The sequence below is a fragment of the Nelumbo lutea genome, chromosome 2 (assembly GCF_056320005.1).
Source record: "Nelumbo lutea isolate HS-2025 chromosome 2, American lotus-T2T, whole genome shotgun sequence".
Lineage (NCBI taxonomy): Eukaryota > Viridiplantae > Streptophyta > Magnoliopsida > Proteales > Nelumbonaceae > Nelumbo > Nelumbo lutea.
The window spans coordinates 51236846-51297793 of NC_142685.1; the positions used below are offsets into that span (position 1 = coordinate 51236846).

The window sequence follows — 60948 nt, forward strand, 5'->3', positions numbered from 1 at the left end:
TAGATCATATCTTATTTGAATTATGGCATATTCAAATTTAATCTGATCCAAAGATTCAACCAGATCTCATAAATATGAATTCGAATTCGAATCTGATCAAGATGTCAGATATTCGAATTTAATATGATTCGATTTAATTTTTTTTTAAAGTAATAAATTATTAAAAGGAAAAGAAAATATAATAATTGAAACAAAGAAAAACAAAAAATATATATATAAGTATTTTTCAACTATTTCCATCATATAAAAAGTTTACAAAATGTAATATAAATAACATATTTATAAATAAATAATAAATAACATATATACTATATATAAATAATATATATACTATGTATATAAATAATTGATTTGACCACAATATTAAAAACAAATGTTCAAACAATATATTGGAATTGCATTTCCTCTCGATAAATAAGTAATTTTTATTATCTCATAAATTAAATAATAAAAAATAAAAGTATACAATTTTTATAAATTTTATAAAAAATTTAGCATACATTAATATTATATATTCTTCATATTAAACAAAAATATGTTTGAAAAATGAGAATTATTGTTAGTAAAGGTAGAAATGGCTAAAATACAAAGAAAAAATGAATTAATGTCTTAATCATAGTCCATTTTCCTGGTTAAACAGGTTAATGGTTCAACCAATAAGGTCTTTTGGTTTCTGATTATTATCATCATCATCATTTGGTACTGCCACGTACAAAAATAAATGCAAAAATAAGAATTACTTTTATTGACGATGAAAATTTAATACATGATTTAAAATGAATCGGAAAAGAAAAAATGGTTTTTCCATCGAAGTGGTGGGTTAGTGGTTCAATCATCCATGTTAAATGGATCAACACATGTTATTATTAAATAATAAAATACATAAAATTATAGAAAATGTAGAAATTTGTAGATAATTATGGATACATTCTATAAATTATATATTCATCATGTAAAAAAGTGTGATTAAAGAGAATTATTTTCATTAATGATGGAAATGGGATAAAAATTAGGACAAAAAATAAAGAGCATTAATGTCTAACACATGACCCCACTAACCAAGTCAAATGGTTCAATGATTTAACTAGATAGATCATTATAGGCAAGTGGTTTGGTAGGGATACAAATGGATCGGATTGGATTAGAAACATGGTATATTTGAATTCGATTTGATTCGAAGATCTGATCGGATCTCATAAATATTGATTCAAATCTGAATACAATCAATATATTGGATATCCGAATCTGACACAACCTGATATATATATATATTAAAACCAATGTTCAAACAATATATTGGAATTGCATTTTCTCTTGGTAAATAAGTAATTTTTATTATCTCATAAATTAAATAATAAAAAATAAAAATATAGAATTTTTTATTAGTATTATATATTTTTCATATTAAACAAAAATATGTTTGAAAAATAAGAATTATTTTTAGTAATGATAAAAATAACTAAAATACAAAGAAAAAAAATGAATTAATGTCTTAATCATAATCCATTTTCCTGGTTAAATAGGCTAGTGGTTCAACCAGTAAGGTCATTTGGTTGCTGAGTATTATCATTATCATCATTTGATATTGCCACGTGCAACGCACATACATTTTTTACTAGTAGCATATATATGATTGAGAAAATCTCTAGGAGGCCACACTTCCCATGCACATATACATTGTATAAATCTTATTTTGGCATTTACCTTTAAACTAGTAGAAAAAACTTGTATTTTCTTTTTATGATTTTTCTTATCTATATCTATAGTACTACAAATTACAAAATGTATGGATGTTCTGATAATATTAATTTCTGGACCTTTTAGACAAAAATTACCCTTCCCTTTTGATATACCCTATTAAAAGATCCAATTTTACAAGGGTAAGAAATTATTAATTAGAATAGCATCATTGTAACTTGTTGTTGTCAAGTAAAACCAATATTACTGATCTTAAGTAACCATGTTTATTATATAGACTATATTTAATATAAATATAAAAAGAAAATGTAAATTAGGTTAAATATAATTATCTTTATAATAGTATATATATTATTGATCAAAAAAATAATAATAGTATATATATTTAGATGATAGATCAATCAGTTTGACCGTTTAATGCAATCATATGTTGAAAAATGTTGACATAAACTATAAGCAAAAATATTTAAACCCAGATACATTTTGATTGAAGTGAAGCAAATCAACTAATACACCATGCTTTACTTACCAATAAGGACATTAAAATCATCATCGTCATAGTTTTAGAGTAATTTTAAAAGAGAAAATATATGATGCTGGAAAAACATGATATCAGAAAAACCCCTGGAAATTTTGATTAAAACCACCTGATTGGTGACTGCTTGTATGATCCCGGTTGATTGGCTGTGAATTTTTTCAGAATCATATGTTTCTGCCATCATGGTGGAACCCAATTTTAAATAGTTAAATTGAACATTTTTTATGGCCCAATAAATGAGTTTTTTTGGCAGTAAGTGCTAACAAAATTGGTCACTCTTGTACATCCTCATTAATGGATAATGTTGAAACGTGGCCTTGCACACTCGCAAACAGAAGTTAATTGAGGCAATTTCTTGATAGAGATAGACTCATGGACTGGGGCGCTGAATTGACCAACTCAAGCATGAAATCCATCGAGTTAGGCCCAGTTTGCTCTATGTTAAGACCATCCAGAACCCAGATTGCACTCCCTGTCCATACTACCAATAAGTCCAATGACTCCAATTACGGAGAAACAGGCATTGTACCTTGCCCCTACTGAAGGCCAACCATTCAGCTTGGAGAAGGGATGAGACTACAACTCGATAGCTGCCTGCATAGACCGATCTTTGTTCGGCAGTGAGGATAATAAAGTCTGTTCCTGTATGCCATATCCCTTCCTTGTATAAAGGAGCCATCAATAATGACTACTGAGAGGGCAAAAACTCTTTCTGTTTGTCATAACCAGTAGATGCAGCCCTGATTCAAAGGATCAAGTCCCACTAATGACTAATTGGTCCCCTTTTAAAATTGTCAAGTTGGTGACAAGCCCTGATCACACACAATTAATCCTATCTAACAATCACCCACAACACAAGGTAAACCAAATGGTTAAGTTTCGTTTATGGATTTTCCAATAAAAAAAACCTCCCAACTTAACCAAGATTGTTCAGTATGTGTTTCGTATTTATTTAATAAACTTTTTGATAAATCGTTTGTTGACAATTAGGCATCAGGCGCTGCACCAACAGTTGAGTGAACAAATGCTCAACTATTGAGGGAAGCATTAAAATGAAATTTTTTCAATGGTTGATGCATACATAAATAAAAACCCATTTTTCTAAATACCAATGCATACTGATGAACATGATAATAAAAACGTTGATTTTATGATGACATGGTGATGATTTGATAAACGCCTATCACAAAACATCAACAAAACAAAACACACACTTAGTCTCCTAGATGGTCTTTCGCTATAATAACAACATTTTAAGGAGATATTTGGCATTAATGTCATTTTCTGAGAAAACAACGCTATGTAGACACCACATGAGAGAAAACGGTGCATCAAACAACACCCTCTTGTTTGGTACCATTTTTCCAAAAACAAAAAAAAAAAAAAAAAGAAAAAACGTTGTTCAAGACCAAATTCAAAGTTTTCTAGGAAAGATTGCATTGCTACTAAGGATGCAATGACATGGCATCAATGTGATATCATCTTGCATGTTGAATAATATAAATCAATGTTGAAAATGCTAATGCCAATACTATTTAGCACCAAACAAAACCAGTGCTGTTTTATCAAAAAACGTCTATATAGCAACACCAGTTCCAAATAAAATATAAGATACATTCTGAAAAAATGGTAATTAGAACTCCACATGCCCATGACTGTATTTTTATTTTTCTCAGAAAACGGTGTAAATTCCAAAATTTGGTTGATTTTGCATGACAAATTTATCTTCATGTAATACATGCAAACATGAATTTCAATAAAACATAATGCAAACTTCTTTTCTACTGATACACTTATTATCAATGTAAATATGGATTGGCCTGTTATTGATATACTTATTACAAATTTAGCCTAACCGGGATTTACACTCCATTAGCATCGTTTCTAGGCAGCCTAAGGTAATGCAGCAGAATAAACCAAGAAATTAATTCAAGAGTTCCGTTTTTCGTTGTCAAGTTATGTGATGAGATACACTCTGCTTATGCAAGGTGATTAAGTTAATAATTTACAAAAAAAAAAAAAAAAACAAGACCGAATAGAAAACACTCAAATCAAAATGAAAGAAGAAATAGCTTTTTAACTCACTCACTCTCTCTCTCAAAATCACCTCTGTTAGAAAGAAGAGAGAGAGGCGATGCCGAAGGAGGAATTCCAGTCTCAATGTCTGCGGTTCCCATGAAAGAATGGGAACTCACCTTCTCAGACGAAGAGGGGTAGGAATGTACAAAATCATCAAACCCCTCTTCGTTCTTGCCCGATTTGTACTCCCCCGGCGCGCTCACCGCTTCCGGCAACCTCACCTCTCCTTCCAAATACCTTACCACCTGTCTCATTGTCGGACGTGACGCAGGATCACTGCTGGAGCACATCAACCCTAACTTGACCACCATCACAGCTTCGGCTTCGTCATAAACCCCATTCAACCTTGGGTCTACCACATCCAAGATGCCCCCTTCTGTCCATCTGTCCCACACCCAATCCACTAATATTAGCTCTTCCGGCAACGCTTTCGGCTCAATGGGTCTCCGCCCGCAACTCACCTCAAGCAACAGAGCACCGAAAGCAAACACATCGGAGCTCGTCGTAGCCTTCCCCGTACGCGTCAGCTCCGGCGCCAGATACCCCAGGGTGCCCACCACCCGGGTGGTACTTGGGTTCGACCCGTGCTCGTACAACCTAGCGAGTCCGAAATCACCCAGTCTACCGTTCAACTCGCCGTCCAACAACACGTTGCTCGCTTTAATGTCTCTGTGAATCACCACCTGCTCCCATTCTTCGTGCAAGTACAATAGGCCCGACGCCACGCCTTTGATGATCTTGAATCTCTGTTCCCAGCTCAGAATCGACTTGGGTTGGTCAAAAAGGAACATATCCAGGCTCCCATTTGACATAAAGTCATACACGAGGAGAAGATCTCCTCGTCTGCGGCACCATCCCTGTAATTGGACGAGGTTTCTATGGCGGAGACGACCGATGCTTGCGATTTCAGACACGAATTCTCTCAATCCCTGTCTTGATTCGTGCGAGATACGCTTAACTGCAACTTGGGTTTTCGAATTCGGTAGTGTTCCCCGATAAACTCGACCGAACCCGCCGAACCCAAGTAGCTCCTTTTCTCTAAAACCCTTCGTTGCCAGCTTGAGTTCTTGGTAGGAGAAGCGATGTGGGCCAACTTTGAACTCCCAATCCTCGATTACGTCCGCGTTTCTGATCTTCCAGATGAGATAGGCTGTAATGGAAATTACTGCAATGAAGAGAAGAGCGGCCGAGGCAGATACGCCGATCGTCAAGGCCGTGTGTTTCTTTTTGGGCCCGGGGAGCGAAGGGAGAGAAGAGAGGTCAAGAGCTCGAGCTTCTCCGTTCATCTTAAAGTTCCATCCGAATAGGTAATGGGAGCTGGCGAGTAGACCCGTGGAAGCAGAGAAGCCGACGTACATGGTGTCATGGAGAATTGGGGAGAGATCCAAATTGAAGGAGAGGATGGGGCGACTGGGTTTCGAAGAAGAAGGCGAAAGCGTCACGCTGATAAGATGATTTACCGCATCGTAATCAACCCATGCCTGAATGGTCTTGCCACCTTTGAGATTAAGGTCTTGTTGTGTGGAACCATCGGCATAATACCCGGCGGTAATAGAACCGTTGGACTGCAAACTGTTGATGTCGATCCCAACATGGTTGTCGTTGATATCACCGAATTCGAAGTCTTGAACCGTGTCGAATTCCACGGCAAAGACATGGTTGGAGAAGTTGCCATTGTCGCTGGAGTTGAGCAGGCCGAGGTACTGACTAGGAAGCGCATGACTGAGCTCTTTCGTGGGGGAAATGGTGAAAGCGAGGCCATGGCCGCCAAGCTTTGGGTATTCTGGAACGATTGCAAAAGCGAAAGAGGTGGAGAAAGAGAAAACAGTCCCGTCGGTGGAGTTTCGAAATTGGATAGCAGATGGATAGAAAGCGTGACCGATTAATCTTCTGGTCTCGTTGGTTAGGCGAAGAATCCCATTGCTCTGAATCTCCGCAACTCCATTCAAGCTGATGTTGTTGCCAACTCCACTGAACCCGTTATAGGAGAACTCAACGAACTGCGACAAAACTGGGTTGCAAAGGAGAAGGAAAAGCCAGAGAAATCCAAGAGATATGACCATTGGAGAGACAAAAAGGTAAGATTTTCAAGATCCCTGAGACGGAAAAGGCTGAGATTTGAGGGAGTTGGGGTGAGTAGAAAAGGAAAGAGTTTTGCAACAGGTAGTAATAAGATTGGGAAGATTGATGGCTGGGGCTGGTTTTCTTCTGGAAGCATCAAGGGCAAGGCAGGGCCACAGGGGAGACAGGAAAAGGGAAGAGCTCATGGTCTTATGTCATTGGGGCATTTAAATTCATGATTATATAAATAAATATGCGGTTACAGTGGAATTTTGGACGGGGCTCGATGGGGATAAGTCAGACTTTGGAAACTATGGATGCGCATGTTTACCGAATCAGCCTTGATTATTACCAAACATATGTAATTATTTTTAATAAAACAGGGTTAATTTAGGAATGGTTCCGTGACGGCTAGGCTAATGCAAAGACACCGGCAAAAAGAGGCTGAAAAACCACCCAGCACAGAACAGACGGTCATTAGCACTGAGACACGCAACTTGGATGGGCCCACAATCAGTAATTACACACGGTGCTTGGATAGGATATCGGAGCACCAGAGCGGAGAGGAGCGGAGAGGGCATCCATAAATGTTGTAGTACGAGCACTGACAGTGACAGATACGTTTGGAGAAGAACAGTAGGGTAGTGTTTGGACAGAGAAATGGATTCTCCAGTTCTGCTTTTATCGTGTACAGTACGCACTCTGTAAATCGATTATATAAAAATTGAGAAAATTTTCGATAGTATCTTGTATTTTAGGCCAGTGTCAATTTAGTATCGGAATATAAAAAGACAAAAATGCCCTTCAAATATAAACGTTTTAAGTATTGTACCTCTTCTTTGCTTTGGTATTCTTCTGTCTCCGAGTATTGTACCTCTTCTTTTCGGATTTTCGTTAGCTTATTCGAATCTTTATTTCTTCTTCACCCGTTTTTTGATACAATATTCATTCGAACCAGCGAACACAGTAGTGTTTCAAGGGAGATATTCAGCGTCTTTTCACACCCAAGACGGCCCATTGATGGCAAAAAATCCCCAGAATATGGTTTCCCCAAATTAAAATGTCCAAATGAGCATAAAGCAACGAGACTGACCGGTAAATCTCTGCCCATTTTATGCACGGTTTTGCACGTAGTCGGCCTGTTTTCATGTCGGAATAACGCCGGCAGACATTATTCATGCCAAAATACAATGGTTTTTCACTCGGCTTTGGGTTTTGGATGAGCGTTAAAACATTCCCCTGTTTCGGTTTTTGGTGCTCCCATATTCTGTGAATGTCCAGCCAAGCTCTGGGTCTCTGAAACTCCACTATCTGCTGTGACTCTTTGAGTGCTCTAATTTGATACTCGGTAAGTTTGGTAGGGGAAGAAAAGCTTTCACATAGACTGTTCTGGGTGCTCTACCCCTGTTTTGGGAATGTCCAGCCAAGCTTATTCGGGTCTCTGTCCCATCCAGGTGGCATTCCCACACAAGGCCTGGTCATTACGACCGGTGAACACCTGGAAAAAGCTATAGTTCTCTGCCCGCATGAAACAACCGTCCAGAAGATGCGGCCCCCATTGTAGGGGAAACAATGGGGAAGGATGGTACGAGTCTCAGCGTAGCAGAATACACAGTCGAGTAAGGAGAGGTCCCATAGCATTGGGCAAGGCCGAAGTTAGTGTCAGGTCTTGAGCCCACGATTGAGGTTTCGAAACCAGTAGTGCACATTTGATCCTGATTTAGAAAATGATGAACAGTATCTAAGGTTAATTTTGATATTTTTAGAAATATTAAATCATACATGAGTTCATGTGAAATTCAGGTACGCATTTTAAAGTTTGGTATTAAATTAATACTCGGCCTAAGGTGTAAAGTTTGGGTATTAAATTTTCCCTCAAAAATCTCTCTCTCCAATGTCCAAAGTTTAAAATTGGAAAAGAGTGAAAGACACTGGATCCATCATGCATGCTGATTGATAATAACGATGAGCCTGGGTTTATCTATTAGTCTAATCTATTGATGCCAACGATGATACTAACGTTGAGCCTGGATATTTATTTATTCAAATCAACTCAAGCAGGAGGAGGCTTGTTAATATAACAATGCTGGCTTAGGAGGCCGAATCGGATAGCTGAGGGATGAGATGGGCCAGAGAGATTGGAGTACGTAGATAGTGGAATAGTGCTAGCGTTTCCCCGTCCAATACTCTAAGTCACAGTCGTCCACTTGATTAAACAAGTACTTGAGATGTCTGGGTTTCAGAAAACAAATTTCTTTTCTTTTCCCATTAAAATAGTACTGTAATGGAGGTAGAATTGTAGTTCCATCCTCCCACCACAATGAAGAGACAATTACGCGGGTAGGGTTTGGATACGGGTATGGGTACGAGGTACTGGTATATTCGTGCATTCAGATTCCAGCCTTACCTTTGAGAACTGATTAACCAAAGGGCCTACTGTCTTGTTTTTTCAGTGGTTAAAGTGATTAAGTTGGTTGTGGGTTGTTACCACTTACCACAAGCTAGAGACTAGAGTGATAGAGCTAGAATGAATTGGGTCAAAAAGTTGGTATGCGTATCAATTTTTAGGTTTACAATTCTTACAAAACGACTGACATCAACTGAGATTAATAATATTATAGAGGCAATCCCGCAGTTCCACGTTATTGGCTATTGGCTAAGCAAAAGATATTGATTTTTTTTTTCCATTCTTTCAAATTTTTAAATTATAAAACTTGTCTTCCTGCTCAGGTTGTTGAATGACAAAAACTATATTTTAATTTTTAACTCTAAAATATATTCTGCTTGAATGACACCTAATATTGTAAATAAAAAACACTGTACTAACTAGCTAACTTGAACAAGCTGCAAACTGTTTTCATAAATTAACCCAAGAAAGGATGAAGCAAGGTTTCCAGTTCAAGACCTCCGATTTTCATAAACACAGGCAAGGATTTGTCAAGTTTTTTGTTCGTGCCGCTTGGGTATATATTTAGTATCGATTGTATTTTTCTTGCCATTACTAATTAATGTTGTTGAAAACACCTTTTTTGCTGTTTTTTATTCTCAAAATTTGATTTTAATATGGTTTTCAAACTGTCGTTGAGCAAGACAGTCAGATTGTTCGACTCAGGAACTGTCTAAGCAATCGGTTCTATTTTACCCTAAATTCGGTTCCTGGTCAAAAACCGTTCAATCAGTCAATGACCCATTAACCCGGGTGGTTGAATCATTGACATGTTCAACGGTTTTTTGTCTTTTTTATTTTTAATTATTATTTTTCTTTATTAGAACGGGTCATCCGTTTGAACTGAACAGTCAAACCATTGACTCGAAAACTGGTGGCCAAAACAGTTCCATCTTCAAGTTGTTTTTTAAAACCATGGTTTTCAACTTTTTATCCTATGTGATGGTTAATCACAACTAAATATCTTAAACAATAATAAAAAATTATATATTGAATTTTGTATACAATGCCACTATTCTGGTTTCCAAGATAAAATTCAATTATAAATATTAGTTAGGTGATGTTTGGCATTGATGTCATTTTTTGAGAAAATAATGCCATTTAGGCACCACATCAAGAAAAAAAATAGTGTTCCAGATCACACATTGAAAATTGGAAAAGCATGGTTTAGAAATTCAATATTTTTTGAGAAAACAATGTATTATTACCAGTGCAATGGTGTAACATCATTTTAGAAGTTAGATAATATACATCATTATTAAAAATGTTATTGCCAAAATACTAATTACCGAACAAAACCAATGTTATTTTCTCAAAACACGCCTATATGACAGAATGAGTTCCAAACACACAAAAAAAAATACAATTCCACATGTCAAATACCATTTTTATGAGAAAACAGTATATGATGTTGTTTCGAGCACCATGCCAAACACCTACTTGATAAGCGACCATGATACTAAACATAGTCTAAATTGAAACAAAGTTTTTCGAAAAAGAATTTTAAGTTCATTATATACCAACCATTTTTATTGTACAAGTATAACTTTGTCCAATTGTTATAAAATTTATGGTCACTACTCACTACAAATAATCAATTAGTGACTTGGTTTTTGCTCAAATGCATTCCTGACCTCATCCCAGTGGGGTGATTAATTAGATTAGATCTTTTCGTTCAAGTGACTCTTTATTGATTGATGAATAAATATCGGATAAGATCAAAGCGGCTCGTGGATATTAAAATAAACTTTGCCGTGAAAGCCTCCATGCCGCCCACTCTCGGCTCTCGCATATCAATAATTCAATACTGCTGCCGCTAGCCCTCTCCGCCCACATTTGGGCTCGCCTCTTCGTTGGGGACATTTGTCAAACAGTACTAGGACGAAGTCAACTTGGACTGGAGAGACGTCCTAATTCTAGGTGTTAGGTGAAGGAAGGCAATTCCTTTTTTTTTTTTTTATCTCGTTGTCCACAAGTGTAAATTGTCAACGAGAGCCGAAAAAGAGTGGCTTCTTGAGTCACTTTTCTTTGTGGAAAGGGTCTTTTCTGGGTCATTGAAAACAAAGGAGGCTACTCCATCCACCTGCCAGAACATACTTCCACTCACTTACACGATGGAGGGCTCCAACTTCAAAGAAAAAAAAAGAAAGAAAGAAAGGCCACTAATGAATAGTTTATATACACGCTCAACCTCTTACTGACCATACGAAAAAATAATGTATATTAAATAAATAATTGGATGACTAATTAAGTAAAATATTAAAACCCAATTTTGGTTATAGGAATACTAATTTTTTAGAACGTCCAAAAAAAAAACCCATATCAATTAGTTGACGTTAAATAGAGTAATGTTGATCCTTTGTTCTGTTGTAAATAGAAAATAAAGCAAAACTTTAATGAAAAACAATAAAATTATATCTCAAATATTTCAATCTAAAAATTTTCTCTCATTTTATATATTTAAGTAAAAAAGGAGCTTTAAATAATAAAAAAAAAAGAACACTCTTGATTCAAATCAAACTCAGTCAAGAAAAAATCTATGGTCAAGAAAAGGACATGTGGCTCTATAGCACTCAAAATCCACTTCTATCAGATGTCAATTAGAACAAAGGTGTATTGAATAAAATTAGCTAGGCTAACATAAAAATATGTTTAATAAGCTGACATGCCATTTAAGGGCAGTTTGAGCATAAAAATTGCACATATGTTAGTGTGAACAACTTCTATCAGTGAACACTAATGGTGCTCTAACGATGGTGTGCTTTAATTGGTCAAATCCCTTTTGGTATCATATATGCATGTCTTTTCGCCCATCATAGGTTTTTCCATAAGTAGGACTTCTTGTTTTCATTTCAAAGAAAGTGTCATGGAGATGATGCATGATCATGTTGCTTTACATGTCACCAAAGCCATTAGAATTCATCTATCCAGACTTGCAAAATCATCCACTCCACAAATTAAATCCACTTATGTATATAATCGGTTTATTTTCCTTTAGTTATAGAGCTAGTCTCACTTTAATAAGTGAACCTCAACTCTCCAAAATTATCAGTTTAATACCCACCCCTAAGGGTGCGCAGTATGTCAGTTATGTGATGCACATGATGTCACATGTGATTAGTAATATTTCAAAATTTCAAATTTATCCTTTAGAAGTTGTATCCTTGAGACTAAATCACAGTGGTAAAGTGACAATGAATAAAGTCTCAAACCCGCCATTATTTGCATCCATTATCTAAAAAATATCTCTCCAATGGATTTTAACATTTTTTTTTAGCTTTTGTAATTCTCAAATAAATAAACTTATTAAAAAACAAAGAAAAAATTATTCATTAATCATGATGATGCACGATCTAGTCGGTCTTAGTTGCTGGTTATATTGCCTTTGACAGAGCTGAAGATGCCTGAAACAAGGAAGAAAATAGAGACTTCCAGGGAGGAACCCGGTGGGAACACTCCGAAGCTCAAGTTAATGCTCTTGAGAAGGCAAGGAAAAATGATGGATTTCAAGACTAGAAAGCACAAAATATCACATACCTCTTTCTCTAGGGGAGGGAGGCCTTTCATAACCACCTGGTACGCTTACTCCCAAATTTCTGCCAAGTCAGGTATAACCGCCTTTGTGGGGGACAAGCATAACCGCCACTGTCCTTTCTGCCAGGGTCGTCTCTGCCACAACTGAGATGGCGGTGGCAGGTGGCAATGAAAAATGATGGATTTCAAGACCAGAAAGCACCAAATATCACATACCTCTTTCCCTGAGTATGGATCTGTAAGATATGGTTTCACAGTCGCGCGACCTCGAGCTGAGGTGCCAGAGTGGCGCGCGAGGTGAAGTCTTGAGTTCAGATGAGTAGGTCCTACTGTCTCGTAGTGCTGGCATATGGTCCGAACTGACCCGAGGTGGGCCAGTATCGGCCTTGCCCTTCACAAGCTTCGCTGTTAGCCTCGGGATCCTTTAGGGAGAGTTTGGGTTTTGCCTCCTAGGAAGCATGGGTCCCGTTTGGGAAGCTGGGGCCTCCTCTTGGGGAGCTCGAGAGCTCGGGCCTCTCTTTGAAGAGCTCGGGAGCTCGGGAGATCGGGCCTTTCTTTGGGATGGCCGCGCTACGTCATCGTGATGACCTAGCGTTCCTGCCAGGTCATCTCGTCTTCTTCCACGTGTTGCACAGCCAAGGGGTCGGGTCAAATCTACCTCCATCAATTGCCCCCCACTCCCCATGCCTGGGGTCTTGACCCGGCATGGGGAGTTCACGGACTGACGGGTGGATTTGCTCTGTGGCATGCTTAGTCTAGTTCGGAGATTCCCCTATCTGACCCGCTTGTGTTCTTGGCTCAACCAGGGTCAGCGCGGCTCGACCGGAGTCAGCTCGGGTCGCGTACAGCTCATGCACGGACGTCAAGCGATTTATCAACTATCAGACATCAAAAATTCGCGCTAAACTAATTTCACCTCGGGGCTCATGCAGCCGGTTTTCTTGAGAGTCATTGGATGGCTTCGATCTCGACCATTGATGCATGGGTACAACGGCTATAAATAGTGGGGTCTCTGGCCACTTTTCCTTCGCCAAATTTCAACGATCATTCCTTGAGATCATGTCCAAGGTCCCCAGCTCGTGTCACTTTCCTTAGTTTGGTAGCGTTTCTCCTGGTGAGTCCCCTTAGCCTTTTCAATTTCCTTTCCTTTTCCTTTCGCGATGTCTAGTTCAAGTAGCTCGGGTAGCTTAGATAACCTCTTGGATGGGCCTGAGGCGGAGACCTCGGGTCGGGTTGACTCTTTTGACAGCCTTAAGGATGATCCCGAGGTAGGGCCTTCAGGCCAGGCTACCCCGGGTAGTCTAGAGTCCACCTCTCGTCGGGTTCAGATGCCGGACAGGTTCAGACCTTCCACCATGACGTCTGAGAGACTTTGATCCCTTATTCATCAGTTCAACCTGCCTGGGGAGTATGCATATAGCATACCTTTGGGCAACTTCCCTTTGGAGCACGGTCCAGATGAGATTGTGATCTTCCGGGAGCAGCTTATTGCCGGGCTGCGCCTTCCTCTTCATCCTCTAATTGTTGAAGTCTTGAACCACTTCAGAGTCTCAGTCGGTCAACTTCACCCGAACTCAATTCACAACGTCGTCGGGACCATATCCCTCTGCTACGAATATGTCATCCCCTTGGACTTTGAAATTTTTTCTGCTCTTCTCATGCTTAAGAAACAAGCGAGCTACCTTCTCGAGCACAGGCGGGCTTACTACTTGTCACCTCGCCCGGGATTCAAACTTCTTCACAAACTTTTGAACAAAGTTTTGACGTGGAAGCCGGACTACTTCGTGGTCCAAAGTGCTACGGGGTGGCCATTTCCTACTCAATGGAGGGCGGCTGTCTCTGACCCCGGCATCATGTTGGATAAAGACATGGCGGAGACTTTTCAGTCCTGGGCCCAGGTCGGGCTCGAGTGCGAAGAATACCTCTCGGAAGCCAAGCTCATTCCAGCCGATCTGAGTCCGGGTATGCTTCTTTACTTAGTCTCTCTTCCTTTTTTTTTTTTGGTACTGATGTCGAGCTCCTTTTGCAGGTATTATCAAAGCAGAGAAGACCCGTGGTGCCAACTTACTCGCCGGAATGAAGAGAAGGAAGCGGGTCACCAAGAGAGCTCGCATAGAGTCTCCTCGGGCCATGGAGCTCGAAGTCCCGAGCCAGCCTCTGATCATCAACCTGGACTCTCCCAGGGAACCCGAGGCGGTGGGGCCTATCCCCAAGATGACAACAGAGCTCGGCGTTGCGGAGGCTCATGAAGCTGAGACTTTAAAGGCTTTTCGAACCCCAACTGTTTTTTCCAGCTTGGGGAGCCAAAAGGGGGTTGGCAGTGTTGACCCCGAGTTGTGCTCTTCGTAAGAGCAAGAAGGCCGTTTACCTGAGCGAGGTTGTGGAATGGTTCGAGCTCCCTCTCGGTCACATCGGCGCACGTGCAGCATCTCACGTCATGGTGGTAAGTTGTCGAAGTCTTCCCATAGTGCTTTTTTCATTCTCTTACTTTCTTGCCGAACTGACTATTTACTTGGCAAGTGAACTCCTCTATTCACGCCCTGATAATTCAGTCAGAGAGGAACCTGAAGCGGGCACAAGCTACCGAAGAGGCTCTAGGGTCAATTCGGGAGCGGGCATAGACTGCTGAAGAGGCTTTGGGATCAATTCGGGAGCGGGTCCATCACCTTGAGGGTGAAGCTTCAGCTCAGAAGAGCGAACTAGAGAGACTCCAGAGGGAGAATGGCGCTCTAAGGCTCTTCGTGAAGCACCTCGCGACTTCGAAAGGCGGCCTGGAGCACGAGGTGGAATACCTCAAGGCTGACATCAAGGAAAAGACAGATATATTTTTTCAGGCCCTTGAGGATACCAAGGTGAAGGTTGTCAACGACTACATACATTGGAGTGCTTCGATGACCTGATGGTGGGCTCATACCGGAGGGGCTTCAAACTGAGTCGGTGAATGATAAGGTACACCTACCCTGAACTTGATACTCATGCCATCACCACCTCGTGTATTACTCCGGAGATGGCTGTTGCGGCTGATGAAGATCCAGACTCTGATGACGAGGTTGACCCCCCGAGTGCTGCCGAGGTCCCTTCTGAGGGCAAGGGGGATGTAGTATCGAAGTGATGTATACCGGACCTGCGAGCCTGAAGTGATGTTTATCGAGTCTACGAGCTCATTTTCCTTTTCTTTTTTCTTTTGAACACTGTAAAGCACACATTAGTAATGAAGTGCTCCTTTTTCTGCTTTAAGTAATGTGCAACTATTTCTTTTTCGCCGAAGTGATTATATTGTGGATCTGCATAGAGTTAGGTCCCTGAGACGAGGGGATTCCTTGAGGCGAGTTGACATAGTAAGGCTATATGCCCGATCTATTCTTTGCCTGTCTTGGAGTGAGCTTTACACCCCGGGTTTGTACCCATGTTGCCTGCTCTTTTGGCATAGTTTGCACTGATGAGTTTCCGAGGTCATCCTCAGCTCGGCGCTTTAGCCCTTAGGATATTTTCCTAGGTTTCTTGCCTATACTAGGGAGGTGACCGGGTCTTGTGGTGTCGAGGTCTTTGTTACTTTGACATTCTAGCCCTTGGGCTCTTGGGAGCGGCTTACAGTCCGCCCAGTTCGGTAACTTATAGGTAATATCGCCTTAGGTTGACTATGTTCCAAGCTCGGGGTATTTGCCTACCCTCTAGGGTCTCGAGCTCGTACGCTCCTCCGAGTGCTCTCTTTACTCGGTAGGGTCCTTCCCAGTTTGGCCCGAGTTTGCCAACACCGGGCTCAAGTACCATGACCTTGCGGAGAACCAGGTCACCGATGCGAAAGTTTCGCTTCTTGACTCTGGCAGTGTAGTACCGAGCTACCCTTTGCTGGTACGCTACGGTCCTAATGTATGCGAGGTCCCTCACTTCATCGAGCAGGTCGAGGTTGGTACATAGCTCACTGTTATTGTCATCGTCATTGTATGCTTCCAGCCAAAGTGAGGGGACTTCGATTTCAGTTGGGATGACTGCCTTCGTGCCGTAGGTGAGGTTGAAGGGGGTTTCTCCAGTGGCGGTTTTCTCTGTAATTCGGTATGCCCATAGAACGATGGGCAGCTCGTCTGCCCATAACCCTTTAGCTCGGTCTAGCTTGGCCTTTAGTCCGCGGAGAATAGCTCTGTTCATGACTTCTACCTGACCGTTTGCTTGTGGGTGTGCGACCGACGTGATGTTTTGTCGGATCCCCATGTCTTGGCACCACTCTAGGAATTTGATGTCTTCGAACTGCTTGCCATTGTCGGAGATCAGTATCTGAGGTAGTCCGAAGCGACACACTATGTTCTTCTAGAAGAAGTTCTAGACGTTTCAAGTTGTGATTATTACGAGAGTTTCAGCTTTAACCCACTTTGTGAAGTAATCTACTGCCACTACTAGGAACTTCCTCCCTCCCGTTGTTGGCGGGAATGGCCCGAGTAGGTCGATACCCCATTGTGCGAAGGGCCATGGGCTGGTGAGATACTTGAGGTTGGCAGCAGGCTGGTGGTGAATATCGGCGTGCTTTTGGCACTTATCGCACCTCCTGACTAGCTAAACGGCGTCTACTTTCATTAGTGGCTAATAGTACCCCTGTCGTAGTGCTTTTTGAACGAGGGCCCTGCCCCCCAGGTGTCCGCCACATAGGCCTCCATGAATGTTGTGGAGTACAAGCTCGGCTTCGGGAGGCCGCAAGCAGCGCAGGTAGGGGAGCGTGTAGGATCTCTGGTACAGTGGTCAGTCTATTATAACGTATTTGGTTGCCTGGCACTCTATCCTCCTAGCAGCATTGCAGTCTACGGGGAGGGTTCCGTGTAGCAGGAAGCTTGCGAGTGGATCAATCCAGCTTGGCTCTTCTTGGGCGACAGGAGCGACCTCCTCAGCCTCCTCGAGAATGCTAGGCTGAGGTAAGTCCTCCATGTACACAGTTCTCATGGTGTTGTCACTGGTGCTGGCTAACCGGGATAGGGCATCGGCCTCAGCATTCTCTGACGTCGGGATTTGCTTGATGAAGTGTGATTGGAAGCTAAGCAGAGCCTCTTTTACCTTTGCCAAGTAGGCGATCATAGTTGCCTCGTGGGCTTCGTATTTGCCTGTAACTTGGTTGAGCGCAAGTTGGGTATCGTTGCAGATAACTGTGTGTTTTTCTTTTACCTCTTGTGCCAAGGCTAGCCCTACTATCAACGCCTCGTATTCCACCTCATTGTTGGATGCCGCAAACTCAAAGCATAGTGCGTACTCCAGTTTCGTGCCACTCGGACCGTGGAGAACTACACCGGCTCCGATGCCATGTTGATTTGAGGAGCCATCAACGTGAAGGATCCAGGGCTCTTCATCCTAGTTCGCGCTTGGCTTGACCAGGAGAGATACCGAACTGGATGCGACCTCACGGGGCTCAAACTTAAGCAGCCTGGGAGCACCGAGCTCACCCGAATTGGGAGCCTCATGCTCAACCAGGCTAAGGACCTCGGAGCTAAACGTGCATTCTGCAATAAAATCCGCCAAGGCTTGGGCTTTGATAGCGGTCTGTGGCTTGTACTGAAGGTCGTACTCACTGAGTTAGATGGCCCACTTTGTCAATCAACCAGAGACCTCGGGCCTGAGCAATACTTGCCTCAAGGGTTTGTTGGTGAGGACGATGATGGTATAAGCTTGGAAGTACGGACGGAGTTTGCGGGCTGCAATGACCAGGGCATAGGCTAGCTTTTCTATCTCTGGATATCTCATTTATGCTCCCTGCAATACTTTACTAACATAGTAGATGGGTCGTTGGACCCGATCTTCTTTTTTTATCAGTACCGAACTGACCACTTCGTCACTTGTCGAGAGGTACAGTTCTAAAACATCGCCATCTTCGAGCCGGGTCAAAACTGGGATACTGGCGAGGTATCTTTTGAACTCGTCAAACGTGAGCTGACACTCCGGGTTCCACTTGAACCCTTTGCTTTTCATTGCCTTGAAGAAGGGTAGGCAACGGTCTGCCGATTTAGACATAAAACGACTCAGAGCAGCTATTCTGCCGTTTAATCTCTTAATCTCTTTCACTTTTCAGGGTGGTCTCATATCTAGGATGACCTTTATTTTATCTGGGTTGACCTCAATACCGCGTCGGTTGACGATGTACCCTAGGAACTTACCCGAGGTGACACCGAAGACAGACTTATTTGGGTTTAGTTTTATGCTAAATTGACAGAGAATTTGAAAGACAGAATGCAGATCTTGTATTAATTCATGTGAAAACTATGTCTTGACAACCATGTCGTCTACATAACATTCTATCTTTGTGCCAATTAAGGGTTGAAACAGCTTATTCACAAGCCTCTGAAAAGTTGCCCCAGCATTTTTCAGTCCGAAGGGCATAATCTTGTAGTAGTATAGGCTGAACTCGATAATGAAGGCGGTTTTTTCCTCATCGGCCGGGTCCATTCTGATTTGGTTGTAGCCCAAGTAAGCATCCAGGAAGCTTAGTAACTTGTGTCCCGAGGTCGCGTCCACTAGGCGGTCGATCCTGGGGAGGGGGAAACAATCTTTCGGGCAAGCTCGGTTTAGGTCAGTGTAGTCGACGCACATGTGCCACTTGCCGTTTGCCTTCTTTACCAGAACAGGGTTGGCCACCCAGCTCGGGTAATAAACTTCCCTTATGAAGTCTGCTGCGAGGAGCTTCTCGGCCTCCTCATCGACCGCCCACCAGAGCTCTGGGGCTAGGTTGTGTTTCTTCTGTCTAATGAGCCTAACTACAGGGTCAATATTCAGTTTGTGAGTTATAAGGTTGGGGTTTATGCCGAGCATCTCTGCCGCGGACCATGCAAAAACATCTAAATTTTGGAGTAAGAAACTTACTAGTTCGGTTCGTAGGGGTTCTTGGACGGAAACACCGATCTGAAGCGTCCGAGCTGGATCCGCGGTTGAGGTCGGAACAGTGACTGTTTCTTCCGTGGGCGCAACTCGTTCTTCGCCTTGCTCTGTAGGCCGCTCCAGTTTGAGGTCGCTGGCCACCTTGGTCTTTCCCTTTAGGGCGGCGACATAGCATTTGCGGGACTCGAGCTGGTCACCCCGCGCTACCCCCATGCTGAAGTCTGTAGGGAACTTCATTGTCAAATGATAAGTGGAGACCACCGCTCGTAGGATATGGGTGATCGGCCAACCTATTATGGCATTGTATGGGGAGGGGGTTGCGACCACCAAGAATTCGTGGTTGAGTTTGACTACGCAGGGCCATGTGCCGACCTCCACAGGTACTGTCACTTTCCCAAGGGGCCTGACTTCTTCTCCGGTGAAGCCCACCAAAGGAGTGTTTGCAGGGTTCAAGTCACTTCCCTGCAACTAAAGCTGGTCGAACGCGGCTTTGAATAGAATATCTGTTGAGCTGCCCAAGTCAACCAGAACGCGCCTGACCTCAAAGTCATTGATCTTTACCTTTACAACGAGGGCGTCGTCGCGGGGGTAGTGAACTCCGCGCGCATCATCCTCGGTGAAGAATATAGGGTCTTCCGTCCTCGGCTGCTTTGGGGGATTTTGTTCTTCTTTGGTGGCCTTACGGGTTGATGCCCGGGCTGCCACCGAGGTGCATCCTGCTACAATCGATCCACCAACTATCACATGAATCGTTCCCTGAACTAGCCTTTCCTCCGGGGGCTGCTTCTGTGATTGTTCTTCCAGCTGGCTGTAGGGCTCTGGGGCATCTCTGTTGTGCTCCCCCTGCCGACCTATCTTATTATTGTTATTATTATTATGTTGTTGTACAAAATTTCTTAGGTACTCGTGACGGATAAGTTCATCTATCTCGTTGCGGAGATTATTATATTGTTTAGTGCTATGAATGTGGTCTCTATGAAAACTGCAGTACAAGTTTTTATTCCTCTTGTTCGGGTTCCCTTTCAGACGAGGTGGCCATTTCACATATGGGGCATCTTTAATCATCATCAAGATCTTGACCCGCTTCACGTTTAAGGGTGTATAGTCCGTCCGACCCGCTATGAGAACTCGGAACGGTTGGTTTGGCTTCATCCCCCGAGCTGAGTCTTTCTTTCTCCTGTCACCTTGCTTGGAGGGTTCACCTTCCCTCTTCCTTTTTTCAATCCCACTTTCAGTCCTCTGGTTGATCTCCTCCTCTGTCCTTATGAATCTATCCGCGAGCTTGAGGAATTCAGCTACGGTCGTGGGCTGGTTGACCACCATGTGCCACTTGAATTCCTTGTGCCTCACACCCCACTTGGCTGCCGCGAGCTGCACTACGGGGTCTAGGCACGGTATCTGCAAGCATGCGTCATTGAACCACTTGATGTAGCCCCGGATGGACTCTCCTTCCCTTTGGACTCAACCGAAGAGGCTCTCCTCGGTTCGGGGGCACCGCTTGCTGGTAACAAAGTGCACAGTGAAGACTTGCACAAAGTGGGTCCAGCTCCTTACCGACCCGGGGACCAGGTTCCTATACCAGGTGCAGGCCACTCCCCTGAAGGTGGTAGTGAAGGCCACACACATGCAGGACTTGCTGGCCCTTGCCAAGTGCATTTGGGACTGGAAAGCATCGACATGGTCACTAGGGTCAAAGGAACCATCATACTTGTCTAGAGGAGGGAGTTTGAAATCTTTGGGCATGGAAACCGCGAGGAGTTCTGATGACAGGGGGAAGGGACTGAAAGGATAGGGGCCACTTTTACCTCATCCGAGCTTGCTTCTTCTTTACCTCGGAGCTCGGGCAGGACACGGGTGGTAGTTCGGCGACTTTGTCGGCGCCTTCACTGCTGCTTGCAAGGCTCGGTATTGGCGCTGCTTGCCTTGGTGTTGTTGAGCTCAACGGGCCCAGACTGTGGGTGGTAGTCTGCGGCCAGGACGCCGAATTGGTTCTCTACGAGCGGGAGCCCAAACTTAGAGTGCTGAGGTGCCAATTTGATTGGCTGGGAGGTCCCTGATCCGTCAGCGAGCTGCGAGGCGGGGGTAGTTATTCTTTCCCTCCTACCCGGGGATGAGGCCTGGCTTCTGGAGAGGTTCTGAGGCTGGGAAGCTTCCCCTCGATGGAGGCGCCCGCCCTGAGGAGAGGACTTGACTGGCTTTACAGCAGGGTGTCGAGGTGGGAGCTATGGTTGATTCAGAGGCAGTTGGGGGAACTGCTGTTGGTAGTGATACTAAGAAATGTGGTTTAGTACTTGCTGCTGATGGAGTTGATGTTGTTGGAACTGTTGCATTTGGGCTTGCATGCATTGCATCAAGTCATCAAGTTGATTCTAGTTGGTCGCCAGAAGGACAACAGTCAGTTCAGCGAAGGTTGTCTCAATAGGGAGGGGAAGGGGCCTTTGACAGAGCTGAAGATGCCTGAAACAAGGAAGAAATGGAGACTTTCGGGGAGGAATCTAGTAGGAACACTCCGAAGCTCAAGTTAATGCTCTTGAGAAGGCAAGGGAAAATGATGGATTTCAAGACCAAAAAGCACAAAATATCACATACCTCTTTCTCTCGCGGAGGGAGGCCTTTTATAACCACCTGGTACGCTTACTCCCAAATTTCTACCAAAGTCAGGTATAACCGCCTCTGTGAGGGGCAGGCATAACCGCCACTATCCTTTCTGCCAAGGCCGTCTCTGCCACAACTGAGATGACGGTGGCAGGTGGCCATTATGGCGTGATTTCCATTTGTTAGACCCAGACCAGTCAGGTGTGCTGCCCCAGAGTATGGATCTGTAAGATATGGTTTCACAGTCGCGCGACCTGAAGCCGAGGTGCTGGAGTGGCGTGCGAGGTGAAGTCTTGAGTTCGGATGAGTAGGTCCTACTGTCCCATAGTGCTGGCATATGGTCCGGACTGACCCGAGGTGGGTTAGTTTCGACCTTGCCCTTCGCGGGCTTCGCTGTTAGCCTCGGGATCCTTTAGGGAGAGTTTGGTTTTCGCCTCCCAGGAAGCATGGGTCCCTTTTGGGAAGCTGGGGCCTCCTCTTGGGGAGCTCGGGAGCTCAGGCCTTTCTTTGGGATGGCCGCGCTACGTCATCGTGATGACCTGGCGTTCCTGCCAGGTCATCTCGTCTTCTTCCACGTGTCGTACAGCCAAGTAGTCGGACCAAATCTACCTCGATCAAATCACAAGGGCCATTAACAATAGAAGAAACAAGAAAAAGAAAGAGGCAAAAATGTTGTTGTCCTTTGATTACTAACTCAAGGCAATGGTCTTCTCTAGATATGAGATTATAAAGAGATGAGTGGAAGCATCAGCAAGAGGGACTTTGCATATATGGGAGAGAAAGAAAAGAGTTAGGATAGAGTGAGTTCAATGTGGTTGGTTGATGATAAAAATTAGATGACATGTGAAAAACATTTTTCAATATGATTGGTTGATAATGAAAATTAGATGATGTATGAAGGGCAATTTTATCCTTTTGCGTGTTATTTAACATTAGTCACACTTTTGACTAAAGTGGCAGTTTTTAGGTGTTCAAATACTGCAATAACATGTTTTGAAGAGATTAGCCCTACAATACGGAAGGGGATATGCTCCTCACATATGGGTGCTGACAGTCATATCCACCGTGCATTGAGAATATCTCCCGTGAACAATAACTTATAAATACGAGAGAGATATGCAGACTAGGATGTGCGTGTGAAGTCGGATCCGGTCTTTTTTAGAGTACTGGGTACTAATTTGCAATTTGCAATTTACCCAAAAAGTAAAGAATTATTAATTGTCACGTGACTCAAAGTCAATATTTCTATATCTAGACTCATTGTTACCCAACCATGCATGAGATAGGGCTGAACTCTGGTTATTGAGTTTAAGTGCGACGCCGACATGACCAAACAGTAGCCAGTAGGTATCTTTTCGTACCCTGTTACAAAAATGGAACGTAGGCATCACGGATCCGGACATGGTGCAGTGGGTTAGGACCGTGGGGCCGTAGGCGACATTGAATTTGGCCAAGAAAGAATTTGCTTCTTTGGGAATTTGGGATGGGATAGTGTGTTTGGCCCCAAAGTTGAAGACCCTCAGTCCTCAGAGGGAAAATTGATTTTATTGAAAAAAGGCAAATCATTACGGGTACAAATAGATTGGATCATGATTCGATACAATCCTATCTAATCCATTTCGGATCACCTTTGTTCAGATTTTTTTATCAGTCAGATCAGATCTGGATCCCCCCCCCTCCACCCCACCCACTTATATGATCTGAGAAGATCCAATTTGATATATATTATATATTTATAAATGGGAAATTGTTCAAAATCCACCATCACTTTTTTATGAATCCTCTTAAACTCACCACAACCTTTTAAAATGTCTAAAACTCACAATGTTACTAACTTGATGTTAAATAGACTAATGGAAGTTCACACATTTTCATTTTACCTTTCATAGAAAAAAATAAAATATATACCTATATATTTTAATATTTTAACTGCAAAAACATGAAAAAAAGGAAAATGTTCAAAAAATATATTCTCAAATATAAAATACACAAAAACACAGAAATTACAAAAAAAAATATAAAAAACTATAGAAATTGAAAACAAATTGAAAAAATAAAAGTTGTAGAAAAACACCTAAAATTATAGAAAAACACAGAATTTTATATATGCTTATATATTTTAATATTTTAACTACAAAAACATGAGAAAAAGGAAAATGTTCAAAAAGTAGTTTCAAATATAAAATACATAAAAACACAGGAATTACAGAAAATATATAAAAAACTATAGAAATTGAAAACAAAATCAGAAAATAAAAATTGTAGAAAAACACCTAAAATTATAGAAAAACACAGAATTTTATATATGTCTATATATTTTAATATTTTAACTACAAAAACATGAAAAAAAGGAAAATGTTCAAAAAATAGTTTCAAATATAAAATACATAAAAACACAGAAATTACAAAAAAAAATATATAAAAACCATAGAAATTGAAAAAAAAAATCAGAAAATAAAAATTGTAGAAAAACACCTAAAATTATAGAAAAACACAGAATTTTATAAATGCCTATATATTTTAAAATTTTAACTAAAAAACATGAAAAAAAAGGAAAATCTTCAAAAAAATATTTTCAAATATAAAATACATAAAAACACAGAAATTACAAAAAAATATATATATAAAAAAAGACTATAGAAATTCAAAACAAAAACAGAAAATAAAAATTGTAGAAAAACACCTAAAATTATAGAAAAACACAGAAATTACAAATAAATAACAAAAAATACAGAAAAAAATGTATAGATTGTAGAAAATATAAAAATGTAAAAAACAGAAATTAGAAAAAACAACATTGGAAATTATAACAAAACACTAAAAATTCAAAAAAAAAGAAAATTGAAAACTGAAAAAGACAAAAGAAACTTGAATGATATAAAGATTGGATAAAAAACAGAAATAGCAAATATACATAAAATGATAAAAAATCAAAAAATATATATTATAGAAAAAAAGTAAAAAATTGTATAAAACACAAAAAACTGATAAAATTTTCAAAAATATAATAAAACCTGCAAAAGAATACATAAAATGATAAATATTTAAAAATATCAACTAAAAACGCAAAAATTAAAAAAAAAAGTTTTTTTAATTATATAGTTTAGAAAAAATAAAAAATTACAAACAAACTAATAAAATGATTTCAAAAAATAAACATAAATTAGACATTGAATTCAAAGATTGTTGCAACAAAAATAAAAGAAAAAAATTAGACAATCATTTAAACAATTACAAAAATATTTTTTTGCATAGATTTTGTAGAACCTTTGATGGGGATTTACATTCCAGATTCAAAAGAATACATTGCAAATGTTTCAAAACATCAAAAATCTTTGAAATTTATGATTTTCTTCTTTCAAATCTTCAAACTAATAGATTGTCTTCTTCAAGATCTAAGCAAGAGAGAAGGTGCTACGGCAAAAACAAGATCCGAAAAGGGTGGTGCGGCAGCAGCAAGATCTAAGCAAGAGAGACGGTGGTGCAGCTACCTTCAAGAATGAGAGAGAAGGTGCTATAGCGGTGGCAAGATTTGAGCAAGAGAGAGGGTGATGCAGTGACTACCTTCAAGATCTGAGTGAGAGAAGATGGTGTGGTGGCCAGATCTAAGTGAGAGAGAGGGTGATGCAGTGATTACCTTCAAGATTTAAGCGAGAAAAGGTGGTGTGGTAGCCAGATCTAAGCGGGAGAGAGGGTGATGTAGTGTACCTTCAAGATTTGAGTGAGAGAAGGTAGTGCAATGGCTAGATTTGAGCGAGAGAGGGGTAATGCAGTGGTTACCTTCAAGATCTATGCAAGAGAAGATGGTGTGGCGGCCAGATCTGAGTGAGAGAGAGTGATGTAGCGAGAGAAGATGGTGCAGAAGTCAGATCTAAGCAAGAGAGGAAGAGTAGAGAGAGAGAGAGAGAATTTCAGTCTAACACTAACCTAAATGACCCTTTTCCCCTAATTCCCCATTCAAGGGTAATTTGGTCATGAAAAGTGTTATTTATGCTAATATGGCCATTTATGTTAAGAAACATTAATGATGCACAAACGAAAGGTGAGTTTTGGAAAATAAAACTCATTTGACATGGTAAAGTTTGGACATTTTGAAAAGTTGTGGTGAGTTTATGAGAATTCATAAAAAGCGATGGTGAGTTTTGGACAATTTCCCTTTATAAATATAAATATATAATACATATATATTATTTATCTTTTTTATAAAAACATGTATATGATGAAAATAATTTAAAAAAATACTTGTATCTTTTGTTTTTACTTTATTTAAACTAGTATTATGTTTTTTTAATAATTTATTAATTTTTAAAGAAAACAAGTCATATCAGATCAGATTTGAAGATCCAACTTACCAACAGGATTTGGATTCAAATCGAATATGATCCTATCAAATTCGATTGTATCTTCGGATCAAATCATATTCAATATGAACAGTGTCGGATCATATTCGAATATACCCTGATTTGCATACGATCTGATCCATTTTCATCTCTAGCTAAAAGCCAAGAGCTAAACCATTGACTTATAAATTGTTCATATCACATGCAGCCATTTATGGATCAAGATCTGAATACATATCTTCTGATGAGATCTCGTTTGGATCTAATTCGGGTCCATCGAAAATGTGCATACCTGACCTATTTATTAATAGGGTAAAATACAAAAACCTCCCCTAAAGTTTCTGACAATTATAAAAACCACCCCTCTATTTTTGACAAAATCAACAAATACCTCCCTTCCGTCAATGACCAAGACGAGAAACGTTAAAGAGATTACCATTTTTTTTCAAAATACCTATTTTACCCTTTCTCAAACACTATTCATCTTCTTCCTCACACGCACAATGGCAGAATGGTGGTGCACTCCCCCCTCCAACCTTCCCTCTTCTTTAATTTCCCTCCGATTCTCTCTCTCTCCCCAACAATGGCAGAATGGCGATGCATTGTTCATCTTTGTGTCTCCTCTTGTTTATTAATGTTTCTGTCTTTGTTGATGAAACTATCTTTACCTTTCATCTCCCAAATCATGTTGACTTGCAAGATTGGAACACCAAAGCAGCACCAAGAATCCAAGCAGTCACAATGGCATCAACTATCTGATTCCTCTACTGATTCATCCCACCAGAAACCACAACCAGCAGATACTTTCTTCGGTCCTTCACAATCACTTCGCTCGACCTCCGACATTCACCACTAAAATCTAAGCATGGTCAATAACTCAAACCACCTGGCTGCTTCCAAAACTTCGTTTCCTCACCGTCCTCTTCTTCTTGGTGAACGTCCCAACATTTGATCCTAGACCCATCTGTGTAAGCAAGTCCTTCCTCAAGAGTAGTGTCTGTTGCTGACCAATGAAACATGGGTTGGGTGAGAAAGGCAACAGTGAGTCGAGATTGAAGCCCAACCCTAACATTCTGATGAAAGCAAAGAGAATGTTGAGGTTGGGCGTTCCAATCTTGGTGCTGCTCTGGTCATTCCAATTTTGCAAGTCAACGTGATCTAGGGAGATGAAAGGTAAAGATAGTTTCATCAACAAATACAGAAACATTAATAAACAAGTAGTGCAAAGAATCGAAAGACACATTTACAAAAATCCCCTTTTACCAATGATTTTTTAAGGAACGTCTTTGTGGCTTTTTTTTTTTTGTTCTATTTTTCTTGATTTAAATCAAACAAACTGAAGAAGAAGAAGAAAATGAGAGCAAGAGGAGACGTAGAGATGAACAGTGCACCGCCATTCTATCATTGTTGGGGGAGGGAGAGAGAGAGAGAGAGAGAGAGAGAGAGAGAGAGAGAGAAAATCAAAGGAAAATTAAAGAAGAGAGAAGGTTGGAGGGGGGGAGTGCACCACCATTATGCTGTTGTCTGTGTGAGAAAGAAGATGAATAGTGTTCGAGAAAGGGTAAAATAGGTATTTTGAAAAAAATGGTCATCTCTTTAACGTTTTCCATCTTGGTCATTGACGGAAGGGAGGTATTTGTTGATTTTGTCAAAAATAGAGACAAGGTTTTTGCTAAAATGAAACTATAGAGAAGGTTTTTATGATTGTCAGAAACTTCAGGGGAGATTTTTATATTTTACCCTTATTAATAATTCAGGTTGGGTTTTCAAGGACTCCAAATCCAATCCATTTTGGTCTGGGTTATACCTTCAAATCTGAGTATGTGGATCATTTTTAATTATCAAACCTTTATAAATACGAGTAGGGATCTCAGATTCCCACATCTTAACCTATCCCTATCCTTAACGTAGGTAGAATTGCTGTTTTCTTTATACATGCACACATAAATAAACGATGGTGAGACTGAGATCAACAAATAACAATTCTGCATAGCATGGTTCGAACCATTCGAACCATTCAACGGTTTTGCCAATTTTTACTTTTTTATTTTTTTCATTTTTTTATCAGAACGGGCCATCCATTCAGTTCGAATAGCCAGACCATTCGACCTGAAAACCATATCCCTGACCAATTGGTTGTCCTGTTCGGTTGATGCATAGATGTACTGACTTGGCAATTGGGTTGGGTGGGTCAGGTTCAGGTTGGGTCAAGACACTTTGGGTTGATATAAAATAATCTTAAAATTCCAAATATAAAATAAAAAACTTGAACATTTAACAATTTAAAGAGTAAACAATAAAGAGTAAAGATTAAATAGAAAAAATTAAAGAATGAAAACTTATAACAATGCATAAATAGTCCCAATTAAACTTGACAATCAAATCAGCGGGTTGACCCATGACTCAACCCAACCCAACCCAGTTTTTCCAGGTTGGGTCAGATCCGGTCATTCTCACATTCAGGTAACTAAATATGAGACCCTAACCCTCTTTTTTCGGGTTTGGTTGGGTTTGGTCGATTTCGTGGATTGGATCAACTTTTTCTCAGGTCAAGATTTACCAAAAGTAATGGAGTATTATTCGTGCTCCCGCCTCCCAGCACACCTCACCGTTTCCAAGTTTGGGCCGGCTCAGAAAAGTGTTTGTTGATTGCTGACCCGAAAAAGTAACAAACAATGAAATCCAAAAAAACAATTGGCTGGGTTACTGTTGTACTTAAGGTGGTGTTTGGTTCGTGGTTGAAAAAAAGGATGGTTGTGTTTTAGAAGCATATCACCTCTTTTCAAAGTAAAAATATTGGTTTTGAGTTGTCATAAGCATTTTGCTAGGTATGATTGTTTTTGTGTTCTGAACCACACAGAAGTCAGAACCACAACCACAAAGAGAACACCCCCTTTGAATCTATGATGCCAAAAAGAAAAGAAGGCCAAATAAACCAAGTATGTGGCCTAGCCAAGAAAAAAAAAAAAAAGAAAAAAAGAAAAGAAAAGAAAGAAAGTTATCCAGTGTTGCCAAATCCCATACTGTCAAGATTATTAAACCGCAACCAGGAATTTGAAAAAGCTATCAGATTAAGATGGTCGATGTTTCGTCTGATTTGAAAACCAATGTTTTCATATTTAGGAGGGAATATCGTTCATGGAAGAGAATTTGAAATGCGGCTTCGATCGTGTCCGTCATGTTTTTCAACATTCAAGTTTGAACCCATCTGCAATTAGGTAGTTCGTGCGTGCTTCTAAAAATTGAAGGAGGGAGTTTCAACATTCAAGTTTGGAATTGAACTAGTTCGTTGTTCAATTCCAAAAGTGAAGCAGAAGCAACACTGCAGCAGTTGCAATTAAGAATTCTTTGGATAGCAGAGAAGTGTTGTTAGGAAGGAGGGACAACTAGTTCAACAATGGGTTGCGATCGACGCTTCAATTCACAGTTGCAATTAAGGTCTTCATTTGCCCTTATTCGCCCATTTAATTTTTAACCCACGAGGCATTCCTTATTTTGGCCCATCGAGGCCTTCTGATAAATGCCCATCAAGGCATTTCTTTTGGTTGACCCATTGAAACTCATTCCCTGTCTCAGACTAGCCCATGATGACCCACTTTTAGTTCCAATAACCAGCTCATGGAGGTTTTTCTCTCCAAAAGAAGCAATAGGACAACAAGGTCAGCATGTCATCATCTATTTGCCACGTCATTAAACAGTGACTTTGTAGGTTGCTTAATCAAACACAGGAAAATCATTGTGACCCCATGTATTTGAGGGGCCACATTAGGTAACGACATAAGATTTGGTGGTTCAGATGTAATTAAGTTGTGATAAGATAATTAGGAGGATGAGAAATGAGAGATTTAAGATAGAGTTTGTGTTAGATTAGGATTAATGGTTTAATCTTCATGTAATTCCAATATTTTATAATTAATGAAATTGTTCAGCCTTCTCTGAGTTTTTTCAACATTAGTGTATTCTTTAATAGTTTGATATTTAAACAGTAAACTAGTAAAGCAACTAAAGCAGCTGAAAGTGTGAAACTGATAAAAGAGACGGTGCACGTTATAAGTTGAACATTGAAAGGAAGTGGTACACAAACACACAAAATCACAGGATACTAATCCATAAAAATAATATTATGAAATCCTTCCATCCTTGGAAATCATCAACTAGTATCCTTGTTTAACTTCTCAGCTAACTAGCTCCTACACCACACTTAGAATTCATAGAGGCAGGTACCATTGTCGCTCCTAGCAGTGGGATCGAAGTTCTTTGCAGCGGGATCAGTGCAACCTTCAGGGACAGGAACATTCACTTGCTGAGCAGCTTTGCCTGCAATTAATAAAACCAAACCTTAGATAAATCCTTCTTCACTCATACTACCATATTTGTCTAAAAAGGCAGATGCAAACCTCCCATCAAGGCCTGAAGGATTAAGGGTTCTAACCATAGAAAGTTCCTCTCTTAATAGAATCCTCATTGGCATCTCCAAGAGCTGCCTCGCTCAAGTATTTGTCAGCCAACTGAACTCTCTTCACATTCTCCTGTTCTTGGACAAGCATGTTTCCATACTCGAGCAGCTTCTCAAGTGTCATCTTGGGCTGCTCGAATGTTGGGGGTCCCTCCTTTGAGTTCACCAGCTTCTTTCCAACGCTTTCGACTCCCACACCAGAGATCCACTTCCTCACCTCATCATCGTAAACTCTGGCTCTGAGGGCACCGAAGAAGTCTGCATCCCGGCAATTAATGTGATCAACTTAATACACCCAAATTCCCATGTATGCATGTATATATACAGTGTTATAACTTAATAATGAAGCTTAATTACCGATGGATTGTCCAGGGAAAGTGTCGACGAGTTTGACGATGTCGTCACTGGGGACATTGTCGGCCCTGAAGATACCAGTGCAGACACCAATTCTATCTTCGCGGGTGGGTGCCCAGTAGAACTTCTCCATACGACCGTCACGGATGAGAGGAGCATACAATGTGGAGAAGTCATTACCAGTGACGATGATAGGGACACGGGCGTTTTCTTCTTTGTTGTACATACCAGGGAGCTGAACGTTTGTTGGGTTATCGGCAATGTTCATGAGGGTCGCGTTCACCATCTGGTTGTTTACTGTGTATTGGGTGGTTCCTCCAAGCCTACCGGCTCCTGCATCAAGATCGTTGATGAACAGGCAGCACATCTTTCCCTTGGCGATGATGTCCGCTGCCTCACGGTACCTTTGCCTGATCAATTTTGCGGGCTCTCCGGCGTTTCCACTTTCCAATTCTCCGGCACTCATCATGATGGGGCTGAAATATTCCATCACCATAAAATATGAAAATGTCTGAGCTTCAATTCGGAATCATAATTATTAATGGGTATCTCGACGTTAATAAGAAACTTCAATTTCTCCAGCTTAATTAGAACAATTGATTTGGGATGATATTCCTCCTAAAACTCTACTTCGATTTTTTATTGTGCAAGGTTTTGGAGTATTGACAGAACAGAACAGAACCAGACAGGGAGGGATGAACTCACTTGATTCCCATCTTGGCAAAGACGAGCTCACATTGGAATGATTTTCCCTGACCTTTGCCTCCCCAAATACCCAAGATAAGAGGAACCTGTATGTAACGAATTCAACAGAGCGGCAATTAATCAGAAACCCAGCTCACAGAATTCCGTGATAGTAAATGTAAAGCTAGTAGTGTTACATACCTTGATGTTGGGCAAGGTCATGTAATTCTTGGTGATGTGAACAACAAGCTTGTCCATGAAAGCGGGAGCTATGTAGAACCCGTCCATGTTGTTGTCCAAATTGTACCTGCAACATAGTTCGCCAACATATGATCAAGACAATAGTCCTTGGTTCCTGTCTGTGATTTAGCGCGATTGCAGAGAGAGAGAGAGAGAGAGAGGATCACGTACTGGCGAAGGCCTTGGCTGATGTACTCGTATGAACTCAAGACAGCATAGTGGGTTCCAGCGTCTTGAGGAGCTTGGAAGAGGGAGTCCACCATACCCTTTCCTCTGGTGATGTCCTGCTGGTCATCTGACATATCGTAGGCGAGGCCCCTCCATTTGTCCTTGTTGGTTTGCTTTGTCTCATCAATTTCTGCAACTACCTTGAAGCTTCCCGATGAAACCTTTGGCTGGGTGAAGCCAGAGCTCACCTTCTTCAAGTTGCTGCCAAAGAAGGCAGAGTTGGGGACTGAAGTTCCGGCACCAGAGCTGTGCAAGTTCAGCTGCATCAAAGGCACCCCCTTCTTTATATCCAATAAACCAACATGATTCAAATGGAATCGCAGATTCCATCTCTTTGAACTGAAACTCAGTCAGGCCCAAGAAAATTCAGAACTCATATATCAATTCAAGGACTGAATTCTGATGGTCACCCTCGAGAACACAAAATTCTACTAATGATCTTCAGACATTTTAGGAACAAGGAGATGAAATTGTACAACTCTGATGTGTTGATACAGAACGAATTTAGATGAAATAAAAAAAAAAAAAAAAAAAGGGAGGACTCGTGAAGCTAAAAGAGTTTAAAAACGAAGAATCCCAATGATTATATTTATGTCGAAGAGAAAGCAAAGACAGACAAATGTAAGAGATAAAAAAAGGCGGGAAAAACACTATACCGGTGCCCTGTTAACAGATCCGATGGTTGAGATAGCAGTAGCCATTGGTAGTACTACCAGGATCCCACGGCTTCGATGGAATGGAGGCGCCGGAGAGAGCAGGAATGAACTGAAACCGCAGTGATCCTCTGATGAGATGAAGTGGTGAATGGGTAAGAGTTTTATAATAGTAGCTGAGTTTGAGTGTGATAGAAAACAGAAAACCTGTGGATCAGCTTAAGGAATCCCCAACGGCCACACAATTCGGATTGCCCTGGTGACACGTGGCAGTCTCTAAAGAGGATAGCCGTTCTGCGATTTATTGTCCAAAATGAAGTTTCTGGGAACGAAGTGAGCTTTGCGGTTAGAAGTGAAGGTTTCTTATTCTCCACTAAAAAATTGAGAACCTGGTTATTTTTGTTACCACACAAAGCTCTTCTCTTTGGAAAATTATGGGCTGCTGCTTTGTTTTTTTCTTTCCACGTTTGTATGGAACGGTAGAAATATATGTTATTTGTCTGTAAGTGCCACGTGTAGGGCGGATAATTATTTTCATTCTTCCTCGGATGATGCAACTGACCCATATTGTCATATTACAAGTTTACAACAGATTCCCACTGTTCACTTAAATTGTTAAATTTCCAAAATTATGGGCTGCAAGAAAATAACTCCTACATACCATCTTTCTTTTTTAGGTTGTTTTTTTAATTTGAGGAAATTTGCCCTTTTTCCTTGGTGATGAACGAAATTCAATAAAAATAATTTTTTTGGTTGAGAAATGTGACCTCTTCACCTCTTGTCAATATGGGTTTGCCCAAATCATCCTGCATCCACAATAAATTTTCGCACATTTATTATTATTATTTTTTGTGTGTATGAAATGTTATAGAGGAAGATAGACATGAGATCCACTGGCCTTACCATGGAAAGTATATAGCTATGCAGGTTTTATTTTGAACCCACATTTCCATATTCGGAGGGATTGATGATTGAACATCTCATTAAAAATTAAACTTAGGTACAGAACGGAATGGAAAAAACAGAATTCAAGTAGCTCACCCCACAAGTCCTCTCCTCCCAAAGATGGTTCCCCCGCCATGGAAAATCGGTGACGAGAATGACGAGATACAGAAGCCTAGCGAGAAGAAACTCGGGTTTCACAACTACCAACTATCAAGTTTTAGCCACACCCACACATTACGATTTACAGAGGAGAACAACCAAGTTACTAATTGCTTAATTGATTGGGGCACTCAGGGCCAGATCAACTCAGATCAGATGAATATCTTGATGGAAAAGGTGAGCAAACGATGGAAGAGAAATGAGTAAATGAAAAACAAATTCTGAATTTTAATAATGGAGGACAACAACATTTTTCGTAAGGGAGACACGATCAAAGTAGGAGATCCCCCAGCCACCTGGCTAATAAAGCATTAATCCACACATGCATGCAATAATAGAAGCCTGTGTTTTCACGATTAGTTCTAAAATATGTACAAAGAACAAAGAACAAAGACAACCCGGAAAAGGGAGGGCGGGGAGCAACCAAAATTATGCAGTTAGTTTAACAAAAAGTCCAAAATACACAAAACCAAATTGAATTACACAATAAATCCAAGTGTAGTCATCCCATATACCATTGAGAGGCTCTCCCTTTGTGTACAAATATCCATACCATCCCCCAATTCCTAGCGCCATTAATGTTTTCCCCAAGCACATCTCCTCTCTCAAGCCAATTGATGACAAGAATAGAGGAGTCCTGGTTAAGCCCCCACAATCCAACCATCGTGGCAATGTTGAGTCCTCTTTATGCTCAACAGTTCAGAAGTCGAACTCCCCAGTCGCCTGCAGAAAGCAAGGACCAATATGGAAGCTTCACACATAAGAACTTGAAAATTTATATGGCCAAGGATACGGGAAAAGGGCAAAGAAAAAAGATATAAACTCTTTTTCCACTCAAAACACCCAGAAGATCAAGAGAACACGTAGCTATAGAAATTAGAATTTATCCCATAAAACACACCTTAGTGAAGAGGATATCCTTATCATTAATGTGCATAATGCCATCCTTGAGTGTGCATTTCCATTTGCTTTTTGTCCTTGTCACCTGTTTATCCATATATGTCGGGCAACATAAAAGTTGTTATCAACTATATTACTAAGTTCTTACTTTCTACAAATACTCCATGACTTTTGCATTAGAAGCATGTACTGATGAGTTTTACCTTGTCAAACTGCGCCAGAACCAACTGCTGTGCGTTTGGTTCGTCTCCCTGATCCACATCATCAAAATCATCATCGTCATCGTTTTCATTTAAAGGTGGTTCATCATCATCATCATCCCCAACTTCACTTTGTGTGATAACAGCTGGCGTGCCTGTTTGTAAATCTAAACATTTGCAATAAAAGACAGCTTATACTTGTTAGTTTGTCAAAAAAAATTAAAAAAAAAATAGTTTTCTTGTCTATATCAAAATAATGCATATTTAAGGAGTTCCATCCAAAAAGGGGAAAAAGTACCTTGGCCCGGTGTGTTCACTGCATTGTAGTCTTCACTTGCAACTCCTTGATAAGGGTATAACTTCATGTTGAAATGAAAAATCAGCATTATATGAAAGGGGAAAAAACTCATTTATGCATATGCAGGACTCTAATAAGAGGCCGCTGGCAATGAAAACTAAGCATTATAAGAAAGCAAAATGAACTCACTTATGCATGTGGACTCTATTGATGGTCTCTGGCTAGCAATCCAAACTAGCCAAATGCTCAACCACATGAAGGGAAGGACAAAAACCAAACTCAAAGTTCAGAAATATGTTGAGGGCTATTTGGTAACGTCTGAAATTGTTTTTGAGCAAATTATTGCTTTATCTTTTTGTGGATAAAATGATTAAATAATAAAATATTCAAAGGTATAGTAATCTATTCAACTTCAACTTCAGCCATAGGAGCACACAACCTCCTTAAAAACTTATTCACTAAAAGCAATTATCAAAAAAAAAAAACAACCTATTCTCTAAAAGACAAAGCAATAAGCTTTTGAGTTCAGCCATTTCAACTGTTATCAAATGGCCCCCAGTCATCCAATCAATGATATGCAATACCAGAGAAAGGTGATGCAAATGCTGTACACATAACAGTGTCAATCCTAACTACCATTCAAATTACAATCAAATATAAGACATCTTTCAAATCCTAACCACCAATTAGCAGCCAACTTGCAAGTATCCCAAAAATGTCCTTGTAAGGTTTCATTTAAAAAGAAAAAAAGATAGGGGGATCTAACTGATCCAGCAAGGTTCCTAATATCTCTAATAGTCTGCATGATTAATTAAGATTCACATGTGAGGTATCCAACCCTTTTGACCATCCACAATGAATTTCTTTTGAGGCTACTTTTGCCCTAAACAATGTATTCCATGCAAATACCGTGGGTAGCCAGAACCACACATGAGAAGAAGCATAAATATGTGATCCTTAAGCATGATATGGTGGGCTTTGGACAAGAAGGGAGTTCCAAAATAGGTATATGGACCTAAGGATATGAATTTAGAACACTTGTAGGAGAGATACTAGATTTTATAGTTACAAAGGAGCTTCACCAAAGCTCAGCACTTGGTTCTTGTTTATTGCACTAGTCATGGATGAATTGACCAAACATATTCAACAGGAGGTCTCAAGGTGTTGGTTGTTTGCTAATGATATAGAATTAACTGATGAAACTAACAAAGATTAAATGCAAAATCAGGTTAATGGGCAAATACCTTAGAAACAACAGGTTTTAAAATAAGTAGGACTAAAATAGAACACATGCAATGCAAATTTAAATAAGGAGTACAAATCAAGGTGCACTTAGGAATAGAGACAAAGAGATAACTCAATTTGACCTCCTCCGTTACCTTTGTTTAATAATTCACAACAAGAGAGAGATTGAGGTCAATGCCACCCATAGAATTCACAACAAGAGAGAGATTGAGATCAGTTATATAGGGAATGATATGCTAAGGGGGATGTAGGGTATAAATTGGTAGATAGACAAGGGCCTATATCCTATGCTTTTTTTTTTGAGAGAGAAGGTAACAGAATTTTATTAGATAAAATAAAGAGTACATAAGGAGATGCACAACATAAACGGGAAACCCCTGGGGATTACACTGAAATCAAGTTGTCACTATACATTACATCCATGTGTGCTCCTAACTTATCTAAACCATCCGCAATAGAGTTTAGTTCCCTCAGAATCGAAATCAGATTAGCACTCAGCAGATCCAGTTTTCTTACACACATCAGTTTCTTATACCTTGTAACATACATTCACAATCTTTTACTAATAAAATAATTTAATGGCTGCTGATCAGGAAAAAAAAAAAAAAGCCAACTACAGACTAAATGTTTAGATGAAAAAAGGTGCAATGTTTAGGTGGTAAATAGGTTGAATTAAGGAAAACCAATAGAACTGTAGAAATTTCAATCTAGATCTGACAGATATTTGAAAAGAAGAGATTATTTTACTCAGATGCATGTATTTCCCATCTGTTTTCCTCAAGGTTCAGTTTGGAAGGAGTACAAATACAAATATGTGCAGTACAAATACATACAAAATACAAGGTTTTGTGCTTTACTAGGGCTGGCAATCTTGACCCTAACCCATTTGACCCACCCAGCCCACCCAGCCCACCCATACCCACCCAATTTATTGGTAGGTCAATATGGGTCGAGTAGCCCATTAGGGTCATTGGAAAAGGGTTAGGATGGGTTGGGTCGAGGGTACCCATTAGGGTCAGGATGGGTTGGGTCGCACAGGTCAAGATGGGTTGGGTCAAAGTCAAGTTAATCTATACTCGCCAAATCTCAAAAAATGGGAGTTATAGTGATTCGAACTCAAGCCTCCAAGTATGACATCTCATTACACTTCCTAACCACTATGCCACATTTCATTTTGAGAATTAAAAGTGAAATAAAATAGATTTTAACTTTCGTGGTCACATGCAATTTTATACAAAAGCACTTTTACAAAAGCAATTTTATAAAGTAATTTTATAAGGACTTTTATGAAAGCACTTTTACACGAAAGTACTTTTATGAAAGTACATTTACAAAGGTACTTTTATGAAATCACAAAAGCACTTTTATGAAATCACTTTTACAAAAACACTTTTATGAAAGCATAAAAGCACTTTTATAAAAGTACTTTTACAAAAGCACTTTTATAAAAGTACTTTTACAAAAGCACTTTTACATAAGTACTTTTACACAAACACCTTTATGAAAGCATATAAAAGTGCTTTTATGAAAGCACTTTATGAAAACACTTTTATAGAAGTACTTTCATAAAAGTACTTTTGTGAAAGCATTTTTATAAAAGTTATGCATTTTTTGCATTTTCTGCAACTTTTTGGTATTTTTCTGCAATTTTTTGGTGCTTTTTTTGCATTTTTTTGGTGTTTTTCATGCATCTCCTACAATTTTCTTTTTTTTTTTTTGCATATTTTCTGATTTTTTCTGAAAAAGTTCTGAATTTTTTGTAATTTTTTAGTATTTTTCGTAATTTTTGGTATCTTTTGTATTTTTCTACAATTTTTTTGGTTTTTTTTTTTGTATTTTTTGCATTTTTTTTTCAATTTTCTGCATTTATCTACAATTTTTGCATTTTTTGGGTATACAGGTTGACTTGACTCGTTTTTGTCACGTGGCAGTCTTGAGAGATTATTCTCTCAAAAATTATTATTTTGTGTATGCGGGCCTTCCCGACCCATTTTTGTATTTATAAGTGAGGATGGGTGGGTTAGTATGGGTGAGGGTGGTTGAAGGTCAATATGGATGGGTCAAGTGGGTCAATATGGGTGGGTCAGGGTGGGTTAAGGTTAGGGTTAGGGTGGGTTATGACCCTTTAACAAGATTTGATGATGGGTCATGGTGGGTTGGTGGGTCAATATGGGTGGGTTGATATTCAACCCTTACCCAACCCAACCCACCCATTTGCCACCCCTACACTTTACATATTTGTATTTGTACTCCTTCCAAATGGAGCCTAATGCACATGATGTTCCCCATCTTAAGGTGCATAAAAAGTAAATATGCATTAATTCACTCCTTCCAGGAAATTTTCTTTATATTCTTGTGAATTATCACCTATTAAATAAATCAATATTTTCAATTTCGTCATTAATCGAACAAGCCACATGTATGATCAATCAAAAATCATATCAAATCTGGATGTATTATATTCTTAAATGGATTGAATTTGGATAGGCATCTGATTCGAATTCAACCTATTGAGACCTCTACTTCCCAATCATCAATGACACTACAGATCATTATCCAGAGTCATAACAGAGGATCCATCTCATTAGAAAATACCTGTAACTATTCAAGAAGCTGACCACTTTATTGAAAGACACAACTACTAGACTTTTATCAATTACTAAAGACAACTTGAAGCATGTGCCAGCAGAATATGCATACAGACAGGAGTGATCACAGTGCACGTATATAGTCCAAGTTGCCTGAGAATAAATGGCTTTGCAGTTACCCATGTGCACAAGCATGAATATGTCTTTCTATATGTAGATATAAAAATGGAAATGTCAGAAAAGCATAGTTTACCCCAGGTGTCGTGATTATGTCCTCATATCCATCTGGAATTGGTCCATCATGCTGTGGAATTCTAGAAGCCATATTAGTTTGAGCTAACAGCATCTCACCAATTGCCTTCAGTGTTACAAATTTATTTGGTAAGCTTGCATGACTTGCTTAAAAAAAGACAGGTATATGCATGAGGTGGTATACAGGCTTAGTCGAAGCAAACAAACTGAAAATTTCAAGCAATTCATCAATTGACATAAAGATGCTACTTTCTACATGCAACCAGGATGAAGTCATGAATTTCTATTAATTAAATTATGAAATGAGGGAAATCACACAGAAAATCTGTTCTATTTTTGCATTATGGCCAAAATGTGCTAATATCCCTTCTATGAACAAGATGCATAATAATGAAGCACAAAATGAAAAATATAATTGATACTAACCATATCAACTGAAAATTATATATATATCAGAATTGACAAGGAACGGAGCTCATTTTAAGGTGATATACCCATGCACCAAGCATCTTTCCTTATACTTCACTTTTATTGTTGAGTTTTAACCATTGATACTTAAGAAAAGGTGTAGAATGAGTAGGTCCTGGAAAATTAGTAACTAGTCCACTAAAAATTCCTCACTTGAAATTTTTATTGCTAATTTAACTTTATGGCCCTAATGAAAATTTTAGTTACAATTTTGTTTCATTAATCTAAGCTTAAAATTTCATATCCCAAGATTATCCTTAAAAAAAGGTTCTTATAACAAAAGACATGTAAAAATTTATCAAAATAATAGAAGGTACTTTATAAAAGCACCACTTTTTCTTATTTCCTTTTAATGTTGAGTCTTAACCATTCTTTAGAAAATTATAGAACATAACATAAGCAAAATGAGAAGGTCATGGAAAATTAGTGAACATGCCACCAAAAGTCCTTCTAACTGGAAAATTTATAGTTAAGTTCATTTTTATGGCCTCAATGAATATTTTTTAATGACAATTTTGTTGGAGTAATCTAAGCCTAAACTTTTGCTTCTCAGGATGATGCTCAAAATAGAAATTCTTACAATGAAAAAACATGTAAAAAATTATCAAAATATAGAAGATAGTCCATAATTATCTGAGAACATGATAGAATGTGTTATCTAATTTATTATGTGTTTTGTAACTTATATTGATGACCTTTCCGTGCAGCAACTAAAACACATTTTAGAGTCGACAATTGACAGTCTGAAAGAAGCATGTATGGTCATGCAGCTCCATATACCTTGGGATAATATAATTTTGAGAAAACCTTCAGTTTGAGGTCTGTTCAGTGTTTTAAAAGCGCAAGGCGCAAAAAAGGCACAAGGGCCATTTTGCGCCTGAGGCGCAAGGCTCAAGGCGAGGCACACGCCTTTTTTGAAGCAAGGCGCGCAATTGAAAAAAAAAAAAAGAAAAAAAATTCAAAAAATTATAAAACATAATATTAATAAAAATATAAACTTAAGTTTTAAAATAAATGTTTTAAAAAAACCTATTATGTAAAATTAAAATACATATATATATATATATATAATATGTAAAGCATATTCAGATGAGAATTTAAAAATGAAATCAAACATATAAAACATTTTCAAGCATATAAAACTCACAATCTCTTTTTTTTCTCAATTGCATCAAGTAGCTAATGTGACATTAGATTCCTAATTCTATGAACCGCCTTTGTGCCACGCCCCTCGAGGCAAGCCCAAACAAGTCCATGTTAAGGTCTTAAATTCTTAGTTTTCACACAAAAAATAATAATTTTATAGTTTCAATTGCTTTTAAGAAGATATTTTATTAGGATGAATGAATAGACAACATTACCAAATAGGGGACTCAAAAAAAGGAAAGGCGGCAAATTTTCAAAAGGTGCATGTGCCTTTTGAATGGGCTGCACCTAGGACCTGGGCAAGGCGCCTACCCTAAAATGCGCCTCGCCTGTGCACCTAGGCGCACCTTTTAAATCACTGGGTCTGTCTTCACTATTAGATCCAGGTGGTCAATAAGAGGTGCAAAGCTTCTTCCAATATCCTTTGAAAAGGTGAAGTAAAAGCCCATCTTGAAAGGGCCTACCTCTCAACTAGTACATGAATAATGTTATCACTCAGAAGACAAACCTATCTTTCCATTTCCTATGTACATCAGACCCTGATTCATATGGGCATATTCTCATGCATGGCCTTTATACCCTTTTCCTAATTGCTTTTATACAACTACTCTATATTGTCTAAGAGGGAAAGGAATATTATGTTATAATAAAAGGATATATTATCTGCCAAATCAAAAAGAGATCATTGCCATAACAGACAGTTCAATAAATAGGGGGAGAATCTTAGGGTAAGGAGGGAGGCCAAGAAGAGTTCGGTGAGGTGGAAGATTGACCTGTGGCTTTGCAGGTGCATCAATTCTCTCGCGCGGTTGTTGCAGAATTGATGTGTTTCTTTTGCTTTCTCTGCTTTTGTTGTTCTTGTTGGTTGGTCGTAGCTGTGTGGTCAAGGGGGTGTTATCTTAGCACCTGCTCTGAGGTTGTATTCAGTTTCTTTTTTCTTTAATAAAATTTTCTCCTTTTACTTATCAAATAAATAAATAAATAGACTCTTTTGATGGTTGGGTGCTTTTAAGCACTCCAACTTGCAAATCAAGTTATATATCATTCTTGATAAGTGGTAAGAATGATTGTTTTAGAAGTAACTATAGGAGGGCAAGAGACCCATGAGCATGTACAAAATGGAATTTCTCAAAGACAGCTTAGCACTGAGTATAGTTGGATTTTCCTATTTCGATTTCCATGATAAGTGCTCAGCCCACACCCCACAGCATCTGAGATAAATGAACATTTCTTGTTTATCATAAAAGGTGTAATAAATTGAAGCTAAAACGCCAACTCCAGTGTTTTGACCAAACTCCATGAACCTTAAAACATAAGTTGTAGGTAAATTTTGGATGAACATTGAACTCAACAATGAAAATTAAGAGAATGATTACCCCCTTTATGGAATATGTATTTAAGACGATTTTGCAGATGTTGTAAATAGAGGCATACTTTGGGTACCATCTAAACACATGAACAAAGCAATTGACATACATGAAAAATAGTGCCTTGTGTATTTTATAGTTCCCCAAAATAGGCCCTTGGTAGTTAATATTCCTTTCCCTCCTCTTCCAGCCACTACAAACTACTGTCATCAATACCTGATGAATACTTCCAGTACAGTTCCTCCACCTTTTTATGGAAAAGAAAATTCCTTATACACTCTGATTGCAATCAACCTCCAAGGGGTTGTTAGGCTCAAAGGAAAATCAAATTGTGGAAAAGGTCTTAGGATTATATTATAGGCTGCTTATAATTCATTTAGCAGCTTGTTTCCATAATGCCTTCAGTATTTTATAGTTCCCCAAAATAGGCAATTGGTAGTTAATCTTCCTTTCCCTCCTTTCCTTCCAGCCACTACAAACTACTGTCATCATTGTCTGATAAAGACTTCCAGCATGGCACCTCCACCTTTTTATGGAAAAGAAAAATCCTTCTACACTCTAATTGCAATCAACTTACGAAGGGTTTAGGCTCAATGGAAAATGAATATTAGGATTATACTATAGGTTGTTTATAATTCATTTAGTAGCTTGTTTCCCTAACCTTTTCTCACCATTCTTCTAATTATGAAGTTATTAATGTATATTGTGGAAAGCAATTACCTACAGCTTCTGCAAACAACATTGTTGTATTTTCACCTCTTAACAACCATCACTTTCATGGACAGTGCTAACCATGTAATTCAATCATACAGGCATTTCCTAATACCAAAAGAAAGCAAACAATTTTTATCATTTTATTTAGGAATTAGAACAACACTGCCTGTCCCAAGTAATAAATGCAGTTTCCAAGACAAGGACTTTCTAACAATTGAATAAGGAAGCCAAGTTAATATGTAGGAAAGAAGTACTTCTGCTTGAAGACCCTCCAGATTGACATCTCCAGCTCCATCCTGTTGTGGTATGTATGGGCCGGTATTAAAATGTGGGGCAAGATCCTCACGTTTCCGCTTTCCAGATGATACAAAAAAGTCCTGGATTTCACTCCAATACCAGAACCAGTAGATAAGTTCGGCAGCTTCAGTTTATCATTATTTTCAGAAAAAATAAGCTAATATTTTATCAACAGTGGAAAGAGGGAGGTTATTTTATGAATGAGGAGGGGTTCTATATATAAAGATTTTAAAACCTTGTTTTAAATCCAGATTCCTGCTAGAAGTTTTTGTTACAAAACTCTTGAACTTAACCAGTTCCTACAGAGAAAGATAGGGATTACCTGCGTTGTAGGTTGATGTGAAGTACCTCTGTCCACCTCATCCCGCCCTTCAACATAAGCTGCAAAATACAAGAATTAATAATTAGTAGAACCAATAAAATTAGTGATCTAATAATAAATAGAACCACTAAAGGCAGTGATGCGAAGGTGTAGCTCATACTTACCAACATTAACATCAACACCAAGAGGTCTTTGATTCATCCAGGGAGAAGGTGGTTGCTGCAACAACAAGAGTACAGGATCACCATTTGTTTTATAACCAAGTGAACCCAGGAACCATCATTACGCCAGAATTAAGCCTGGAACAGGACAGCTAGAAGCATAACTGGCCATATATCAAAATTCATTTTATCCTCAGAGAATGGCTTGCAGACAACTCAAGAAAATTGGAACAGAGATGAACTGAAGGGCCAGTGAAACAGAGTCTTACCTGCTGAAAAAAAAGAAGCACGAAACAAGGCTTACCATGTAAGGACTAGGTCTTCCAACCTTGACCTCAGGGACACCACCAGTATCATGTGGAGTGGTAGGATAGTCATTGGGTCCAGGAAGGTGATACATGGAGTTGTCCACTGTCCCTGGTAAGGGTGTCTGCATGGGAGTCTGCAAAGGTGTCTGCATTTGAAAGCCCAACGAAACTATTAAACCATGAAATAAGTACTTTAAAATCAGCACAAAGAGGGGGGGAGGTTTACTGGTGGAAAGAGCATATCGGCTGTAGGAGTTTCATACTCCTCAGTCCCCTCGTATGGCACATTAAGATCATGAACAGGAGTTATAGCACCACCGGCAACCGTCTTAGGCACAGAAGACCTCTCTATTGGACCACATATGGCACCACATTGCATCATTTTCATTTCCCAGAGCTGGAAAGCCCCCAAAATAATTACACCAAAAAGAACAAAAGATTAGTTTGATAAATCCGTAAAATTCAGGAGAAAAAACATCAGAAACCTAGAAATAGTAGAACAATAAAAGCCCATAATTTCACGAATTCAGAATTTCAGAAGAAAACTGAAACGAATCGCGGCAGGGAAAACCCTTATCAGATGACAAAAGCGAAGAATATTGGGAGTTACCGCCTGAAGCTCACTAAGAACAGCCTCTCCGGGGCCTCCATTGATAAAATCATCGCGAACCTTGTCGACAACGTCTTCAATGACGTGGATGTACACTTGGCTTGTCGTCGTGGCCATCTCTGATAATTAAATCTGAAGCAACTCTCTTAAGGTGGGTTTTTGCCGGAGAAGATGATGAAAATTCGCCGGATGGAAGAATCAGGCAAATTTGAGAGCTGAAAGGAAAAAAAGCATAGAAAGTGGGGTTTGTAGATGTTCGTCTAGGGTTCAATCGTCAAGTAGCACAATAAGAGAGAGAGAGAGAGAGAGAGAGAGAGAGAGAAGGCGCGGACGAGAGAAATAGAATAAAGAGGAGAATATAAATAGGTTTGCATCCGTTTATAGAAGTTCAGGGACACGTGTCGGACATTTGTACAACTGGACAGACAACCCCAGTTCCTTAAGCTTTGGATTAGATATTAAAAAACCAGAGTGACCAGACAAGTGGAGAGAGCCATTCCCGACCGGACCGGCGACCGACTCATCGCCATCGGATATCATTAAAATTACAAAATATTCCCTAGCCCCGCAAATCACAACTCATCCACAACCGCAAGGCCCCACAACTTGTTAGATCATATCACAACGATGGAAACGCAATTACTTGACAAAACGAATTGATTGATCTGAACCGTCCATGTATAAAACGGATAAGAAAATTCGTAAGGAGATCAATGGCTTCGGGCTCGCTTGCCCATTATGCCGACTGCGGTGCTGAAGATCAAGAGATGGCACAGAATCGGTTCGTTTCTCTCCGTACTCTGTTTGAACGGTTTCTGTTCAATCTTGTTTCTTTTTGTTCTCGTTATCGTTATCGTTATCGTTAATTTATTGTTAAATAAATTTGGTATCTGGAGATGTATTACATCCGTCACACAGAATGGTTCCTTTACCACTATTCTTTCCATTCTTCGACGGAATTTTGAGTTTTTAGGTTCGTGAAGGGAAAGGCATCATGCTTCATTTGCATAAAAAATACCCTTTTTTTGCAACATCTTGATTCTTGAGTTGAGGATAGAAAGAAGACATTAAAAAACCAAAGAAAACGAGTTGATATATAGTAATCAAAAGAGAAAGAAGAAATCTTGATCTTTAGAACCAGAGTTGCTTCCTTGAAAATGTTTAATTCTTCAATGTGAACCTATCTTGTTTCTATCGAATCAAGGGTATTAGATCAAGGATGTAGAGAGAGACATGAATTAGACTTTCAGAATGGAAGAGAAAGCCTCTTTACTTATAAAGCTCCCTCAGTCTCATGCATGACTGAGATAGCTAATTTTGTGCAATTCACTGTAAATTATTTCTCCCTTCTCCCATACCCACCACCCCCAGCAGAAGATTGTAAACTAATGTAAATGAAGAAATACGGTGGGGATCGGAAATGACAACCGCTGCTTGCTCTTTTTTTTTTTTTTTTTGACGCCAAAAAAGGCTACGTTGCCTGGTCTTTTAACAAATGATAAACTACTGGCAAGCTATCTTCTTTTTTTGTAAATATTCATTTCCTAGTAAATCAAATAATAAAAGGAACATATATATAATAAAGTTAGAAAATTAAGATGTGATGATTAAAATTGTATTGTATGCGATCAACATCTTCAGACTTCAGTATAACTTTACTGCACTTTTTCAAGAAAATAGGAAGTTCTGGAAAATGCCTAATTTTTTATTAGAAATTAAGGATCTCAATTACTTGCAGAAGATCATGGAAAATTTGTGATAATGTAAGAGATATTTATAACAGGCTTATCCATTGAACGTTATACACTCCTTTCAATGAGATGGAAGCAGTAATAATTTATCAAGCGTTTTAACGATTCTGCCTGGTACTGCAATTTAGCTACCTAAAGCACAAAAGCACTTTCCAGGAGCTTATCCCAACAACCCCTTATTCTTACTCTCTCTATTTCTACTTTCAAGGTTTCCAAAAATCATGATTGAACTATCTATCAAAAAAAAAATCATGACTTAACTCATAGTCCTGGTTATGAAACATTGACCTGAGAGAGCTTACTTCGTGACTTCAATGAGCCTTGAAATTTCTAAAAATTTGCCAAAGGTAATTTGAAGTAACCATTCTTTTTGTAAGCTATGTTGTCTGGCTTTTCCTCTACTCAGAGTTAACAATTACTTAGCCAAACCAGAAGCTGAAATTTTTATTACTGTTCTGGTCTTTTCAGAGTTAAAATTATAAGAATAACAACTACAGGTCATTATGATGGAATTTGCTATCTTAACTCTTTACTGTGATCTGAGGCAAAGGAAAAGCCTAAATGCATAAATATGCAATAAAGTTGGAAGTTCATGCATTGCATTGTATGTTTAAGATGTTTGTCATATGGAGAAAATTTATTGAGAGCTCCTCTCTAGCACCTATTGATCTATTCCTTGTATGTCTAACTGATGGAAAGTTACCTGGACACCTCATATGGGGGCGGTACTATGTCCATTCTTTCACTTTGCAGAGTATATTGCTTTGCCTGTTTACATCAAGGTAACATTTTGGAAAGTGTGTAGATTGCTTTATAGGTTATAGCACATTATACCTTTACTCAAGGTAGTGGAACTGTTGCACTGAAGAATTTCAGAGGCTGTGAAGAGATGGACAGTGAGAAAATTATCTCCTTTAAAGAAATTAGTTCCCATTCCACATGGTAAATCTTGAGCATGATACATCATTATGGCAGTTAATTTTGTCATAATGGAGTTTTTACTATTGTTTGCTAAAATATGATACACGCCATGTTCTTGATTCAATTTATAGTGCTGATTTGGACATAGCCCATCTTAATAGACAGGCACATCAGTTGTGAAGAAACAAAAGATACCCATATTTAAAGTAACTAGTATATAGACAGTATTCTGTCCTTCAATTCAAGTAATCTCTAAATATTGATTAGTGGTGTGCCCCCTTTTCAAAAATTCAATGTGCCCAACACAAAATTGTTTGATGGAAATTAAAGCATGTGTCATTATAATAACATTAGAACACCGAAAATGACCTCAGAAAGCAGGATAACAGTTGTTATAAGATGATAAAGTAACTAGTATATAGACAGTATTCTGTCCTTCAATTCAAGTAATCTCTAAATATTGATTAGTGGTGTGCCCCCTTTTCAAAAATTCAATGTGCCCAACACAAAACTGTTTGATGGAAATTAAAACATATGTGTCACTATAATAACATTAGAACATCATAAATGACCTCAGAAAGTAGGATAAAAGTTGTTATAAGATGATAATTTTTAATATAAACTGTATAAGACCCTAGATTGATACAATGCCATTGTTAATAGTCATGACAATTCCTACAAAACGTCTGATGCTGAATGGAGCAGTTTGCATGATGTGAGTGATTGATCTTCTAGAAGTCATCTAAAGAGCCACAATGGACATCCTTCCATTGAACAGACTGCATTGAGTGCAACCATATATGGAATTCCTATATGAATAAGTTTCAAAGTATATCTGGGATTGGTTATTGGAGGCTGACAACAATATAGCAGTATATATGGGGTGGGGCACATAGGTAAGGGATTGAGGAACCATCATTTGATAGGTCCCATTAGCAGTCTGCTGTGATCAATATGAAGAAGATAGGATAAATTTTGACACCCTTTAAAGTATTTTTTTTCTTGACATTTGTTTTTTCTACATGAATTAAAAGAATGAAATATAGTTGTTGTCATTCCCTCCCTTGGGATTGATTTAAAATAATTGGCTTTTTCTTGGTGTCACTTTTACCCCTGGTTCCAACCATATTGATTAACATCACATGTATGATGTATGGCATTTGTAGACTGCCTGCCCTTACAGTCAAATTGGAATATCATGGTAAAGTTTAATATCAAATTTCACAATCCTATTCTTTTATTAAAATTTACATCAGTGTCCTAAAACCTAATTTTGGGTGAGTTAAGATCATTGACTTGAAAATGTGAAGAGTTATTTATTCTACAGTTCAGCATTCGTAAGTCCTAATTCCCTATAGAAGCCAAATTGAGTTTATTTGTGTTCATCCATTTTTCTCTTCCCTATTAGTTTTATATAAACCTGAATATTGGCAGTTTCCTTGCTGTTCAAGTGGTCTCACTACCCCCAGCAGTGTGGAGCTGTGGGCTCTTAATTCTGCAAACCATAGTGTTATAGCTTTTTTTCTTTTCTTTTCTTTTTTTTTTTTTTTGCATGGTGTTACAGCTTTGTGACATGAGAAATAAGCTGTTTTGTTGCTGACACCAATTGTTGGACATATATTAAAGGATTTAATATTTCCATATAGTTGGGACAAGGCTTAAATGATGATCATGATTAAAGAATCTAATATTTCTAGAATCTGCATCTAATGTCTTAAATCTAGGAGATAGTCATATATAGCCCTCAACACTCTACTCCATCCAGTATTCATATATCATTTGGTGACCTCTAACTAAACCTAATGACAGGATCGACAACGGTAGTGTGTGCTAATGCAGTAGAAAGAGAGGAAGAAAGCTAGAGGAAGAAAATATTCTCTGTCATCCAAATGAACTGATCTTTTTTAACATTCTTTCTTTCCTTTTTTTTTTTTTTTTTGCTAGGAGATCATTTTTCATTGTTTACCTAGGTTGGTTCTATTATTAATGCTAGCCACTGCTCACTCATGATATGTATGGCCTTCTTTTACTGTTTTCATGTATATTTTCAGAAAAGCATACAAAAGATAACCATGGTAATGCATCTCACAGAAATTATACATCTAAAGAGATTCAATGATATTCATCCAAATATCATTTTGTCTGCTGATCCATGCATCTTCCTTTAATGATCCTTCAATGCCCATTCAATTCCCTAAGTTGCACAGCATAGTGAAAAGTAAAGCTATGTTTCACTCTTTTTCATAGAAATAATGGAGGCATCCCCTACCTATACAGAAAATATAAAGTATAAAAGCTAGACTCCCTAATATGGTATAACGTAAGCTTCGTTTAGCTGTTATGGCTGTTATGCTGCTCTCTCAACCAAAAAGAAGAAAAGAATGAAATTATTATAAAGCAAAGAATATCAATGCAAATTATCTAACTTAGAATGGTGCCCTTAGTGCCAAACTGCCAATATTACCAATGCAATTTACAATATCTTAATTCAAATGTCTTCGTCTATTTTTATCTATAAATGCTACTGGTTTTAATAGATGTCAGGGAAATTATGCTTGTCATTGAAATAACCCTTCTGCCTATGTTGCTCTTTCTCTGTACTCCCTACTCTGGCCACTTGATGTCCTCCAAATCTCCAACATAAATAACTAATAATTGAGGAAACTATTTCCCTTCCAATCCAATCAGAAGTCTAAGTAATGTCAGCTCTTCACAGAGGGACTACGTTTTGATGTTTAGACAGTTATCAATAATGATGGTATTGGTATCAACTGTGGCCTTATCCTGATGATAATGCAGGAATGATCATGCTGGGGTAACTGTCTGAACCAGCCCTAACATGTTCATAACTTAGCAGAAAAAACACTAAGTATGTTCAAAACTTACTGGTGCAAAAATTGAGACACTAAGGAATATGTTAGCTTCTTAATTTTGTGGCTCACACATTTTACACAGCATGACTTTTCACTCCCACGTGATCATCCCTAAAAGTTGGGTCCCCCTCAACATGCTCTGTATCAAGTGCATACTTGCAGTTATTTCAGCTTTGGAGTCTGTTATCTTTTTCTTTTCTTTTACTTCCTTGGATAAAGGATTGGTGATAGTCGTAAGGCCCCCTTCAGAGCCACAAATAAACTTTATGGCCTTATACAAAGTCATTGCATTATCTTCCTTTGTGTTGTACCCCTTTGATAATATATATATATATATATATATATATATATACATGGCTTAAATTGTCAACAAATTCTATAAAAAGACTGATTCAGAAATCCGAAGCTTGGGCCACTGGAGATGGAAATACAGAGGGGGTTGGTGGGTGCTCAGTTTGTGCTTCTGCAGGGACTGCAACCCGCCTGGTGCAACTTTAAGTTTTGAAGTTGGAAATGAAGTATCAGGCAGGTCAACCCTTTGCCCAGGAAAGAAGGGACTAAAGACAAAAATTAGAAAAAGAAGCCCCTAAAAAATGGAACCCACTGAGTGACCAATCACAGTAATTGTAAAATATTGTCCAAAGCTTTTTCATTCTGGTTGTTATTGAAGCCAGGTTCAAGTCTTCTTTAGATGGCTTAATGAGCAAGGGGAAGAGAAGAATTGTATCCAAACAGGTGAAAGGCCTCTGTTAGTGATGCTGCAGAATCTGTACCATGTCTTAGATCATCTATAGTGACATAACCCAAGATGGGCCAGTTTTATCCAGGTTGACAGAAGTGCCCATCATCTCCAGGCAAGCCCACTCACATCACCAATTTGACATCTGACATGAACAACACAAAAACCAGATCCCTAGTTCGTCCTTATCATGTCTTCATCACACGTGGCTCCAAGTGGCTCTGGGGTTATAGAAGTTGGCTGTCAGATCATCTCTGCCCAATTATTCTCTTCCTGCGACAGAATTCAGCCTTGCCGGACCGTTGCTTTTGATGGGCAATGATTGACTCCATTCGAATGATAAAGATCAAAAGTAATCTGCATAGCTTAAACTGATTTCTTTCGATCAGTTCAATGCTTATTAGCCCTATTTTCTCTCAAAATCTACTCATCCGTTCTTTGTTTGGTTTTGTATGTACTTCGACCAAGACAAGCTTTTTCCCACATATCCATTCACACTGTGTTTTATCGCAACCATAATTTAGCAAACATCATGTTGTTGCCATTAAAGAAGGCAAGGATTTTTTTCATCTGTCCTTTTTTTTATATTTGTGGTAAGGCAAAGAGACCACAAGTAAGGTGTTAGATTCATGCACAAGCACTAAATGCGTGCAAATGTTGATAACAAATAATATATTGCACATTCTTATTACAGATGAAGAAGGGACCTTTTCCGTTTCGCCTTTTCTCTCTCTTGTTCTGTTTTTTTAGGAATGATGGAGAAGGACATTTTCATCGTTAAACTCGAAAGGTTCCTCCAGTTCAAAAACACTCCATCCACATGCTTTTCAAGTCAATATAAAAGGTTCAAAGTTTTCTGAGATGACAGAAAGAAAGAAATCCAATTAGTGAAATGGCATTTTGTCCCTCTCTTTCACTTCTTTTTATTCTCTCTTTCTCCTTTATTTTGAGATGGGTTTGTGTCCTCCAAAGCATTTAATGAAGTGGATGTGCAATCTTTTGGGTACTCGGAAACTGTTGTTAATGGCCATGGAGAAGTAGATCAGAACCCTCCTCGCCTCGCCTCCCCAATGAATTGAATAAACCTCCGGGACCCTTTTTTTTTTTATTTCTTCTTTTACTGTGCTGGGAATACAGGAGTGGATCCATCACCATGACCACCAACCCATTAAAAAGTGCCCAACAGCTCCACCTTATTAAATTACAATTAAAAGTGAAGAATTATGGCTCCATGCACCTAGGAGAAGCGTAAGACGTGGCATAATCCAATCTATGTCATTTTAGCTTGAATGATTGCACAACAGAATACGAATTTTAAGGAGTTAATAACGAAAAAAACAACTGAAGGTCTGAAGCATGAATTAACCCAAATCCAATGAATGTGAGCTTTCAAAATGTAATTCAGTCTCACTTGAGCTCCTTTTTGAAATCCTTAATTGAATTCCACTCAGAACGAGCGACTCGAGAGATCTCAAGACTGAAAGTGTAGCTAATCATCTTCCATAATTATGCTTTGCTTTGCTGTAGCAACTAGTTAACATTAATTCTAGTCTCCACCAGCTATAGGCCGGTTTCTGTTTTTTTTTTTCCGTTGTTTAGACTTTACAGGCGGAACAGGACATGCTTGTTCATTTCTTAGGCAGCATGAACTCTGTTATGATTACCAAATAAATTAAGGGGAAAAGAAGCCTTGTACTTTTCTAGGGGATGGCAATATATTGTTCATGTAGAGCTTAGATGACTAATTCTGAATAATATATAAATTCTCATATATATTTGAGAGTGCCAATTAAACTCAAACTCATAAAAGAGGATTATTAGGTCGCCTTCCACGGAGTCCTCTTGTTTGTGAGGAATCTCAATGAAGAAGCACTATCAAGACATGAATTAGGAAAGCTTACCCGTTTTGAGAATGACTGTGTAGGCCACCCAGGAGACCCAGGAGAACTTTTAAACTAAAGCAGGAATGCCTTTTGGCAGCAAAAAGGAGCTTTTAACATTTTAAGGCTGGCCCTTTTTTAACTCTTATAAGGAATGGTTATAAATCAAAAATCACAACCTCTCCTTCTCCTAATCAAGTCAGCCTGAGCCTAGCTAATTTGTAAACCAAGCAAAGAGCCAAAGAGGCAAAATTCTCTTGCAGCTAGCTAGGTAAGAAGAATGACAGGAGTTGGATCATCATGTGGAGCATGCAAGTTCTTGAGGAGAAAGTGCAGCAATGGATGTGTGTTTGCTCCTTACTTCTGTTACGAGCAGGGAGCAAATCATTTTGCTGCGATTCACAAGGTGTTTGGAGCCAGCAATGTGTCCAAGCTACTATCTCACCTTCCCGTCCACAACCGAAGTGAAGCGGCCATCACCATCTCCTACGAAGCACTGGCTCGTATGCGAGATCCCATATATGGCTGTGTTGCACATATCCTTGCACTTCAACAGCAGGTTTTTTATTTTTATCATCATTAATACAAGTGCAGTTTTGCTTCTCTTTCTTTAATTATTAATTTAAACCTTTTACTCGACAAATGAAACATCAATACAAATTGCAGGTGGTAAATCTCCAAGAGGAGATAGAGTTTCTCGAGAATCAAGTAGCAAATCTTGCCAATGATGCTGTTAGTCACCAAAGTTCTCAGCAGGCAACCAGTGAACCCGATTACTGGTTTCAATTTTCTTCGCAACGAGATCCCATGGACGCACAGTATTGTCTTAACCAGCAGCCTCTTCATCATCCATCCAATGCCGCAGTGAACGCCACTAACACTTTGATGCTTGATAATGATGAAATGGACCCACAGCTTCCTCCTCTGTATATGCTGGATAACCAAAGCTCCTCCTACTGCCACTCTGCAACTTCGCCAGATGCCTTGGAAAGAATTCTCTCAATGGGAATGCAACAAGAGATCCTGCCCACTGACCCATGGTTTGGAAATGCCACTTACGCAGAATACGATCGACCTTTAAACAAGTAATCTATTCTCAGACCTTAAGTCAGAGATTAATTTAAATGGACCAGCATGGTGCTTTGTTATGTTCCCAGAGAATCAATCGAGAAAGCAGTACTTTTTTTTCTAACTCATCCTTTACTTGAGCTCAGAACTCAGTCATCCTTCAATTCAGTCCGAGTATAATTAATGTATACCTCACAATTCTAAATCTGTGCAGTCATCTGTATTTAACTCGTTGGGTCAACCCGGAGCTCGTTCAAGTCATCGTGACTGTATTTCAGGTTTATAGGACTTTTCGTTTTGTTGCACCTCACTTCTAACACGGTTGAGTCCGGCTGTTAGGTCGGTCACTCCATGCTCATCTCCAAGTTTAGCTTGCATAGTTGCATGTCGTACGTGGGTTTTTTATTCAAGGCCTTGTTTGTTTGCGGTACAATTTCATTTATACTGATGCAAAAGTTTGGGGGTGCAAATGATTTCATCAGTGCAGATACTGAACCATTTTTGTTTCAGATTTTGTCTTGTTTTGTTTATTTGCATCGGAGATGAAATAAAATAAAGCCCGAAATTAACTAAAGTAAAATTCAAAATAAAAATGGAGCAGAATTTTCATTTTTCTATTTGCACTTCCATGCATTTATACTAGTGCAAATTAAATTGCATTACAAACAAACAAAGGGTTTCTTAAACTTCCATGCATTTATACAAGGATAATCGTTGTTCCTTAGTTATTATCATGCACAGGGAGGAAAGTCCATGGATCCCAATGTGTACCCTCATCCTATAGGTAGGTTTCTCCGTCTCTCTCTGGTAAAGAAATCCTTCACCGCCTGCACCACCTCCAGAATTCCCAATGTTTACCCTCATCCTATTTGGGAATTCTAATTTCTAAACAATTTAATCAAGGGAGGTATACTTGTGTGGGATGTCGAAGGAAGAGGAGGTCCCGAATGGTCTCACATGAGCCACCAATGATCAAGTCACTCGAGAGGGCTTTCAGTCCTTACGGCTGGTATTTCAGTTTAGAGGAAGCAGACAGTGGACAGTTACGTTGGCATTTCAGTCTCTCGAGAGGGCTGCTAGTCTTTGCTCAAGGGTTCTAGCCGATAGTTGACAGTTGGTATTTCAGTTTGCCTGAAATTACTAGTCTGAGAACAATGCATGATTTCACCTCCTGAGTCCTGACAGTGGACGGTTTTCCCTCTCCCTTTCTATTCCTCGTTCGTTTCACTCTTGTGGGTTCGTTATTGATGATATTAGAATTACTAATGTTTGCAATGTTTCTCTGGCTTTTATATGTTCTCTTTGCCATTAAAATTGAGCAATAGTGTGTACGATAAGGTGGGTACATAAACGAAAAGGAAGATCTAAAATCGGAGAGATGGAGAAACAGAAGCCGGGATTTTGGAAGGGAGTGTGTTGGCGAGTAAGTGGCAGCTGGCGGGAAGGAAGGATTATGGGCTTCTCCTGTAGTCTCTTCTCCTTTGTCTTCACTTTGTTCTTCTACTCTTGCCGAACTGTCAATCCAATTATATTGAAAGTTGAAACCAAAGAAGTGGATTTCAATTTTCACCAACTTTGGCTCCTTCATGCCCCTCCTTAAGCCTTAGTTAAGTGTTCCATCTCTCTCTCTTTCTCTCTCTCTCTCTCTTCTTCTTCTTCCCTCATCGATCTCACCTCCCCTGTTTCAGTCTGAGAGCTTCTTTCAGCTCCTATAAAGAAGGGTCATCCCTTTGCTTCCTCTCCTATGCCCAACCAAAACTCTCCAGCGCCCATCATCATTTTTTCGACGAAATTTTGGAATCAAAGATTATTAGTGATAGTGAGACCAGCCGAAACATCACTGTCAACCAGGCATAGTCCAAAGGAAGCGATGGTGGGGACAAAGGATTCCGCAACAGTGGTGGTGGTTATGGCAATGGAGGCGGCTATGTTAGTGTTGTGACAGTGGTGGATATAGCCGTGGTGGTGGCTATGGTCGTGATCGCAGAAGACATGAACCTCGCAAACAAAGGGTATTTTTTGAATTTCTGAAAAAAGTATCAGTCACATGATATTATATGTGACACAATGTAACGGAAAACTAATCCTCTGGGAAGATTTAGTCGGTTGTGATAAAAATTAGGAGTATGTTAAGACAATATGCAAACAGTAAGGTAAAGTTGGTCAATTAGTTAAACCATAAGGTAGTTTAAGAAATCTACCCTCTTTATTATTAATTCACCACTTATGAATTGACTTGCTGAGTCACCAAACAAACTAATTGCATCCTTACTTTTCTTCAAAAATTCTTTGCTCCTTTTAATCAGTTCGGATCAAGTAGCCACAATGTTGTAAGCATATTAAGTGAGCACTTAGAAAATATTTTACGCTTATCCCTTAAAATACCCCACCCTAAAAACGATTAAAAACCACTTTTGGCGATTGTCAAAATATTTATCAAGTGCTCATTGAACTTACTTATTATATTGTGCTTACTAGATCTGGTCTCCCTTTCAATTAAGTTGTGTGCCTTTAAACCAACCATCCAACTAAACTATAAATTAACAACAATGGTTGCAGATTCCCTGCAATCAAAGGATGCCATGTGGCAAGTATATGTGCAACATTCTGTGAATGTAGGAAAGCTGCAGCTCATAATATGAATTAATTCAATAAGTATTCAGTGGAGAGACACGTACTAAATGCAATGAATGTGCATGTACATTATATGTATTTGGTTCCTTATGTGTTTATTAGAGGGGCGTTTATTAGGTAAACGTTTACCTGATAAACACTCGCTTTAAATGTTTTTCCTTTGGTTGTTTGGTTGGGCCTATTTTAGATGTTTCAAGAAACACCCCTTCACAACTCAGCAGAATAAAACATTTTTCATATTTGCTGTTTGGTGGCACGTTTCAAGAAATAGCCATATGGGTGTTTCAGTGTGACACTTTCACTTTGATGTATAGGAGCCATTAGTCAATCCAATGGTCCAAATTACCTGTGCCTGTATTTAATGACCGATTTTCAGATCCAATAGTGGATCTATGATGCAAACCACATCTAATGGTCGAAATATGTGGTATAGGTCTTCAAAGTGTGAAATCAATATCTATTGATGCATATTATATGCAATTTATCAATTTTTTCTCCTAATCTCATTTTATTCCTTGTTTGATACTTTCTTCTATTCTTGGATTCCAGAAAAATATTTGGCTGGTAAAATATTAGTTTGATCAAAAAATTATTATATAAAAAAAACATTTATTTGCACCCTTGAAAATAAACTTTGAAAGTGGGTTTTTTACTTAAACTTTAAATAAGACCGATAAAAATCAGAACTTTTTACTAATACTTTTATTAGCAACCAAGACAAGAAAGCAACCTCACTCTACCATGATCTCATCCAAGACAATAAAGAAGGTAAGTTATTTTACACACCCCTCATTGTTGGACATTTAAACTTCATTGGGTTAGTTGGATCTAATGTATTAAAAATGTTTCTAACACATTGAATGTGGATCAATCCGGGTTGGTTTACCCAAGGATAAACTAGACCCGACCCAAAAGTTAAAAAAAAAAAAAAAAAAAAAAAAAAAAAAAAAAAACTCAGGTTTTAGGCCCAAACTCACTTGGTCAGCCCAAAGACTGAAAATCCAAGACCATTTAGGTTGGTTTATTCTACTAATCTTAGGCTCAATTTGGAAAGAATATAAATGTAAATATATACAAAATGATACAAAATACAAGGTTTTGCACTCTACATATTTACATTTGCATTTGTATTCCTTCCAACTAAATATTACACTTATTGCATCTAAGATCTTGTATGCATACTTTTCTTTGCTCACGTTAAGACCATTTAAAGTCTAAATTATCAAAAGCCAATATTATTTTTCAGGACTAAAACGTAAATAAAAAATAGTAGACTGGAAGAGAAAAACCTTTTAATTTATAATTAAGAAAGCATACAAACGGCAAACTGGTTCAGATCTACGATTGAAGTAGAGAACAACCCAGTAAATCAAAAACGTTTAGATTGGGTATCCTCCATTCACAATAAATTAAAAAAGTCTAAAGGAGGGGAACGGTGGACATACCATTCAAATGGGCAAAAGAAACAGCATTGATTTGCAAGGGATTAACGGCATATGAAGCACTATGCCGACGAGAGCTGCAAAAAAAAGGAGAAAATGTTACGATTCGTCAGGAAAAAAACATCTTGCCGGCATCAAGGCGAGGGATTAACGGGGTGTCGACGGTGAATTTACCGGCGTCCACTAGTCAGTATCAATGCATGAAAAGAAAAAAGCTCCTTGCAAGTCCAATCGTCTGTGGTGTCAACTTACCTCAGTTCGATACCCTAATTCATGGTTAGGGTTTCAAAATGTTTTTTTTTTCTTGTGGAATGGTAGATTCGCGATGCACCGGATCAGAAACTATCTGTGCCACATCGGATTACACATCAGTGCCACATTATACTTGTGTTTTGTGAAATGACTGGGAAGCGAGAATTTGATGCTTCCCCCAACGGCTCCTTTTACGAAAACCATTGAAAAACGTTTATCAATATTTTTCAATAAACGCTTGCACCAAACAATAATTTCAAATCCAAGAAACGTTTATTAACCCAAATGTTGATATGGCACTGAGGTGGCAACATTTTTTCAATAAACGTAAATGAAACAGTTCTTCCAAGCACTATCAAAATGTTTGGATGCAAAGTGAAATGAAAATTATTCCAATTGTGGTTTTCCATTATATTCGACAGCTTTGCAATGGAGTCGAGCCTTTCATTTGCAAATACAAGATATAGAAACAAGTTAACTTAAGGTTGTGTTTGGATCTGAGAAATTTATTGATGAAATTGGGAAATTTGTTCTTATTCTCCACAACTTTCCTAATTTCAACAATTTTCTCAAAAACCAAATGCTGCAAGGGGTTTTAAATTTCATGTGCTTTCTTACTTAACAATAATTACAACATTTTGGACAAAAATCCATTAGAATATAAGGCCACATTTGTTATGAACTAAGCAGGGCAAAAACGTACTCGCAGTAATTTTAAGGAACATAGAGCTGAAATATTTTATCCCGAGATTATTGTCCCTTAAATCTTAGATTCCCTTTTGCTTTCAATGCAAAATTGCAAGTCCAAATTGGGTGCAAACTTTGCATCTAGTTCAGGTTGAAGCAATTAATTGTAGTTTCATTTTTTTGGTAGGCAAATGGGCTATAAAACAGCCAACCGTGAATGGCCCTCCCCCCAACCCTTGACAATTCAATCACAGATCTTTGTTATAACCAGCAAGCTAGCAAGCAATTGTTCATAGTTATGGATGACAATTTTCACCCTACCTAACGAATATCCAAGTACCCACCCTGAGAGGGTGATTTTTTTTTTTTTTTTTGAAATCAAATTTTGGGATTTTACAACCAATACAGGTATAGGTAGGGTATAGCGTTTAGGTTAAACCCAACCCTCCTAACTTGCACTTTGTTATTATAAGACATTTGAACTTATGTGTTAAGTTCAATAGTGTTTTTAAGCTAGTGTAAAGGATATAATTGATAGTTTATGTATTTCATACGTGTTTCAATCAAATAATTGGCATTTTTCATTTTTCATGCTTGTTCATGATTTTGCTTGTTTAATGCTTATATACAAAAGCAAATAATAAGAAATGATGTATAGGCTTTAGACCTAACTTACTAATCCGAATTACCCACCCTCAAATGTGGAGAGGATAGGCTTGGTGAAGGTTTTGCATTTTTATGTGTGGAAAGGGTTTGGATTCTGAAAAATTAATCTACTGCAAGTTTTGGGGATGATACAGATTGGGAGGTTTGGGGAAGTGGGAGCAGTGTAAAATTTGTCTCTTTAAAACCGACCCATTTCCATCCCTATTCATAGCAAGGATTTACACCCCTATCTAAGGTAAATTTTGTGCTTTTAGCCTTATTTGTGCTTAATGGTGGTGTAAATGCAAAAAAAATATATATATATGTTTTTAACTCTAGATGAGCTGTCATCTTTGTCATTATTCGCCCTTGTTACTTTATTTTGGTAAGGCCTGAAAAAAGTGTTGGCATACTTGTATCACCATTAGGACAAATGAACCAGGCAACCACATGAAGGCTACCAATTTTCCTTGTTGGTCCTTGATTCTTCAAGTATGAACATCGCTTCCTTGCACTTTATGTTTCCTCATTAAGTTCTTTCGTACTGTGAAATCAACATCTCACGGCATGTAGAGCAATAGCATGGAAATGGAACCCACCCCATAAGCTGTTCATTATCTATTGGTCCGACAATAGTGTCTATTGCAAGTTCGGGTTAGGTTGGCATATTCAGCAAATGCATAAGCATTCAATAATTTTCTAACACGTGTTATATAATTACCCCTAGCTTACTACCGATGCTGTCCAAACTGAGGCAGACGAGCAACAAATAAAAGTTAGGGGTGTTCACAATTCGGTTAATCAAACCGTGGGCTTAATTTTGAAACTAAACCGGGGTTATTAATTTTTGGAAAACCAGTAGTCAAAATCAAACTGAAGTCAATCGGTTAATTGATTGATCGGTTCAGTTAACTATCGGTTCAGTTCATCAATTTTTCAGTTTTTTATTATTTATAATATATATTATAGAAAAATATATAAATATATAATAAAATACTATAAATATATATAATATTATATTTTAAATAATAAATAATATATTATATTATAAATATATATTTATATATAATGCATATTTATTAATTTATAATGTATGAAAAATATAAAATATATATATTATACATAAATATACACAAAATATATAAATATATGCATATCAGTCGGTTTGATTAATCGTCGATTTTTTATTTTGGTTAGCCGAAATTGAACCAGCCAGTTTGGTTTACCGAATTTTTGCTTCAATTTTTCGGTCAGTTCGGTTTTTTGGTTTTTCTTGCTCACCCCTAATAAAAGTCCTGCCGAGGTAGATGAGTTGTATTAG

The 60948-nt window shown here is 38.8% G+C and overlaps 4 protein-coding genes and 1 long non-coding RNA gene across 6 annotated transcripts; 2 read left to right on the forward strand and 3 right to left on the reverse strand.

Annotated features, from left to right (window-relative positions):
- Positions 1-4160: 4160 nt before the first annotated feature.
- Positions 4161-7158, reverse strand: LOC148870628 (Concanavalin A-like lectin protein kinase family protein). The gene has a single exon (XM_088967655.1). It carries the CDS (start codon positions 6376-6378, stop codon positions 4318-4320), a length of 2061 nt encoding a protein of 686 aa, XP_088823781.1. The 5' UTR covers positions 6379-7158; the 3' UTR covers positions 4161-4317.
- Positions 7159-30166: 23008 nt separating this feature from the next.
- On the reverse strand, positions 30167-33127 carry LOC148870629 (ribulose bisphosphate carboxylase/oxygenase activase, chloroplastic). 2 transcript variants are annotated; one of them, XM_088971190.1, is made up of 7 exons: positions 32759-33127; positions 32046-32362; positions 31836-31941; positions 31656-31741; positions 30954-31426; positions 30573-30854; positions 30167-30457 (listed from the first exon to the last, which is right to left on the reverse strand). In XM_088971190.1, the coding sequence occupies exons 1-7, from the start codon at positions 32801-32803 to the stop codon at positions 30342-30344; spliced, it is 1425 nt and encodes a 474-aa protein (XP_088827316.1). In that variant the 5' UTR covers positions 32804-33127; the 3' UTR covers positions 30167-30341. The 2 variants fall into 2 exon arrangements, with proteins under 2 accessions (XP_088827316.1, XP_088827317.1); XM_088971191.1 differs by having other exon boundaries at positions 30538-30854; positions 32759-32943.
- A 1055-nt stretch (positions 33128-34182) lies between these two features.
- LOC148870630 (transcription initiation factor IIA large subunit-like) lies at positions 34183-45236 on the reverse strand. Its single transcript, XM_088971192.1, has 11 exons — positions 44736-45236; positions 44352-44522; positions 44122-44271; positions 43821-43875; positions 43657-43715; positions 43292-43414; positions 39344-39448; positions 35258-35318; positions 34963-35126; positions 34761-34844; positions 34183-34582 (listed from the first exon to the last, which is right to left on the reverse strand). The coding sequence occupies exons 1-11, from the start codon at positions 44850-44852 to the stop codon at positions 34559-34561; spliced, it is 1113 nt and encodes a 370-aa protein (XP_088827318.1). The 5' UTR covers positions 44853-45236; the 3' UTR covers positions 34183-34558.
- A 181-nt stretch (positions 45237-45417) lies between these two features.
- LOC148870631 (uncharacterized) lies at positions 45418-49558 on the forward strand. The gene is made up of 2 exons (XR_016107506.1): positions 45418-45516; positions 49217-49558. It is a non-coding gene; the product is annotated as an uncharacterized LOC148870631 (long non-coding RNA).
- A 2557-nt stretch (positions 49559-52115) lies between these two features.
- On the forward strand, positions 52116-54172 carry LOC148870632 (LOB domain-containing protein 33-like). Its single transcript, XM_088971193.1, has 2 exons — positions 52116-53458; positions 53566-54172. The coding sequence occupies exons 1-2, from the start codon at positions 53180-53182 to the stop codon at positions 53986-53988; spliced, it is 702 nt and encodes a 233-aa protein (XP_088827319.1). The 5' UTR covers positions 52116-53179; the 3' UTR covers positions 53989-54172.
- The last annotated feature ends 6776 nt before the right edge of the window (positions 54173-60948 follow it).

Coding starts and splice junctions, on each gene's coding strand:
- LOC148870628 (XM_088967655.1), bottom strand. CDS start 6,378: ATGGTCATATCTCTTGGATTTCTCTGGCTTTTCCTTCTCCTTTGCAAC.
- LOC148870629 (XM_088971190.1), bottom strand. CDS start 32,803: ATGGCTACTGCTATCTCAACCATCGGATCTGTTAACAGGGCACCG. Junction 32,363..32,758: donor GATCTGTTAACAGGGCACCG/GTATAGTGTTTT, acceptor CCTTTGATGCAG/CTGAACTTGCACAGCTCTGG. Junction 31,427..31,655: donor TTTGCCAAGATGGGAATCAA/GTGAGTTCATCC, acceptor GGAATATTTCAG/CCCCATCATGATGAGTGCCG.
- LOC148870630 (XM_088971192.1), bottom strand. CDS start 44,852: ATGGCCACGACGACAAGCCAAGTGTACATCCACGTCATTGAAGACGTT. Junction 43,716..43,820: donor TGGTGTTGATGTTAATGTTG/GTAAGTATGAGC, acceptor TGTATTTTGCAG/CTTATGTTGAAGGGCGGGAT. Junction 35,127..35,257: donor AGTGAACACACCGGGCCAAG/GTACTTTTTCCC, acceptor GCAAATGTTTAG/ATTTACAAACAGGCACGCCA.
- LOC148870632 (XM_088971193.1), top strand. CDS start 53,180: ATGACAGGAGTTGGATCATCATGTGGAGCATGCAAGTTCTTGAGGAGA. Junction 53,459..53,565: donor TCCTTGCACTTCAACAGCAG/GTTTTTTATTTT, acceptor TACAAATTGCAG/GTGGTAAATCTCCAAGAGGA.